The sequence below is a fragment of the Apium graveolens genome, chromosome 5 (genome assembly GCF_009905375.1).
Source record: "Apium graveolens cultivar Ventura chromosome 5, ASM990537v1, whole genome shotgun sequence".
Taxonomy (NCBI): Eukaryota; Viridiplantae; Streptophyta; class Magnoliopsida; order Apiales; family Apiaceae; genus Apium; species Apium graveolens.
In genome coordinates this window covers 266280581-266352669 of record NC_133651.1, presented here as the reverse complement: position 1 = coordinate 266352669, position 72089 = coordinate 266280581, and the positions used below count along the sequence as shown (strand labels likewise).

At 36.4% G+C, this 72089-nt stretch overlaps 2 protein-coding genes and 1 non-coding gene across 6 annotated transcripts; 1 reads left to right on the top strand and 2 right to left on the bottom strand.

Annotated features, from left to right (window-relative positions):
• Positions 1 to 20324: 20324 nt before the first annotated feature.
• Positions 20325 to 20431, bottom strand: LOC141662617 (small nucleolar RNA R71). Its single transcript, XR_012550723.1, has one exon. It is a non-coding gene; the product is annotated as a small nucleolar RNA R71 (small nucleolar RNA).
• Positions 20432 to 48505: 28074 nt separating this feature from the next.
• LOC141661732 (two-component response regulator ORR26-like) lies at positions 48506 to 51686 on the top strand. Of its 2 annotated transcripts, XM_074468730.1 has the most exons (6): positions 48506 to 48793; positions 48927 to 49092; positions 49529 to 49681; positions 49912 to 50301; positions 50450 to 50526; positions 50663 to 51686. In XM_074468730.1, the coding sequence occupies exons 2-6, from the start codon at positions 48948 to 48950 to the stop codon at positions 51536 to 51538; spliced, it is 1641 nt and encodes a 546-aa protein (XP_074324831.1). In that variant the 5' UTR covers positions 48506 to 48793; positions 48927 to 48947; the 3' UTR covers positions 51539 to 51686. The 2 variants fall into 2 exon arrangements, with proteins under 2 accessions (XP_074324831.1, XP_074324830.1); XM_074468729.1 differs by having other exon boundaries at positions 48506 to 49092.
• Positions 51687 to 52422: 736 nt separating this feature from the next.
• LOC141725153 (protein HHL1, chloroplastic-like) lies at positions 52423 to 57867 on the bottom strand. Of its 3 annotated transcripts, XM_074527590.1 has the most exons (7): positions 57759 to 57867; positions 57368 to 57662; positions 54729 to 54866; positions 53703 to 53789; positions 53539 to 53586; positions 52906 to 53036; positions 52423 to 52785 (listed from the first exon to the last, which is right to left on the bottom strand). In XM_074527590.1, coding segments are annotated over exons 2-7 (693 nt in total). In that variant the 5' UTR covers positions 57656 to 57662; positions 57759 to 57867; the 3' UTR covers positions 52423 to 52784. The 3 variants fall into 3 exon arrangements, with proteins under 3 accessions (XP_074383691.1, XP_074383692.1, XP_074383690.1); XM_074527591.1 differs by having other exon boundaries at positions 52878 to 53036; positions 57368 to 57824; XM_074527589.1 differs by having other exon boundaries at positions 57368 to 57823.
• Positions 57868 to 72089: the final 14222 nt, after the last annotated feature.

Below are 72089 nucleotides of genomic sequence, written 5' to 3'. Positions count from 1 at the left end.
TTCCTTGAGGGCGCATCCTTCTTTAGGGGAGCATCAACCTCAGGAGGGTTATTTAAAATTTGAAAGGATTCACTCCTTTCTTCCAACCTTTTTATATTAACTTCTCGTTGTACCACATCTCCTTCACGCTCCACCATAGCCTCCTCAACAACTTTGATCCTTGAACCATTTTCCAATATTAAAAGTTCAACCGTGGGCTCCATTCTCTTCGTGAGTTGGTAGCACTGACCCTATCAGGACTGCAAGCGTTATGCCAATATTTTGGACGATGTTCCAGGGCCAAAATGGACATAATCATGAGAACTGAATGAGTCAGGAAAGATATAGTGATGAGTATGTCATCGTTTACACAAACGGTCGAACAGTTTTAGGACATCGCGTCATACTGTCTACCAGTAAAGTCGATATACTTATTCGAGCGAAGGTTCAAGGAGCATTCTCTACCTATCGTATGCTATATCTGACCGCCGGAACTACACCAAGTCAAGCTCCGCGTCTGTCTGTCTATGTGATGCGTGCTATTGGACCATCAATCTCATTTGTGGGGGATTGTTGGACAAATTTAGTATTTTAGGCTAAGTTGTGAATCATTTTGAGACTCTATATGAGTGAGACACGTTATGTGTTAGTGGTGTGTATTTATTGGAACGTATTCTCCTCTTCGAGGGGATTCCAACGCATATTTACACGCTCAAAATGAGTAAAAGATGAATGAGAACTGATGTTCCAAAGTTTTACCTTTTAATATGAAAAGTGGTTTTGTACCACATCGAGAGTAGCACAAACCTATTTTTTGTTTTTCTTATAAATACCATGTACCACATCGAAAAGAAAAATAAGTCCTTTCAAGCCTCGCTTTATAAATAGGGTCTTAGGGCATCAGTTTTATTAAGTTGAGGAACTAAGAGTCATCTATTTCATTCTCGGTCTCTTTAGTCTTAAATTTTTCCAATATTCCGGTGATAGTTCTCGGGCTCAGTTCAAGTTCGCTCAGAGTATATTCGATCTATTGATTATACTAGTATCTCGTTTTATCCTGGGAAGCAGGTCGCTAAACACGGATGGTGCGGGGCGAAACTGCTTTCAGGAGACAGTTTTCTGGACTCGAGATTAAATACAATCTCTGTTTGTTTTCTCAAACCCTTCTAATTTAATTGTTAATTCTCATATGCTTATGTGATTTAAGAATTAGCAATGTTCTTGTGAAGTAGTTATATATTCAATATATATATATATATAATGTCTTTATCGTACAAGATTGATAACATTACTGACTAGAAACAATAAAGCATTTACATTTAAAATGAAAGAGAGGAATGAGTAAAATGTGATTAAGAATTCTTAATATGCTGCACTAAAATCCAGATCAAGTAAGTTTTGATTTTACTAGTTTAGTTGTATCAAATCAGACTCAAGAATTTTAGTGCAACACTTATTAAGAACACGCAGCTCTGATTATAAACCAGCTCTACAACTAAACTAGTACCCTAGTTGCAAAGTACTTCTTGAATGATTAGTTAAAGAAGCTTAAAAGAGTCCTATTTAGCATAATTGCTAAATAGGCTATCTGCGGATGCAGCCATTGTTAGAAAATGGAAAGTTTGAGGCATATTTCATATATGTTCTTGATATGATTTCCGGAAACTAACACTTGGAGGTTGTTCCTTGACATGAGGACTTAAACTTTCATATTTGGATATAAGATATTTTCTTAGTGGAATCCATGAATATATTGAGACAAAGTTGCTTGTTTGAAATGGGTTATGGGGATTTTGTCCCACATTGGTATTGTAAAAGAAAGATATTGAGTTTATATAGCATCTTGTGTTAGTGTTGTTTACAACTACTAGCATAAGTGGAATGCTTGTGTGGCCTAGTGCTAGTGGGAACTCTTATATTTTTCTTTTCTATTACATGTTTAATTATTTATATTTATTATTTAATTATTAATATAAAATATATTGAGTAAGGATTATTTTAATCATACTCTGAATATATTTTGTAATATTAATATTAATTAATCAGGATATAATATAAATAATAAGGAAAACCCATTTTGTTTACTTTTTCTGTTTTATTACTTGGGTACCACATCGAGTAAAATAGAAGAAGAGCAACTTGAGATGCCTATATATTGAGAGGTATACTTGAGATTAAAATGACACAAGTCTCGGTGCCTACCTTGCAAACATATATGAGTTGCATAGGTTTTTTGGGCAAACTGATGTGCAAGTCGTCGTTGATCATTGCTGGTTTTGTGGCTAGATTGATCTGTTGTTGTTTTATCCTGGAAGCGATATTGCTGCATTCCATCACAGCTTAAAGTGGGGGGCAATAATCTCTTCAAGAACAGTCAAGTCCTCTTGAAGGGTTTGGCGACTCAGCTGTTGTGTTCTTCTTATCAGAATTTGGAAAGCGATAAGAGATAAGTTTTCTTTACTTTCTTTGTCAATTACAGTCTTTATAGTTTGTTATTGCCTTTGTGTTTTATTTCGTTAGTTGGTTATTTGCCATGTTCTTGTTATTATGTATATAACTGCCCATTGTTGCTGTGTAGTTAGAATTATACCCAACAATCTTGAAGAGATTATAGTTATATATAGTTAATTAGCAAGATGGTTAACGAAACTGCTGATGTTCCTAAAATTGTTGAGACTGGTTTTGGTTCTGGTGGTACTACTACCATTGACTGGACCACGTATCATTTTCCCCATCCAATTGATTTATCGGGTATTCCTAATAAATTTAGTGGTGGAGCTTCTGTTCTCTTTGGCAGAAAAAGACGAAGCTCTAGTTAACGGTTAAGGGTCTATTGTTAGTGGTACAGTATGATCCTCCTGGGTTGGATCAAGAGAAAGCTGAATCTGTTAAGGTTTATGCTTTATGGGCTGAGAAGGATGGGGTGGCTAGGGCAGCCAATTTTGGCATCCTTGGAGAACACCTTGTTCGATATTTATTCATCAGATGCCTATACTGCTAAAGTCTTATGGGATAAGTTGGACCAAACCCATAATACTGATTCTCAAGGATTTGAGAAGTATTCTGTGGCTAGGTTTCTTGATTTTAAGCTGGTGGATGGAAAATCCATGACTGAATACGTTCATGAGTTTGAGATGTTAGTTCATGATTTGGGTGAGTTCGGTATGGTCTTGCTTGAGAATTTTCGAGTGATGTCTGTGATTGAAAAGCTCCCTAAGTCTTGGGAAGAGTTTGCGCTCTCCCTGAAAAGACAGAAAGGACAGATCACATGGACTAACTTGATGTTGGACATCTCAGTAAAGGAGCAACACAAGTCCAAATAGGGACATGTGTTGCCTGTGGAACATGGGAGGTCGAAGGTGAATGTAGTGACTATAGGACAGAAAAGAAAGGTAGTCACTAAGAAGGCTAACACTAAACCTGACAAGAACAAGGCTAAGAAACCAAAGGCGAACAAACCATGTTGGTCTTGTGGACAGGTTGGTTATTGGAGCAAGGACTGTCCAAGTAAGAAAGCTAAGAAAGCTAGAGTGGTAACTCAAGCAAATACTGTGCTTGGACTTGGAACCACGAGTGGGCCAGTAGCTAACATGGTCATTGGTGAGGTTGTTGCCTCTGGAACCGATGACGGGTATGTTACTTACAACCCTGTACTACTTTCCACTTATCTGTCACATGAGTGGTTGATTGATACTAGAACTAATGTACATATTTGTGCTGATATTAGCTTGTTTGTATCTTATCAACAGAGTCATGGAGTGACAGTGACGATCGGGAATGCTAGTGCTGCACAAGTGCTCGGAATAGGAAACGTGGACCTGAAGTTTGCTTCTGGGCGGATTCTATCTCTCACTAGAGTGTATCATGTTCCCTCTATTCGTAGAAATATTATAAGTGGAAGTTGTTTAGTTAAAAAAACGGCTTTGAACTTTCTTTGAATTGTAATAAAGTAGTTATTACTCATACTGGTACATTATTTGGCAAGGGTTACTTGTCTAATGGTTTGTTTTAATAAATGTTGAACCCATTTTGGGTGGTTTTATTAATGATAGTATTGCACCTTCTGTTAATTGTGTAGAATCATCTGACTTGTTACACTTACGACTTGGTCATTTAAATTTTGGTTCTCTAAAGAATATGATGAATTTAGAGTTGATTCCAAAGTACGCCATTGATAAGAAATCTAAGTGTCAAGTGTGTGTAACTACTAAACAAACAAGGAAACCTTTTCATAATGTTGTTAGGGATTCAGACTTGTTAGATTTAGTGCACTCAGACATATGTGAATTTGGTGGTGTGTTGACTAAGGATCACTGTAGATATTTAATTACCTTTATAGATGATTGTAGTAGATTTTGTTATGTTTATTTTCTTAAACATAAGGATGAAGCACTAGATAAATTGATTATGTATAAAAATGAAGCTAAAACACAAACTGGCAAAGTACTTAAATGTTTGAGATCTGATAGAGGTGGTGAGTATACGAGTACCTTGTTTAATGAATTTTGCGCAAACAATGGTTTAGTTCATGAGGTTACTCCACCATACACACCTGAGTCTAATGGGTGGCAGAACGAAAGAACAGAACTTTTAAAGACATGATTAACAGTATGCTAATTAATTTTGGGTTGCCTAAGTACATGTGGGGAGAGGCTCTGAATACGGCTTGCCATATTCTGAATAGAGTCCCTCTGAAACATATGGACAAGACACCATATGAATTATGGAGAAAGCGTAGGACAAGTTTGAGTTATCTTCGTGTGTGGGGGTGCCTTGCTAAGGTGTTTTTCCCTGAACACAAGAGAAAGAAACTGGGTCCAAAAACTGTTGATTGTATCTTTCTGGGCTATCTTGAAACCACAACTGCTATGAGATTTTTAGTATTAAAATCTGACATAGATGGTATTGTGGCGAATATGATAGTTGAGTTTCGTGATGCAACTTTCTTTGAGGAAGTATTCCCAATGAAGACTAGTATATCTTTGGGTAGTTCTGAGGATGATCCCACTCGCACATCAAGTTCTATTCCTGATCATGTGGAAAAGATGACAAATGTGGGGGTGGATCCTGGTAGTAGCTCTACTCCTAACGAAGTAGAGGAACCTAGAAGGAGTAAGCATGCAAAGGTAGTCAAGGACTTTGGAAGTGACTTTATCACTTACAATGTCGAGGATGAGCCTTTAACTTTCCGTCAAGCCAAAGATTCTTCAGAGTCAAGGCATTGGAAAGGCGCTGTAAAGAGTGAAATTGGCTCAATTGTTTCAAACGGAACATGGGAGTTAGTTGATCTCCCTCCAGGGTGTTCTACTATTGGATGTAAATGGATCTTCAAGAGGAAGCTAAACCCTGATGGCTCAATAAATAAGTACAAGGCTAGACTAGTTGCTAAGGGCTTTAGGCAAAGGGAAGGCATTGATTATTTTGATACATATTCTCCAGTTGCCCGAATGACAACAATCAGAATGCTTATTGCATTGGCTTCTGTACATGGTCTTATCATCCATCAAATGGATGTAAAGACAGATTTTCTTCATGGTGACCTTAAAGAAGAGATTTATATGGATCAGCCTGTGGGATTTGTTGCTTCTGGTAATGAGAGGAAAGTATGTAGACTAGTCAAGTCCATCTATAGCCTTAAACAAGCACCTATAGACTGGCATAAAAAGTTTGATGAAACTATTTTTAGACTTCGAATTTTTTAGTTAATGAAAGTGACAAGTGTGTTTACTATAAGGTTAGAGGTAATGATTGTGTGATCGTGTGCCTGTATGTAGATGATATCTTGTTGGTTGGAACCAATATTGAGATTATTAACGAGACAAAGAGTTTCTTGAAGATGCACTTTGAGATGAAGGATATGGGTGAAGCTAGTGTGATTCTTGGGATCAAGTTGACTCAGTCAACTGATGGAATAACTTTGTCACAGTCTCATTATATAGAGAAATCTATACTTGAGAAGTATGGTTATTCAAATTATAGAATCGCTAGTACGCCATATGATTCAAAAGTTGCCTTAGTCAAGAATAATTCAGGAGTTCTTGTGTCTCAGTTAAGGTATTCTTAGATTATTGGGAGTTTGCAATATCTTGCTAATGTGACTAGGCCAGATATTTCTTATTTTGTGTCTAAGTTGACTAGATATACAAGCTGTCCAAACAAGACTCATTGGGAGGCACTGGATAGAGTTCTTAGATATCTGAAGGGACCTATTTCCCTTGGCTTGCATTACCGGAGATTTCCGGGGGTACTCTAGGGGTACAGTGATGCAAGTTGGGTAGCTAAGAAATCTGGTTCCAATGAAGTGACTGGATATGTGTTTACCCTTGCGGGTGGAGCAGTGTCCTGAAAGTCTTCTAGACAGACTTTGATTACCCGGTCTACTTTTGAGGCTGAGTTCTGTGCACTTGATGCCACGGGGACGGAGGCTGAATGGTTACATGGACTCATGAGTATGTTACCTGTAGTAAGCAAGCCGCTTCCTGCCATTTCTGTTCATTGTGATAGCCGTACAACTATCGACAAAGTCAGAAGTGTAAAGTATAATGCTAAAACAAAGAGACACATCCAAGTTAGACTAAAGTCTATAAGGGGTCTTGTGTCTGATAGGATTATTGCTATAGAGTTCATAGGAACTCAGGATAATATAGCTGATCCGCTGACTAAAGGGATTGAGCATGCTATAGTCCTTAAGTCGAGGTTAGGGATGGGACTGGTAACCGATCATAATTCATCAACAGCGGGAACCCAATACACCTGAGAGGAGATCCCTCGAAGTGTATTCAATGTGGTAATAACAAGTTATAAGGATGAATTGGTAGTACCTCTTCCACATATATTTAGATACTTATGTATCTGAGTCTATCCCCTATAAACCTTAAGAGGTACTTGAACTGCTAGTTAGCAAGAGTTATTTGAACTCTGAATGGGGTCAAGTCATTTGACGAGATGATAGCAGTACATCTCTGGAGATGCCCAGCTAAGCGAATGTAATTGTGTGGTCGCAATTAGAGGAAAGTGTTATTCCTCGAAACATTCGACGAACAGGATCGAGACATGACCATTAACGTCTCAAAGCCGTAGATTGGCACCATAGCCTTTGACTTGTCGTCGTCTATGGAGTGTGGTTACACCCAACGGATAAAGATTCAAGGTGAAACATTCCATCTGTATCCGGTAGCCATCGAAGTAGATGACTTAGGAGGGTTCAAACCCGGGAGGGTACCGACTCTGAAAAGCAAGTCATGATAAAATCTGGTATGCAATTTAATTATGGATTTGTGGGGGATTGTTAGAAAATGGAAAGTTTGAGGCATATTTTATATATGTTTTTGATATGATTTCCGGAAACTAACACTTGGAGGTTGTTCCTTGACATGAGGACTTAAACTTTCATATTTGGATATAAGATATTTTCTTAGTGGAATCCATGAATATATTGAGACAAAGTTGCTTGTTTGAAATGGGTTATGGGGATTTAGTCCCACATTGGTATTGTAAAAGAAAGATATTGAGTTTATATAGCATCTTGTGTTAGTGTTGTTTATAACTACTAGCATAAGTGGAATGCTTGTGTGGCCTAGTGCTAGTGGGAACTCTTATATTTTTCTTTTCTATTACAAGTTTAATTATTTATATTGATTATTTAATTATTAATATAAAATATATTGAGTAAGGATTATTTAAATCATACTCTGAATATATTTTGTAATATTAATATTAATTAATCAGGATATAATATAAATAATAAGGAAAACCCATTTTATTTACTTTTTCTGTTTTATTACTTGGGTACCACATCGAGTAAAATAGAAGAAGAGCAACTTGAGATGCCTATATATTGAGAGGTATACTTGAGATTAAAATGACACAAGTCTCGGTGCCTACCTCGCAAACATATATGAGTTACATAGGTTTTTTGGGCAAACTGAGGTGCGAGTCGCCGTTGATCATTGCTGGTTCTGTGGCTAGATTGATCTGTTGATGTTTTATCCTGGAAGCGATATTGCTGCATTCCATCACAGCTTAAGTGGGGGGCAATAATCTCTTCAAGAATAGTCAAGTCCTCTTGAAGGGTTTGGCGACTCAGCTGTTGTGTTCTTCTTCTTATCAGAATGCGATAAGAGATAAGTTTTTTTTTACTTTTTTTGTCAATTACAGTCTTTATAGTTTGTTATTTCCTTCGTGTTTTATTTTGTTACTTGGTTATTTGCCATGTTCTTGTTATTATATATATAACTGCCCATTGTTACTGTGTAGTTAGAATTATACCCAACAACCATTATGCATGCTTTAGTTGGAGATGCCCTTGGGCAGGTGGTTCCAAATACAGATTTACCGGTGCCCGGTGTGATCATTGTTTTTGCAGCATGTTGGAATTGAATGTTCATTGTCGTTGCTCTGCTAAAATAATAGGACTCGGCATTTATGTTAAAGTCTAAAATCTTGACAAAGTTGAAGTTAAATTCTTGACAAGAACCGGGGCAGATGCCAAGGGTTTGAATAAGAATTTAAATTTAGTTTTTATACATCATGTCTTAATTGTCATTGATCAGGATTAATAAATTCGAATGTTATTGGCAGCTGATGTATGAAGTACAAGTACAGTTGCTTCTTTCTTTGCGGAAGAGCAAGTGAGAGCATTCTGCAAACAGAATTGAAAAGGTCTCATAATATTGCTTGCTAATTCATTTTGTACATAAATAAAAAAATTAAAGGTAACTACACTTTACTGATGCTTTGGTCTAGGCTTGCAGGCATATCAGTGAAGGAACTAATGCTTCATCAGTGAGTCGGGGTCAAGAAAAGGGGTCCTGCGCGATGATTGTGATTTTGCATTTGCTGAGGCTATTTTATCATATCCTTTTTCTATCTCGATTGCTTCCTGTATTAACCAGAATGATTTCCTGCATCTTAGGTCTGAATGACGACTGTTATTCGACACATTGAATTGCCACTTCCGCAATCCTCCATACTGACGAAGGATCTACAATGCTTCCCACATCTCCTTTGTCAATCATGGACCTGGCCTCCATATTAAATTAGAGTTATATTATGATGTATTAGAAATGTAACCAAAAGTGTAAAGACACAAGTTCAATTACTACCAAAAAAAGGTCGGATCACAAAAATTTGATGATAAAACTAGAAAATCAAACAATGTTACTATGTGCCTTTAAAATAGTATTTTTTTTATCATTTTTTAATATTTATTATTGACGATATTCGAACTTATAAACTTCGATATACCTTTTTATTATTTAAATTTAACGGTTATAATTATTTGATTAATTAAATTACAAATTATACCCATTTGTAATTTAGTATATATAGAAAGATTTTATATATAATTATGATTATGATTGTAAGTTGAGTAAATTTGGTGATGTCAGGTCAGGTCACCTATCACAAAAGAAGCTTGGGCCATACGGATCCAAATTAGTTGGAGAGAAGCAAACTGTGAAGTTTATCTAATGTTCATTTCACCTGTTAGGCTTACTGGCACACGTTACAAACGAAAGATGTGTGTAGGTGGAAGATTTTATTTTAGAATAGTTATCAGGCTAACATTCAACAATATTAAAGGAGTCACTAATTATATATACTAGCATAGCATAGATCCCTTGCGATGCACGGGTTCCCATTAGTATTTTAAATTTTTATTTATGCAATTATATTATATTTTTAAAATATTTATATAAATATATAATAATTATAAATTTATAATAAAAATAATAGAATAACATGTGGTCGTAATTTAGTAGAATAAATAGACTATTTCTAGTAGTTTAACAATTTAGTAGTATAGCAGATATATAACACTATTTTTTATATCTTTTAATAATAGGATAAGTTGTATTCGTAGTTTAGTAGGATAAATATACTATATTTAGTGGTAGTTTAATAATTTAGTAGTTTATTATATGTATAACACTATTTATCTATTTTTGTAATAATCAAAATTAGGTAATTATCGTTGAACCAAACCGCTGAACCAAATTATCTCTATTCCGGCTATTATAGTATAGTATGTTGGAAAATATGGGTATAAGTCCCATATTGGTAAGTCATATTTTTTGAGCATTTTGACTAAAAGATGTGTGAGATATGATGATATTCTCTTAATAATGGAAATTATTATTTTCCATTAGAATTTGGCTCAAATATTATGGCATAAATTAATTTGATTTTGTTTCAGATTAATTGATATGGTGTATGTCTTGATATATTTAATCTGATTCTGTTTCAGATTATTTATGGAATAGAGTAGCTTGCAAGTATTACACCGATTCCATAATTAATGATATTTAATTATGGAAAAGAGTAGCGCACAAGTCTATCTACACCTATATAAACACCTCTAAGGCGTTAGGGTTAGACACACCAAAAACATATTCGCCTTTAAACACAAAACTCTCTCTCTCTCGGTGATAGTTTCGTACCCGTTCAAGCTCGCTGAAGGTGCTCGTTATCCGTAACGCCGCCGCTACCTCGTTTTATCCTGGGAGGCTATCGACTCGCATATACGGTGAGAGGCGAAATAGCTTTAAGGAGACAGTTTCAACTGGACTCGAGGATCTCTCTTCTGTTTATATCTTTTCTTCCTCCGTTTGATTTCGTTTACTCACGCACACATTTGTTTGATTATATGTATTAATCGCAGATTGTATTCACAATCTTAAAGCTATTTATTTTATATACATCTGTGACTGATACATCTGTATCTGCTTGTTTTGTTGAGTAACAGATCGATGGAGAACCAAACTGTGAACGATTCGATGAACATGACGGCTGATCCCAACGCACAGATCACTGGATCTGATGGGGTTCACCAGCAGCCGATTAACCCTAACGCACGGATCGTACGATCTGATGGGGGTCAAACGCCTGTTGGACATGTGCCTTCGGGACATGTGCCTGTGGGACACACTGTCATTGGACAGTTTAGTGTTCCTCTTGGACAGATATCGGCAGGATTCACTCCTCCGATCATACCTGCGGTGCCTACTGGTGTGCATACACCTGTAGTACAGACGCACGTACCATTTGTTCCACCTGTGGTGCCTGCTGCACCTGTTATGCCAACTGTGTCTGCTGCACATGCTGAAAAACCTGAGAAGTTCAACGGAACGAACTTCAAATATTGGCAACAAAAGATGCACTTTTATCTGACCACGTTGCATATGGATCGCTTCCTTAAGGAAGAACCACCGTTGCTCACTGCTGAGAGTAACATGCAGACTGTGTATGCTGCTGATGCTTGGAAGCACTCCGACTACATCTGTCGGAACTATGTGTTAAATTGTTTGTCTGACCCGTTGTATAACGTATACAGCGCGAAGCCAACAGCTAAGGTCTTATGGGAGTCACTTGACCATAAGTATAAAACCGAGGACGCTGGGGCAAAGAAGTGGATTGTTGGCCGCTTTCTTGATTATAAGATGGCAGACTCTAAGACTGTGGTCAGTCAGGTGCAGGAACGGCAGGTGATCATTCATGACATTCATGCTGAGGGAATGGTCATAAGTGAGTCTTTCCAAGTTGCTGCTGTTATTGAAAAGCTTCCACCTGGATGGAAAGATTTCAAGAACTACCTTAAGCACAAGCGAAAGGAGATGTCTATGGAGGATCTTATTGTTAGACTTCGTATTGAAGAAGACAACAGAGGGTCCGAGAAGAAAGTTAATGTTGCCACTGAGAAGGCAAACATGGTGGAGCATGCTCAAAGCTCCAAACCCAAGAAGACTAATTCTAGTAAAGGGGCAAAGCTGGCACCCAAATGAGGGATTTCGAAGTCAAAATTTCAGGGGAAGTGCTACAACTGTGATAAAGTTGGTCATAGGTCTTCTGACTGCAAGAAGCCCAAGAAGCCCAACAAGAAGAAAGAAGCAAACATGGTAGAGAATATCTCCAAGGATATGGGTGATATAGACCTCTGTGCTACGGTCTCTGAAGTGAACCTGGTCGGTTCTAATCCACGTGAATGGTGGATTGATACTGGTGCTACTAGGCATGTTTGCTCAGATAAGGCGATTTTCTCTAGCCTCAAAGCTTCTGATGCTGGTGAGAAGCTCTACATGGGGAATTCAGCAACTTCTACCATTGAGGGTGAAGGCACGGTGATCCTGAAGATGACCTCTGGGAAGAATCTGACTTTGAAGAATGTACTTTATGTGCCTGATATTCGCTAGAACCTTGTGTCTGGTTCTCTGTTGAGTAAGCATGGCTTTCGCATTGTAATAGAGTTAGATAAAGTAATTTTGTCTAAGAGTGGTATGTTTGTAGGCAAGGGTTATTTAACCGATGGGCTTTTTAAGCTCAATGTAATGTCCGTTAAGGACGATAATGAAATGAAGAATTCTTCTGCTTACTTGCTTGAGTCTCCTAATTTATGGCATGCTAGATTAGGACATGTAAATTATGACACTTTACGACGTTTAAGTGCAAAAGAATACATACTTAAACTTACTATCGATTCAAAACATAAGTGTGAGACTTGTGTTGAGGCAAAATTAACGAGATCATCATTTAAACGTGTGGAAAGGAACACCAAAGTGCTAGACCTAATACATAGCGACATATGTGATTTAAAATTCGCTCCAACAAGAGGAGGAAATAAGTATTTTATTACATTCATTGATGATTGTACAAAATACGCTATGTATATTTGTTGAAAAGCAAAGATGAAGCTATAGATAAATTTAAAATCTATAAGGAAGAAGTTGAGACACAACAGACTGAGAAAATCAAAGCGATACGAAGTGATCATGGAGGTGAATATGTTGAACCATTTGGAGAATTCTGTTCACAACATGGTATAATCCATGAGGTCACTGCACCATACTCCCCTCAGTCAAATGGTGTGGCTGAAAGGAAGAATCGCACTCTGAAAGAAATGATGAATGCGATGTTGTTAAGCTCTGGGCTTCCACAATCGATGTGGGGAGAAGCCATCTTAAGCGCAAATAATATTTTAAATATTACGATGCGCAAGAATAAGGATGTAAGTCCTTATGAAATGTGAAAGAAAAAGAAACCAAGTTACCAACACCTGAAAGTGTGGGGGTGCCTTGCAAAGGTACTAATCCCTACACCGAAGAAGGTGAAGATAGGTCTTAAGACTGTGGATTGTATCTTCATCGGATATCCTCCACACAGCACTGCATATCGGTTTCTTGTTCATGAATTCAAGATTCCTGATATTCAAAAGAATACCATTATGGAATCAAGGAATGCCTCATTCTTTGAGACGATGTTTCCCTGTAATCCAGGAAACCAACAACCTACGACGTCTAAACGATCTCATGAGTCTGTAGATGACGATAATGAGAGTGACGAAAGTGAAGACGAAAATGTGGGGGTAGTGAGAAGGAGCAAAAGACAACGAACGGAGATATCCTATGGGTCTGATTTTATGACCTATTTGCTCGAAGAAGGTGACCCAAAAAACTTATAAGGAGGCGGTTACCTCACCTGATGGGCCTATGTGGAAAGAGGCCATCAAGAATGAAGTTGATTCAATTATGCAAAATCATACTTGGGAATTAGTGGACTTGCCAACTGGTTGCAAACCATTAGGTAGCAAGTGGGTTTTCAAGAAGAAGTTGAAAACTGATGGCACTATTGATAAGTATAAGGCCAGACTTGTAATTAAAGGATACAAGCAACAAAAAGGCCTTGATTACTTTGATACATATTCTCCTGTAACGAGAATAACGTCCATAAGGATGATGTTTGCTATTGCTGCAATGCGTAATCTAACTGTACATCAAATGGATGTGAAAACAGCCTTCCTAAATGGGGACATAGATGAGGAAATCTATATGTAACAACCCGAAGGGTTTGTTGTCCCAGGACAAGAAAGGAAAGTTTGTAGATTGGTGAAATCATTGTATGGTTTGAAACAAGCGCCTATGAAATGGCATGAAAAATTTGATGAGGTCGTGCTGGCCAATGGCTTCAAAATCAATGAATGTGATAGCTGTGCCTATTACAAGGATAACGAGAACAACTATGTCAAGGAGAATGACAATGGTTATGTCATGATGACGCTATATGTAGATGATCTACTTATTGCCGGAAGCAATGATAAAGTGATCAAATCTACCAAGGACATGTTGAAATCAAGATTCGACATGAAAGACATGGGACTAGAAAATGTAATTCTGGGAATTTAAATTTCTAGAACATCAGAGGGTCTCGCATTAAGTCAACCACATTATGTTGACAAGATCCTTGAGAAGTTTCTTAAGGATGACTTTGAGAAAGCTAGGACACCTGTGGATATGACTTTGCACCTATCCAAGAACAAAGGTATAGCTGTTTCCCAATTGGAATACTCGAGGATAATTGGTAGTCTGATGTACCTCATGAGTTGTACAAGACCAGACATTGCATACTCAATTAGTAAGTTGAGTAGGTTTACGAGTAATCCGGGAGCTGATCACTGGAAAGCGATCATAAGGGTACTAAGGTACTTGAGGGGAACTCGAGACTATGGACTGCACTATGGCAGATACCCAGCAGTATTAGAAGGATATACTGATGCAAATTGAATATCTAGCAAGAAAGCATTTAAGTCTACGAGTGGCTATGTGTTTACATTAGCTGGAGCGGCAATATCATGGAAATCCTCAAAACAAACGGTGATAACTCATTCCACGATGGAAGCTGAGTTTGTGGCACTAGATAAATGCGCCGAAGAGGCTGAATATCTATGTCAGTTTCTGGAGGATATTCCAAGATGGCCAAAGCCTGTAACTGCAATAGGGATTCACTGTGATAGTCAATCCGCTATTGGCAGAGCACAGAGCACGATGTATAATGGAAAGTCTCGTCATATACGACGACGACACAGTTCCATTAGACAATTGATCTCAACTGGAATTATCACTGTTGACTATATACCGTCAAAAGATAATATCGCGGATCCACTAACCAAAGGGTTATCAAGAGAAGTGGTTGAGAAATCATCGAGAGGGATGGGCCTTAAGCCTATTGCTTAACGGCATCATGGTGGACACCCAACCATTGCTGACTGGAGATCCCAAGAACTTGGTTCAATGGGACAACTAAATCATGATGACCAAATCACTGTGGGGGTAACCCCTGGCCTGTTCCTATGATGAGGAAACAGTGAGACCCGTAAGGTACGAGGTTAAGCTTTGAGCTTTTAATGATCTTTGATGAATACATGGAGCTCAGGAGTGAACGCATGGAATTCAGTTGAGTAAACGCGGGTTACTCTATAAGATAAAGATCACCTATGTGGGAGAGAAGTGGGGCCGCTTCAAAGGAGAATTGCGAGGCACAATTCTTTAGAAACTTCTGCAGAACCAGGACGATGTTCCATGGCCAAAATTGACATACTCATGAGAGCTGAACGAGTCAGAAACGATATAGTGATAAGTATATCATCGTTTACACAAACGATCGAACAGTTCAAGGACAAGCACGTCTACTGTCTACCAGTAAAGTCGGTATGCTTACTCGAGCGAAGGTTCAAGGAGCATTCTCTACCTATCGTATGCTATATCTGATCGAAGAAACTATCACCAAGTCAAACTCCGTGTCTGTCTGTCTGTCTGGTGTGTGCTACTAAGATCACCAATCTCACCCATGTGGGGGATTGTTGGAAAATATGGGTATAAGTCCCATATTGGTAAGTCATATTTTTTGAGCATTATGACTAAAAGATGTGTGAGATATGATGATATTCTCTTAATAATGGAAATTATTATTTTCCATTAGAATTTGGCTCAAATATTATGGCATAAATTAATTTGATTTTGTTTCAGATTAATTGATATGGTGTATGTCTTGATATATTTAATCTGATTCTGTTTCAGATTATTTATGGAATAGAGTAGCTTGCAAGTATTACACCGATTCCATAATTAATGATATTTAATTATGGAAAAGAGTAGCGCACAAGTCTATCTACACCTATATAAACACCTCTAAGGCGTTAGGGTTAGACACACCAAAAACATATTCACCTTTAAACACAAAACTCTCTCTCTCTCGGTGATAGTTTCGTACCCGTTCAAGCTTGCTGAAGGTGCTCGTTATCCGTAACGCCGCCGCTATCTCGTTTTATCCTGGGAGGCTATCGACTCGCACATACGGTGAGAGGCGAAATAGCTTTAAGGAGACAGTTTCAACTGGACTCGAGGATCTCTCTTCTGTTTATATCTTTTCTTCCTCCGTTTGATTTCGTTTACTCACGCACACATTTGTTTGATTATATGTATTAATCGCAGATTGTATTCACAATCTTAAAGCTATTTATTTTATATACATCTGTGACTGATACATCTGTATCTGCTTGTTTTGTTGAGTAACAGATCGATGGAGAAGTGCTGTCAGAAAGGATATGGAATTTGAAGTTGGTGAAGCAGTGCTATTAAAAGTTTCTCCTTGGAAAGGTCTATCAAGATTTGGGAAGAAAGGAAAGCTGAGTCCGCGTTATGTTGGTCCTTTTGAGATTTTGAAGCATGTGGGAAAGGTTGCTTACGAATTAGCGTTATCACCTCACATGCAGCATATCCACAATGTGTTCCACGTGTCAATGTTGAAGTGTTATTCTCCTGATTCAAATCATGTAATAGAATATGACCCAATCGAGATTCAGCCAGATTTATCTTTTATAGAGCAACCAGTGCAGATTTTAGATAAGAAAGAAAGAGTACTTAGGAATAAGTCTGTATCTTTAGTGCGAGTCTTGTGGAGGAATCCCAAGGTTGAAGAGTCGACTTGGGAGTTGGAAAGCGAAATGCAATCCAAGTATCCTCATTTGTTTTCCTAGGCTGATTCTGAGGACAGAATCCTGTTAAGGGGGGAAGGATGTAATATCCGGGAAAATTATGTGAATATTATATGTTAAATAAATAAATATTGTGTGTTTTATAAATTTAAAGTAATTGTTGCTATGATATGAGATGTTATAACTGTTATGTGTGTTTCTGTGCAGGCCATAAATTTTTTTTTGATTGATTAAAAATATGTTTAAATTGCAATTATAAGAACTTATTTGCAATCGGGACGCGTATTATTAGCATCTTTATTAAGATACCTGTTTTATTTAATTTTATGTGCGTTTGAATGTATTTTACGTGTTTTCGGGATTTTCTGGTAATTTAGGGATCGTTTTTGTTTTTCAAAAATCAACGGACCGGGACCCCACCGGGACGACAAACCCCACAAAATCGTTGTTTTTATTTTTTATAAAATTATTCATATTTTAAATACCCTTTATTTTCTTATTTTTAAATTATTCACAATTTTTGGGGAATTTTGACATTAATTTTGTATTTTATCATTTTTAAAATTATTCCCCGTAATTATTATTTTGGGGCTTAATTATTGTAATTTAGGTATAAAAACACCCTTATTTGATTTTGGGGGTATTTATTTTTTGTTAATATAAATACCAGATTTTGTTTATTTTATTTTCAGAATGAACAGAAAAATAGTAAAAATTCAGAAAATCCAGAAATTCAATTTGGGGGTGAAATTTCTTCTTCAACTTCAATCCCTGATTTTGATCGATTTAGTAAATCAAATCGGACACTCAGATAGTCGAATTGAAGCTCTCGTTGAACCCTATCTGTTGGTACCAGAATCACAGTTTAAGGTTGTTCCTTTCTCAAAAACGATGTTCATCATTTTAACCCGATTTGGGTTTATGATTTCAGTTGATTTTTGATTGTTTCTAAAGATATGAGTAGCTTTCACATGTTTAATACAATCGTTTTATATAATTTTTAGTGATGATGTAGTTCAGAATGATTATAGCCGAATTTTGGGTATGTCAAATTTTTTTAAAACGAATTTCTGGGTTTGTTATTGATCCTTTGATGTTTATAAGATTATTGATAGTCTGGGTGTGAATTTAGCTTTGGTTTGATACCGAATTCATAAGTTTTGTTGAGTTTTGAGCGTAATTGATGTTCACCGGATTTTCGCCGGTTTCCGGTGATGAAACTCGTCGGAATCGACGAGTTGCTTATTGTTGGTGTTGATTGATGCTTGAATCGTAATTAGGAATGAAATTAGAACTCGTTACGCTGAAAACCGGACTGAATCGAAGGGAAAAGGAGTGTTGTTTAACCCGCCGGAATTTTCCGGGTTGCTGGAATCGACCGCCGGATTCTAGGTTCATAAGAACTCCGGCGGGTCGTACTTGGTGACCCAGACCCATTTTAATACCTAATTGTGATAAGTGGCATTTTATACCACTTAGAACGTCTTAAAATGGCTTAAATTGGTGTCTTGAAATCAAGTATTTTGTGTATTTGATGCGTTTTTCTAGTGTTTATGCATTTCAGGGTATTAGTTGCATTTCGGGGGAGGAATCATCAAGAATAAGCCTTGGCATGTGTTCACCATTGCGAGAGGAAAGGAATGGGCAGATTACGGCGAAGAAACGGAGCAAACCTGGATTTTTTCCAGTAGAGGCCTGCGCGCCCGCGCAGCAATGCTGAGCGGCCGCGCAGCAACCTGCGCGCCCGCGCAGCTATGCTGAGCGGCCGCGCAGGGTCGGGGAAAAAGATAAATTATTTTAGACTTCTACTTCTGTTTGGCTTCCAACTTCTATGTAATCTGAGTTTTATGGGACTATTATATAGGTAGATTTGAGACGTTTTCACAGAGAGTATCAAGGGGATTATGTTTTAGATTGTGTTTTACGCAAGAAGCGAAGGAGATAAGGAAGAAGACAGATTTAGCACACCGCAACGAAGAGGAAGCATATTTTCTTGTGATTCTTGTTTCGTTGTAACGTTGGATGCTAGTTTTCTTGCTTTGACTTATTTACTCTTGTGACGTACTCTGTTTTAATATAATTAGTTTAGTTATTATTTTCTTGTGTTTGTTTATCATGATTTCATATGAACCCATGATGGCGATAAGTTCTATTATGGGCTAATCGTGATCATGGGGTTGCAACAGATTTATTATGGAATTCTTTAGTTAATTGTTTAATACTTTAGTGTGTGATGATTGCTTGATATCTAGTATTGGTTGTGCGTATTCGTCTTATGTGCGTCGCGAACATATAAGATAGGGTGTTAATCTCTTGTGAAGCGACGGTGGATCTTGAGATTTAGAACTTGCCATGCTAGCGTAGGTTCATGTACGTTGTGCATGATTAGTGGGTAACTCTAACAGTTTTATTTGCCCTATGTAATCAAAAAAGGAATAACTTGTGCTTAAATTGTTGTGTTGTCAATTTCTGTAGACATATAGGAACTCAACATAATTGATGACTATTCAACTTCTATCTTAATTGTGGATGCTTGGTGGAATGGTATTAGTATAATGAAAGTTGGCTTTTATCAGTTTCATGTTATTCGATTAATATCATCACTGTCACATGCTAAAGGTAATAACAATGGCTATAGAAGGAAGTAATAATGAAGTTGTGATCTCATGAGTGTTTTATTATTGATAAATTGAAGTGTTAGTTAAGTGGTTAATCAAGTAGTTAATTATAGTTAATATTTAATCAACAATTTTAAGTGTTATTATCTTAACATTGAGAAGTAATCATACATTGGTGAGTGAGTTTAATTAGACAATAATTTAGTCTGAGTCTCTGAGGGAACGAACTAGAAAGTATTCTATATTACTTGCGAACGCGTATACTTGCGTGAATATTAGCGCGTGTTTTCGCCCTAACAAGTTTTTGGCGCCGCTGCCGGGGACTCGGCGTATTTGTTTAGTTTATGTACTTACCATCATTGGTCATTAGGACTCAGTGATTAGGACGTAGTAGTTACTTACTCTTTTCGGTTGTGTTTCAGGTACTTTAGCAAGCGTTTATGCAAACTCGTTCTCGTGCTCGCAAGAGGACTTTAGATACAGCTGAGGAGACAGACGAAGTTCTTGATATTCCGTAGAAGTTAGATTTTGAGGATTCGGATTCAGGAACTGAGCAGAAAGAACCAGTAAACATGGGAGATCGTATTGTTCAAGCTGATCCAGCTCTTATGGATCTTTCTCGGCCTAAAATTCATGACATTCAGTCAAGCATCCTTCATCCGGCTATTCAAGCTAACACCTTTGAAATCAAGCCGGGCACTATTCAGATGGTGCAGAATTCTGTTTCTTTTGGAGGAGCGGCAACTGAAGACCCCAACATGCACATAAGGAATTTTGTCGAGATCTGCAGCACTTTTAAGTATAATGGCGTGACTGATGAGGCTATCAAGTTGAGGCTTTTCCCATTCTCACTAAGGGACAAGGCTAAAGACTGGTTACATTCTGAACCAGCTGGGTCAATCACTACGTGGCAAGATCTTGCGCAAAAGTTTCTGGTGAAGTTTTATCCGATGGCAAAGACTGCTGCTATGAGGAGTGCTCTTACTCAGTTTGCGCAGCAACCTACAGAATCTATGTGCGAGGCTTGGGAACGCTACAAGGAAATGTTGAGAAAATGTCCACATCATGGAATGCCGGATTGGATGGTGATCACTGGTTTCTATAATGGTTTAGGGGCCCAATCTCGGCCCATGCTCGATGCAGCAGCTGGAGGCGCCTTATGGGCTAAAAGCTATACTGAGGCATATAATCTTATCAAGACGATGGCTGCAAATGAGCATCAAAACCCAACTCAGAGGATGACGTCAGGCAAGGTAGCAGGTATTCTGGAAGTTGATGCAGCCACCGCTATTGCAGCCCAGCTCCAAGCGCTATCAATGAAGGTTGATTCTCTGGCTACGTATGGAGTTAATCAAATAGCTATGGTTTGTGAGCTTTGTGCAGGTTCTCATGCTACGGATCAGTGTTCTCTTGTAAACGAATCTGTTCAGTATGTGAATAATTATCAGCGACAACAGCAGCCTGTGCCAGCAACCTATCATCCTAACAACAGAAATCATCCAAATTTCAGCTGGGGGAATAATCAGAATGCTATTCAGTCACCATATCAGCAAGGAGTGAGTAAACAGTTTAACCCACCTGGATTCCAGCAACCAAAGCAGTACGCTACAAGGCAATCATATCCTCAACAGGGAAGTGCAGCTGCACCTATTAGTGCTGATTTTGAGGAACTTAAGCTGTTGTGCAAGAGTCAGGCGGTTTCTATCAAGACCTTGGAAAATCAAATCGGTCAATTAGCCAATGCAGTGCTCAATCGTCAACCTGGCACTCTTCCCAGTGACACGGAAGTACCAGGCAGGAAGGAAGCTAAAGAGCAAGTCAAGGCTATTACCTTAAGGTCTGGAAAAGTAGCTGATGCTGAAAAGGCAAAAGAATTAGAAGCTGAAGTTAGAGATGAAGAATCTAAGCAAAAGGAGAAAGCGGCGGAACCAAGGAAGACTACTGTTGAACACACTCTGCCTGAGGCTAATACAGGGGAGAAACAGCTCTATCCTCCACCACCTTTTCCTAAGAGATTGAAGCAACAAAAGCTGGATAGACAGTTCGAGAAGTTTCTGGAGGTGTTCAAGAAACTTCACATCAATATACCTTTCGCTGAGGCTCTGGAACAAATGCCTAGTTATGCGAAGTTTATGAAGATTATTCTTTCAAGGAAGGTGAAACTGGATGACCTTGAAACTGTTGCTCTCACGGAAGAATGCAGCGCTGTTCTGCAACAAAAGTTACCACCAAAACTGAAAGATCCAGGAAGCTTCACCATTCCTTGCACAATTGGCAATCTGACGTTTGACAAGTGCCTTTGTGATTTGGGAGCAAACATTAATCTGATGCCGTTATCGATCTTTAAAAAACTGGATCTGCCTGATCCAAAACCCACGTACATGTCACTACAATTGGCTGACCGTTCCATTACTTACCCAAGGGGCATAGTTGAGGATGTGCTCGTCAAAGTGGATAAGCTCTTCTTTCCAGCAGATTTTGTTATTCTGGATTTTGAGGAAGATAAGAAGATTCCCATAATCTTGGGGAGGCCTTTCTTGGCTACTGGCCGTACCTTGATAGATGTGCAAAAAGGGGAACTTACTATGCGGGTCCAAGATCAGGATGTGACCTTCAACGTATTCAAGGCAATGAAATTCCCTACAGAAGATGAGGAGTGCTTAAAAGTGGATGTGATTGATTCTGCGGTTACTTCGGAACTCGATCACATGCTAATGTCTGATGCATTGGAAAAGGCCTTAGTGGGGGATTTTGACAACGATGATGAAGATAGCAATGAGCAATTACAATATCTGAACGCTTCTCCCTAGAAGTGAAAGCTGGACATACCATTTGAATCTCTTGGTACTTCTGACCTCAAGAACGCTGAAGGGAAGCTCAAACCATCAATAGAGGAAGCACCTACCTTGGAGCTCAAGCCATTACCTGAACACTTGAGGTATGCTTTTTTAGGTGATTCATCTATGTTACCTGTTATTATTTCATCTGACCTTTCAGGTAGTGAGGAAGACAAGCTCTTAAGGATTTTGAGAGAATTCAAATCGGCTATAGGATGGACCATAGTAGACATTAAGGGGATAAATCCTTCATATTGTATGCATAAAATTCTGCTAGAGGAAGGTAGTAAGCCAACTGTGGAACAGCAGCGAAGACTGAATCCCATCATGAAGGAGGTGGTGAAGAAAGAAATTCTGAAATGGCTAGATACAGGCATCATTTATCCTATTTCTGACAGCTCGTGGGTGAGCCCCGTACAATGTGTACCTAAGAAGGGAGGTATCACTGTGGTCGCAAATGAAAAGAATGAGCTCATCCCTACTCGAACAGTTACAGGATGGAGAGTATGCATGGATTATAGGAAATTGAACAAAGCCACAAGGAAGGATCACTTCCCTCTTCCATTTATTGATCAGATGCTTGACAGATTGGCGGGACATGAGTATTTTTGTCTTCTGAATGGTTATTCCGGGTATAATCAGATTTGTATTGCACCAGAGGATCAGGAAAAGACTACCTTCACTTGTCCATTTGGCACGTTTGCTTTTCGCAGAGTTTCGTTTGGGTTATGTGGCGCCCCGGCCACCTTTCAGAGATGTATGATGGCTATATTCTCTGACATGATTGGAAATAACGTCGAAGTGTTCATGGATGACTTCTCCGTCTTTGGACACTCATATGATGAATGTTTGAATAATCTGCACGCCGTACTCAAAAGATGCGTGGAAACTAATTTGGTGCTTAATTGGGAGAAATGTCACTTTATGGTGCGTGAAGGCATTATCCTTGGGCATAAGGTCTCTAGCAAGGGTCTGGAGGTGGACAAGGCCAAGGTGGGAGTCATTGAAAAACTTCCCCCACCTAATTCTGTGAAAGGAATCCGTAGTTTTCTTGGTCATGCGGGTTTTTATCGGCGATTCATCAAGGACTTTTCAAAGATATCTAAGCCGTTGTGCAATTTGCTTGAGAAAGATGTGCCTTTCAAATTTGATGATGAATGTTTGGCAGCATTCGAGACTCTCAAGGAGAGTTTGATCACGACACCAGTCATTACAGCACCAGATTGGACAGAACCATTTGAGATGATGTGTGATGCGAGTGATTATGCGGTAGGTGCAGTTCTGGGACAGCGCAAGAAAAATCTCTTCCATGTGGTCTACTATGCGAGTAAGACTTTAAATGGTGCCCAATTGAACTACACCACTACTGAGAAGGAGCTTTTGGCTATAGTCTTTGGCTTTGAGAAATTTCGATCTTATCTGCTTGGTACGAAAGTAACAGTATTCACTGATCATGCAGCTATTCGCTATCTGGTTTCTAAGAAGGATTCGAAGCCGAGACTCATTCGTTGGGTGCTTTTACTTCAGGAATTTGAGTTAGAGATCAAAGATGGAAAAGGTACTGAGAATCAAGTAGCTGACCATCTCTCTAGGTTGGAGAATCCCGATTCTACTTCACAAGATAGGACGTTAATCAATGAATCTTTTCCGGATGAGCAGTTGTTTGCAATTCAGGAGGAAGAACCATGGTTTGCAGATATTGTAAACTATCTCGTCAGCAATATAATGCCTCCTAATTTGACATCCGCTCAAAAGAAGAAGTTTCTGCATGAGGCGAAGTGGTATATGTGGGATGAACCATATTTGTTTAGACAGGGAGCTGACCAGATCATCAGGAGATGTATCCCGTTCTGTGAGACGGATGGGATATTACGAGACTGCCATTCCACGGTTTATGGTGGACACTATGGCGGTGAGAAGACGACAGCTCGTATTCTGCAAGCAGGTTTTTTCTGGCCTACTTTGTTCAAGGATGCTCATCAGTTTGTTTTAAGGTGTGATCGTTGCCAAAGAGTGGGAAATTTGTCAAGGAAGGATGAAATGCCATTAAATGTGATGCTTGAAGTCGAGGTCTTTGATGTATGGGGAATCGATTTCATGGGGCCTTTTATCTCATCTTGCAATAATCAGTACATCTTGCTGGCAGTCGATTATGTCTCAAAATGGGTCGAAGTTAAAGCTTTACCGATAAATGATGCAAAGGCAGTGCTAAATTTTCTTCATAAGCAAATTCTCACAAGGTTTGGAACACCTCGGGTAATCATAAGTGATGAAGGATTGCATTTTTGCAACCGTAAGTTCACTTCTATGATGCAGCGTTATAGTGTGAATCATCGAGTAGCTACTGCCTATCATCCGCAAACAAATGGTCAAGCGGAAGTGTCTAACAGAGAGATAAAGCGCATTCTAGAGAAGGTTGTTTGTCTGTCAAGGAAGGATTGGTCTTTAAAGCTCGATGAAGCTGTTTGGGCTTACAGAACAACATACAACACTCCACTTGGGATGTCACCGTTCCAGTTGGTGTACGGTAAGGGATGTCATCTACCTGCGGAGCTTGAGCATAAAGCCTACTGGGCATTGAAGAAGTTGAACCTGGATTTAGATGCAGCTGGTAAGAAAAGAATGCTTCAGCTTAATGAACTGGATGAATTTCGACTTCAAGCGTACGAAAATAACAAAATGTATAAGGAAAAGGTGAAGAGGTGGCACGATAGGAAGCTACATCCAAAGTTATTTGTGCCAGGGCAACAAGTTCTCTTATTCAACTCTCGGCTCCGACTTTTTCCTGGGAAGTTGAAATCAAGGTGGTCTGGACCTTTCATTGTCAAAACTGTGTTTCCACATGGAGCGGTGGAAATTTTTGAGAATGATCCGGACCAAGCATTCAAGGTTAACGGTCAACGGTTGAAGCACTACTATGGGGACATGGCAAACCGAGAAGTGGTTAGTGCCATTTTGTTGACTACTTGAGCAGGGTACGAAACGTCAAGCTAATGACGAAAAAGAAGCGCTGCGTGGGAGGCAACTCATGAATTATTGTTACAGGAACCCTTAGAAGTTAATAACCTATCCAAAAACACAAAAAAATCAGAAAACAGGGGCTGAAAAAAAAAATTCCAGTGACCCCCTGCGCGCCCGCGCAGCTATGCTGAGCGGCCGCGCAGGGGTCGAGGACCAGAAATTTTTTTACAGTTCAGAAAAAAAAAAAAACCAAACAAAAACAAACACAAAAACAGTTTTAGCCCATAAACCCACGATTTGTTCCCACTACCCCATCATTTTATCCCTTAATTCCCAAACCCTAATCTAATCCACACCCTATATATACATACACCTATCCTACATATCTCCTACAAAACTTCCTACACTTAAACCCTCTCACAAACATCAAATATCAGTTCTTACACGCTTTTATTCACGAATCAATGGCACCCAAGAGAGCACGCACTATTGACAGCAGCAGCACAGTTCCTACTGCTGATTCATCGAGGGGTACTGCTGCAAGGCCTCGGTTAACTGACAGAGCCGCGGAGGAGGAGTACACTAGGCTGTTGGGTAAGCCGATTCTGAAGGAGAGGGGGTTTTTACCATCAGGGAGGGATGGTGAGTTGTTGCCCATGATTGCAGAGAAGGGGTGGATAGCTTTTTGTGAGTCACCCGAAGCAGTACCGATGAGCGTTGTTCGCGAGTTCTACGCGAAAGCGAAGGCTGAAAAGAATAGGTTTTCTGTAGTCCGTGGGCTGATGGTTGATTATCATCCTGCGGCGATTAGCCGTGTGATTGGACAGCGAGAGAGGAAGCCCGAGGAGGAGAACTGGAATGAAAAGACTGCTGAGGATTTTGACTTGGATTTGATTTGTGCGACTCTCTGTCGATCGGGCACAGTTTGGACCCGCAGTCCAGGCAATAATGAGTATCGTCACTTTCCGGCGATCGCCATGAACAGGTATGCCCGTGCATGGAATGCATTTATATGTGCTAATATTTTGCCTTCTTCACATGCACACGAGGTCACAGTTGAGAGAGCACAGTTGTTGTGGGGAATTCTGCATGATGAGTACTATGTGGACCTTGGTGAGTTTATCTACCAAGGAATTCTGAAGTTTTTGAGGGGAGCAAAGCATATGAACATCCCTTATGCATCCACGGTTACGAAGCTATGCCGAGCAGTGGGAGTGAACTGGCCGGCTCATGAGCAGTTGCAGTTTCCAGCAGCTCCGATTGATTCTGGCACTCTGAATGGGATGCAGGAGTGGACCGATGGTGAGCCTGAGGAGCATGGGCTGGGTTATCGTCTTCCAGGAGGGCGTCCAGCACGAGGTGCTACTATGGCTAGGCCAGGGCGTGGTGAGGCTGGTTCTTCGAGAGCTCAGGAGGGTGCTGGGATGGGTGATACCCAGTATAGGAGGCTTTCACGGCGGATGGATGCCATGTATGAGACACAGAGCAGGTTTGCTCAGGAACTCACCCTTGCGTTAGGGACTGCTTTTCGAGGCCTTGGAGCTGATATCCAGTGGCCAGTTTTTGGTGAGGACTCTGCATACCCACCGCCTGATACTCCACCCACTGAGGGTGATGATGATGATGACTCCGAGTAGGTATACCCTGTGTTCCTTTCTACTACTTTCACTGAGGACAGTGAAGATTTTTAGTTTGGGGGTGGTAGTTAAGGAATATTGTGTGTGTGTCATTTAGTTGCATATTTATGATAGTTTAGTTCATATAGTTGCATAATTTATGCCATATAGTTTTTTTTTATGAATGTCATGTAGCTCATGCATTTACCATGATCCCTTTTGCAATGATTTATCGACTGAATTGTGATATTGATGCGAGTGTAGTGATAGCATTAAAGTGATATTAAGTTGTGTAGGTTGATATGCATGCTAGAAACAATTGTAAGTCCACTAAGTCTTAAAGAATGTGTAAGGGCTAGATTGTTGTTATGATTTGGTTGTTTTCAAGGTCAATCTACTTATTATGCTTAGAATTCGATTATAGGTTCTTAGTGATAAAGACATGAAAAAAAAAATTTGGAGAAAAAAATATGGAAGTTGTTTCTAGTTGTGGCTAGACGTCAAATGGCTAGTAGCCGGCTCGCATATGTTGCGAGTAGTCTAGGGTTGAGCAAGATGGAGCGAAACGCACTTGCTCAGAAGTTATTAAAAAAAAAAAATTGTTGCATAATTGATCAAGAGTGGGCTCTTTGGTATTCGAGTTATTAAGTTCATAGGGGACTTTGTGCCTAGTGACCTAAGGCTTTTAGAGTCTGGGATCTGCTAACCTAACGCTCGTTACATGGATATCATTGTATAAGTCTTTTGTGGACCTCACTCATTGCACGGTCAAATAAGCATTTGAGTTGTAAATAAAAAGCACGATTCCGTAGTAAGCTCCAGAGTTCTTGTAGTGTTGTATATCACTTTGTGCCTAGAATTTTTATTCTTTGTATAATCGTAGGATTGCCTTGAGGATAGTCTAGTCATAGTAATTGGTCTAGTTCCGAAGCATATCTGTTAAGCATTTACACACACCACGTTTCTGGCTGTATGTCCGTTTGCATGAGTTTATTGATCTTTAGTTGTCTAACTGCATTCGTTGAGATGTGACAATTTGGTTGGTTAATTGTAGTAAGGGGATCGTTGCATTTTCATATAGATTGCATTCATGCATATTTTTATTTGTTTTTGAGTCTGTGACGCTTGAGGACAAGCATCGATTTAAGTTTGGGGGTGTGATAAGTGGCATTTTATACCACTTAGAACGTCTTAAAATGGCTTAAATTGGTGTCTTGAAATCAAGTATTTTGTGTATTTGATGCATTTTTCTAGTGTTTATGCATTTCAGGGTATTAGTTGCATTTCGGGGGAGGAATCATCAAGAATAAGCCTTGGCATGTGTTCACCATTGCGAGAGGAAAGGAATGGGCAGATTACGTCGAAGAAACGGAGCAAACCTGGATTTTTTCCAGTAGAGGCCTGCGCGCCCGCGCAGCAATGCTGAGCGGCCGCGCAGCAACCTGCGCGCCCGCGCAGCTATGCTGAGCGGCCGCGCAGGGTCGGGGAAAAAGATAAATTATTTTAGACTTCTACTTCTGTTTGGCTTCCAACTTCTATGTAATCTGAGTTTTATGGGACTATTATATAGGTAGATTTGAGACGTTTTCACAGAGAGTATCAAGGGGATTATGTTTTAGATTGTGTTTTACGCAAGAAGCGAAGGAGATAAGGAAGAAGACAGATTTAGCACACCGCAACGAAGAGGAAGCATATTTTCTTGTGATTCTTGTTTCGTTGTAACGTTGGATGCTAGTTTTCTTGCTTTGACTTATTTACTCTTGTGACGTACTCTGTTTTAATATAATTAGTTTAGTTATTATTTTCTTGTGTTTGTTTATCATGATTTCATATGAACCCATGATGGTGATAAGTTCTATTATGGGCTAATCGTGATCATGGGGTTGCAACAGATTTATTATGGAATTCTTTAGTTAATTGTTTAATACTTTAGTGTGTGATGATTGTTTGATATCTAGTATTGGTTGTGCGTATTCGTCTTATGTGCGTCGCGAACATATAAGATAGGGTGTTAATCTCTTGTGAAGCGACGGTGGATCTTGAGATTTAGAACTTGCCATGCTAGCGTAGGTTCATGTACGTTGTGCATGATTAGTGGGTAACTCTAACAGTTTTATTTGCCCTATGTAATCAAAAAAGGAATAACTTGTGCTTAAATCGTTGTGTTGTCAATTTCTGTAGACATATAGGAACTCAACATAATTGATGACTATTCAACTTCTATCTTAATTGTGGATGCTTGGTGGAATGGTATTAGTACAATGAAAGTTGGCTTTTATCAGTTTCGTGTTATTCGATTAATATCATCACTGTCACATGCTAAAGGTAATAACAATGGCTATAGAAGGAAGTAATAATGAAGTTGTGATCTCATGAGTATTTTATTATTGATAAATTGAAGTGTTAGTTAAGTGGTTAATCAAGTAGTTAATTATAGTTAATATTTAATCAATAATTTTAAGTGTTATTATCTTAACATTGAGAAGTAATCATACATTGGTGAGTGAGTTTAATTAGACAATAATTTAGTCTAAGTCTCTGAGGGAACGAACTAGAAAGTATTCTATATTACTTGCGAACGCGTATACTTGCGTGAATATTAGCGCGTGTTTTCGCCCTAACAAATTGCCCGACCCGTTTTTTTTAATTACAACCCGGATTCAATCCACCCAAACCCTAAACCCCTTCCCCTAAACTGTTTTCCATATTTTCTTTTATTTTTATTTTTTTTTTAATTCAAAAATTCAATTTCATTTTTTAGAAATCATTTCTTTTAATTACAAAAAAAATCATTTAGGTATTATTTTTAAATTCTAAAAATAATTTTCTGAATTATTTTAAATTCTTAAAATTATTTTCTTTTATTATTTTCAAAAATCTAATTTGGCTTAATTATTTATAATTTATTTTATTTAATTATTTATGAATTCAATTCATTGATTAAAAATCGTTTAATCAGTTAATTTTATTTATAAATAGTTAAATAAATGTAAATTATTTATAATTAATTCAAATAATTCTTAAAAATTATTTCTAAGCTTTAAAAATTATATTTTAGTATTTAAAAATCAATTAATATTATTATTAATTGATTTAAATCTATTTATTTCTTATTTTATTCATAACAATGAAACCGTTCGTCCGTTTAATACGAAACGAACGCGTACAGACTCAGAAAAATATTGCGCTTCCAATAAAAATACTTTTAAGTCCTAATCTCTTTTGTATTGCAATGTCATGTGAGATATATATCAGTTTGAGTCGGTATCTGATCGGTAAATATTATTATTGAACTGATTTTCATTCTGAACGCACTGAGACGTACCTTTTTAATGATCTGACTTATGTGTACATGAAATATGTGAGTACGTGTTATACGAATACCATGATTACGTGTTACGTGATATACATGCTATCTGTTACAGTTTTAAAATGCCATGCTAGTTATAAACGATCGGGTAGATGTTAAGACGTATAGTTACGTCGATTGAGTTTGGTCTATCAATTAAGATAGTTCTTTTGTTTATAGAATCGAGTAGCAAGGAGTGCAGTCAAGTGTTAGACGGAGATAGTAGCCAGCAGTTATAAGCAGAGTTATAGTAAGAAGTTGTCGAGCATACCAGGCAAGTACCCTAACTTCACTTATCGTTCAAGTGATGTTCATTTCGAACTATATTATGCAAGTATTCTCCCCTATTCTAAATTCAGAATAGCTTATTGTTTTACATATTCAAATATAAGAACTGGTTATAAATACTTTGATAGCATATTGAATATCAATATTCCTATATTTATTGACATTCTCGTATTCTAGCAATCATTCTGCTAGAACCAACCTTTTGATTCGATAGATAGTGAATAACTATACTATCCAGATATACTCTATACAGTGAGACTTTGAATTGAGATTAGCGAATAACTAATTGTTCTAGTTATTTCGCCATCAGTTGTTGAGATAACTCCGGACCATGTGACATGGGGAGTTGAATAGATAAGGATGTCATTGATCCGACTCCTTTAATCAAAATTGTTTTGTGAATTGATTCTTGGTTAGCACAAGAGACCGAGGCACCGGTCCAGCGTGAGTTATTATACGAAAGTGTAATATCTTGCTAGGCGAATATATACCTTCTTCATGGATATCCAATAGGTACGGTATGGCTGCGGGATATCGATACCTATATTTACGGTATGGCTGCGGGATACCGGTGTTGTTTTATGACTGATCATCAGGAACAGCATAGTGCATAATTGTGTTTTATTAAACTGTCGCTTAAACTTTTAAGTTTATATCAGCTTCTGATTTTACTCAGATATTGTTATTGTTGTTCATTTACAAACTTTATACTGCTTGCTGAGCATTTCTTTCGCTCATACTTGTTTATTATTCTAATATTTCAGCTAAGCCAGAGCAGGCTTGAGTCCCAAGTTTGACCAGAAGTTGAGTGCTTGTAAATAGTTTGGTGTGTTTTCCAGGTAGACAGTTTGGGACGCTTGAATAGTATAAAGGTTTGTAATAAAATTTGAATAAGTTGTAAAACTAATTAGACTCATGGTTTGTAATAACAGTTGGTTTGTATTAGTGCATGTTCCATACTATAACCTGTGATCGATCCAGTTGTATGCAAGGGGTCATATTTATTATATTATTCCGCTGTGATTATTTTATTATAGTTTATTGGCTAGTGACCCCCAAATCTAGACCCCGGGTTTGGAGGGCGTCACAGGTTGGTATCAGAGCTACAGGTTATGGTCACTGAAACAGGCGTAGGATTGTCATAGATGAGTCATAGGAAGATCACATAAGATAGGCGCGTGTAGTTTAGCTTTTATAGGATTAAATTTAGGTTATTGGGTTAGGTTATAGTTAAGTTGTTTAGGTTTCCTATTTTGCGTTTAGCTTTAGGCCTTGTGTCATTGCCCTGCTATTTTGTTGGTTTAGTTAAGATTTCGAGCAAGGATTTAAAAGGGTTGGATAATTCGGAGTAAATTTTCTTTGTGTTATTATTCTCGAGATAATAAGCAGGATTATATGATAATCATGTCGCTTGTGTTAATATGGTAGCAAGTTTATGATATTTTGAGAAGAGATAGTGTTTGCGAACTTTAATATGCTAAGGAATTGCTACATATTTGACACAATGCTTGACAAATTATTATATATATTGCTTGTTTCTTACCAGAATAATGGCACCAAAGAGAAGAAATAATTTAGGAGAGGATCGTACCGAGAGCTGTACGGATCCAACGATTATCCAGATGTTGGGACTGATGCAGCAGCAGATGTTACATCTTACGCAGCAGCAACAACAGCAATAGCAGCAGCAAGCAGCAGCACCACCTGTAGTGACTTTTAAGCAGTTTCAAGCAGTGAAGCCACCTGAGTTCAAAGGAAGTGCTGATCCTGTGGAAGCCAATGCATGGCTCAAGGAGATGGAAAAGGCTTTTGAATTAGTCGGAGCAGGAACTGAACAGAAGACCAAGTTTGCAAGCTACTTTCTGAAGGGCGAGGCGAACTATTGGTGGGAATCCACGCGGGCATTGGAAGGAGGTGAGTTTATAACTTGGGAGAGATTCACAGAGTTGTTCTTGGAAAAGTATTTCCTGAGGTATATGAAGAACCAAATGGAGATCAAATTTTTGAATCTGACCCAGGGTGATCTTACTGTGGCTGAGTACGAGGCTAAGTTTACTGAATGGGCAAGGTTTGTGCCAGACCAGGTTGATACAGATGAAAAGAAAGCAAGAAGGTTTGAGCAGGGATTGAAATTTTGGATTTAGAACAGAGTGGCCATGTTTGAATTGACTTCATATGTGGCAGTGGTTCAGAAGGCAATGGTGATTGAGAGTAGGAGTGATATGTTTCCGAAAGGAAAGGATGGGAAGAAAAGGAAAATGGAAACCTCAGAAGGAGGTCAGCAGTCAAGTAATTTTCAGGGCCGTTTCAACAAAAGGCCAGGATTTCAGGGTAATAGGAATGTGGGATTCAAGAGAACACAATCAGGAAATGGAGGACCAGTCAACCGTTTTCAGAATTCAAATCAGCAGAGGTCCAATCGTCCACCAATGCCAGATTGCAAGTTTTGTGGCAGGAAACATTCTGGGATTTGTAAAGCTAATTCTGTGTGCTACAAGTGCAATATGAAGGGACATCATGCACATGAGTGCCGCAATCAGATGCAAGAAGTTACGTGTTTCCGATGTGGGAAGACAGGACATTATGCCAACAACTGCAAAGAGCAAGTACAAAGTGTAAATGTTTCAAGGATTGTAGGACCATCATCTCAAGGTGTACCAAGGATTGAAGGAGCACCAGTCAAGAACCAGCCAAAATCCAGAACATTCAATATGACTATGCAGGATGCTGTTCAGAGTTCTGACGTGGTTGCAGGTACGCTTCCAGTCAACTCCGTAGATGCTAAAGTTTTATTTGATTCTGGAGCTACAAGATCATTTATTTCTCAAGATTTTGTCGATAAACTGCATTGTGAATTTAAGTTGTTAGAACAAGCATTAATGATAGAATTAGCTAATAAGAATCAAGTTTCCGTCGACCGAGTGTGCCCGAAGTGTAATATTGAGGTAGGAGGACATCAATTCTATGCCAACTTAATACCTTTTAAGTTGGGAGAATTTGATGTTATTTTAGGAATGGATTGGTTGTCAGAAAATAATGCTCATATTGATTGTAAGAATAGGAAAGTAAGACTTCAAACTTTGGATAGTAAGAAGAAAGTGATATTTCGGGGAAATAAACAAGAGAAGAAGTTCTTAACGATCGCTCAAGTGAAGAAGTTATTGCGTCAGAATTGCGAGGCGTATTTGGCTCATGTGGTAGACACCAGCAAAGCAGTTCCAGCATTAGAAGCAATTCCAGTTGTCAAGAAGTTTTCAGATGTCTTTCCAGACGATCTGCCAGGATTACCTCCCGATAGAGAAATTGAATTTGCAATTGATCTAGCACCCGGAACAGAACCAGTTTCTAAAGCTCCGTACCGAATGGCACCAGTGGAGATGAAAGAATTGGCAACTCAGCTGCAAGATCTTTTGGAGAAAGGAGTTATAAGACCCAGTATATCCCCATGGGGCGCACCAGTACTATTTGTCAAGAAAAAAGACGGAAGTATGCGGTTGTGTATCGACTATCGAGAACTGAATAAGCTAACCATTAAGAACAAGTACCCGCTACCGAGGATCGATGATTTGTTTGACCAATTGCGAGGCGCTGTATGGTTCTCTAAAATTGATTTAAGATCCGGATATCATCAACTGAAGATCAAGCCTGAAGACATTTCGAAGACCGCATTCAGAACCAGATATGGGCATTATGAGTTTCTAGTGATGGCATTTGGATTAACCAACGCACCAGCAGCTTTCATGGATCTAATGAATCGAGTATTCAAGAAGTATTTGGATAAATTCGTGATCGTGTTTATAGACGACATCTTGATCTATTCCAAAATAGAAGAAGAGCACGCAGAGCATTTGAGGATAGTTCTGGAGATACTACGACAAGAAAAGTTATACGCAAAGTTTTCCAAGTGTGAATTTTGGTTAAAAGAAGTACGATTTCTTGGGCACGTGATTAGCAATAAAGGAGTGAAAGTAGATACAACAAAGATTGAAGCCATAATCAACTGGGAGAGGCCAAAAACACCAACAGAAGTGCGAAGTTTCATGGGACTGGCAGGTTACTATAGGAGATTTGTGCAAGATTTTTCAAAGGTAGCTACGCCATTGACAAAGCTCACCAGGAAGAACCAGAAATTTGAATGGGATAAGAAGTGTGAGGAGAGTTTTCAAGAATTAAAGAATAGATTAGTATCTTCTCCAGTACTAGTCTTGCCAGATGATCAAGGAAATTTTGTAATTTATAGTGACGCATCGTACAAAGGACTGGGATGTGTTTTGATGCAGCATGACAAGGTGATAGCCTATGCTTCAAGACAGTTGAAACCACATGAAGAAAAGTATCCAATGCATGATCTAGAATTGGCAGCTATAGTATTTGCATTGAAGATTTGGAGGCATTATTTTTATGGGGAAAAGTGTGAGATCTACACGGACCACAAGAGTTTAAAGTATATTTTCACCCAGAAGGAATTGAACATGAGGCAGAGAAGATGGCTAGAATTGATCAAGGACTACGACTGTATTATCAACTATCATCCAGGCAAAGCAAATGTGGTGGCCGACGCTCTGAGCAGAAAAGAAAGGTTAAACATGATAATTTCATCAGAGGAATTGATCAAGGAATTTGAGAAGCTAGAAATAGAGGTCGGTATTCCAAGCATGTCTACAGAGGTGTTATGTGCAATGTCTTTTCAACCAGAATTATTAGAGAAAATAAGAAGATGTCAGGAAGAAGTAATGAGCCATGAACGAGACAGTTTGACAGGAGAAGAAATAGGGAGTCAAAAGGATGATAAAGGGATATTAAGATTTTCTTCCAGAATATGGATACCCAACATAGCCGAGCTGAAAGATGAAATTCTTCGAGACACTCACAACTCCAGATACTCAATTCATCCCGGAAGTACGAAGATGTATAGAGATTTAAGAGAAAACTTTTGGTGGCCAAGCATGAAGAAAGAAATTGTAGAATGGGTAAGTAAGTGTTACACTTGCCAGCGAGTCAAAGCGGAACATCAAAGACCCAGTGGACTGATACAACCATTGGACATTCCAGAATAGAAATGGGAGCATATAGCGATGGATTTCGTAGTTGGATTACCGAGGACCAGGGCAAATCATGATGCTATTTGGGTTATTATCGACAGATTGACAAAGTCGGCGCATTTTCTTCCTATCAACGAGAGATTTTCAATGGATAAATTGGTACGGTTATATCTTAAAGAAATTGTGACAAGACACGGAGTTCCAGTATCCATAGTTTTAGACAGAGATCCTCGATTTAATTCAAGATTTTGGAGAAGTTTTCAAGATTGTCTCGGAACGAAGCTGAACATGAGTACCGCGTATCATCCGCAGACAGACGGTCAAAGTGAAAGGACGATTCAGACTATTGAAGATATGCTAAGGGTATGTGCACTAGATTTTGAAGGTAGTTGGGACGAGCATTTGCCATTAGTTGAATTCTCCTACAACAACAGCTATCATGCCAGTATTGGAATGCCGCCTTACGAAGCTTTGTACGGTAGAAGATGCAGATCTCCAATATGTTGGGAAGAAGTTGGTGAAAGAAAGATTTTGGGTCCAGAATTGATCCAACAGATGAAGGAGAAAATAGAACTCATTCGGAAAAGATTAACAGCAGCTCAAGATCGTCAACGTAAATATGCTGATCCTGTTAGAAAGGATATGGAATTTGAAGTTGGTGAAGCAGTGCTATTAAAAGTTTCTCCTTGGAAAGGTCTATCAAGATTTGGGAAGAAAGGAAAGTTGAGTCCGCGTTATGTTGGTCCTTTTGAGATTTTGAAGCGTGTGGGAAAAGTTGCTTACGAATTAGCGTTACCACCTCACATGCAGCATATCCACAATGTGTTCCACGTGTCAATGTTGAAGCGTTATTCTCCTGATTCGAATCATGTAATAGAATATGACCCAATCGAGATTCAGCCAGATTTATCTTTTGTAGAGCAACCAGTGCAGATTTTAGATAAGAAAGAAAGAGTACTTAGGAATAAGTTTGTATCTTTAGTGCGAGTCTTGTGGAGGAATCCCAAGGTTGAAGAGTCGACTAGGGAGTTGGAAAGCGAAATGCAATCCAAGTATCTTCATTTGTTTTCCTAGGCTGATTCTGAGGACAGAATCCTGTTAAGGGGGGAAGGATGTAATATCCGGGAAAATTATGTGAATATTATATGTTAAATAAATAAATATTGTGTGTTTTATAAATTTAAAGTAATTGTTGCTATGATATGAGATGTTATAACTGTTATGTGTGTTTCTGTGCGGGCCATAAATTTTTTTTCGATTGATTAAAAATATGTTTAAATTGCAATTATAAGAACTTATTTGCAATCGGGACGCGTATTATTAGCATCTTTATTAAGATACCTGTTTTATTTGATTTTATGTGCGTTTGAATGTATTTTACGTGTTTTCGGGATTTTCTGGTAATTTAGGGATCGTTTTTGTTTTTCAAAAATCAACGGACCGGGACCCCACCGGGACGACAAACCCCACAAAATCGATGTTTTTATTTTTTATAAAATTATTCATATTTTAAATACCCTTTATTTTCTTATTTTTAAATTATTCACAATTTTTGGGGAATTTTGACATTAATTTTGTATTTTATCATTTTTAAAATTATTCCCCGTAATTATTATTTTGGGGCTTAATTATTGTAATTTAGGTATAAAAACACCCTTATTTGATTTTGGGGGTATTTATTTTCTGTTAATATAAATACCAGATTTTGTTTATTTTATTTTCAGAATGAACAGAAAAATAGTAAAAATTCAGAAAATCCAGAAATTCAATTTGGGGGTGAAATTTCTTGTTTAACTTCAATCCCTGATTTTGATCGATTTAGTAAATCAAATCGGACACTCAGATAGTCGAATTGAAGCTCTCGTTGAACCCTATCTGTTGGTACCAGAATCACAGTTTAAGGTTGTTTCTTTCTCAAAAACGATGTTCATCGTTTTGACCCGATTTGGGTTTATGATTTCAGTTGATTTTTGATTGTTTCTAAAAATATGAGTAGCTTTCACATGTTTAATACAATCGTTTTATATAATTTTTAGTGATGATGTAGTTCAGGATGATTATAGCCGAATTTTGGGTATGTCAGATTTTTTAAAACGAATTTCTGGGTTTGTTATTGATCCTTTGATGTTTATAAGATTATTGATAGTCTGGGTGTGAATTTAGCTTTGGTTTGATACCGAATTCATAAGTTTTGTTGAGTTTTGAGCATAATTGATGTTCACCGGATTTTCGCCGGTTTCCGGTGATGAAACTCGTCGGAATCGACGAGTTGCTTGTTGTTGGTGTTGATTGATGCTTGAATCGTAATTAGGAATGAAATTAGAACTCGTTACGCTGAAAACCGGACTGAATCAAAGGGAAAAGGAGTGTTGTTTAACCCGCCGGAATTTTCCGGGTTGCTGGAATCGACCGCCGGATTCTGGGTTCATAAGAACTCCGGTGGGTCGTTCTTGGTGACCCAGACCCATTTTAATACCCAATTGCCCGACCCGTTTTTTTTAATTACAACCCGGATTCAATCCACCCAAACCCTAAACCCCTTCCCCTAAACTGTTTTCCATATTTTCTTTTATTTTTATTTTTTTTAATTCAAAAATTCAATTTCATTTTTTAGAAATCATTTCTTTTAATTACAAAAAAAAATCATTTAGGTATTATTTTTAAATTCTAAAAATAATTTTCTGAATTATTTTAAATTCTTAAAATTATTTTCTTTTATTATTTTCAAAAATCAAATTTGGCTTAATTATTTATAATTTATTTTATTTAATTATTTATGAATTCAATTCATTGATTAAAAATCGTTTAATCAGTTAATTTTATTTATAAATAGTTAAATAAATGTAAATTATTTATAATTAATTCAAATAATTCTTAAAAATTATTTCTAAGCTTTAAAAATTATATTTTAGTATTTAAAAATCAATTAATATTATTATTAATTGATTTAAATCTATTTATTTCTTATTTTATTCATAACAATTAAACCGTTCGTCCATTTAATACGAAACGAACGCGTACAGACTCAGAAAAATATTGCGCTTCCAATAAAAATACTTTTAAGTCCTAATCTCTTTTGTATTGCAATGTCATGTGAGATATATATCAGTTTGAGTCGGTATCTGATCGGTAAATATTATTATTGAACTGATTTTCATTCTGAACGCACTGAGACGTACCTTTTTAATGATCTGACTTATGTGTACATGAAATATGTGAGTACGTGTTATACGAATACCATGATTACGTGTTACGTGTGTACATGAAAGCAAGAAGGTTTGAGCAGGGATTGAAATTTTGGATTTAGAACAGAGTGGCCATGTTTGAATTGACTTCATATGTGGCAGTGGTTCAGAAGGCAATGGTGATTGAGAGTAGGAGTGATATGTTTCCGAAAGGAAAGGATGGGAAGAAAAGGAAAATGGAAACCTCAGAGGGAGGTCAGCAGTCAAGTAATTTTCAGGGCCGTTTCAACAAAAGGCCAGGATTTCAGGGTAATAGGAATATGGGATTCAAGAGACCACAATCAGGAAATGGAGGACCAGTCAACCGTTTTCAGAATTCAAATCAGCAGAGGTCCAATCGTCCACCAATGCCAGATTGCAAGTTTTGTGGCAGGAAACATTCTGGGATTTGTAAAGCTAATTCTGTGTGCTACAAGTGCAATATGAAGGGACATCATGCACATGAGTGCCGCAATCAGATGCAAGAAGTTACGTGTTTCCGATGTGGGAAGACAGGACATTATGCCAACAACTGCAAAGAGCAAGTACAAAGTGTAAATGTTCCAAGGATTGTAGGACCATCATCTCAAGGTGTACCAAGGATTGAAGGAGCACCAGTCAAGAACCAGCCAAAAGCCAGAACATTCAATATGACTATGCAGGATGCTGTTCAGAGTTCTGACGTGGTTGCAGGTACGCTTCCAGTCAACTCCGTAGATGCTAAAGTTTTATTTGATTCTGGAGCTACAAGATCATTTATTTCTCAAGATTTTGTCGATAAACTCCATTGTGAAGTTAAGTTGTTAGAACAAGCATTAATGATAGAATTAGCTAATAAGAATCAAGTTTCCGTCGACCGAGTGTGCCCGAAGTGTAATATTGAGGTAGGAGGACATCAATTCTATGCCAACTTAATACCTTTTAAGTTGGGAGAATTTGATGTTATTTTAGGAATGGATTGGTTGTCAGAAAATAATGCTCATATTGATTGTAAGAATAGGAAAGTAAGACTTCAAACTTTGGATAGTAAGAAGAAAGTGATATTTCGGGGAAATAAATAAGAGAAGAAGTTCTTAACGATCGCTCAAGTGAAGAAGTTATTGCGTCAGAATTGCGAGGCGTATTTGGCTCATGTGGTAGACACCAGCAAAGCAGTTCCAGCATTAGAAGCAATTCCAGTTATCAAGAAGTTTTCAGATGTCTTTCCAGACGATCTGCCAGGATTACCTCCCGATATAGAAATTGAATTTGCAATTGATCTAGCACCCGGAACAGAACCAGTTTCTAAAGCTCCGTACCGAATGGCACCAGTGGAGATGAAAGAATTGGCAACTCAGCTGCAAGATCTTTTGGAGAAAGGAGTTATAAGACCCAGTATATCCTCATGGGGCGCACCAGTACTATTTGTCAAGAAAAAAGACGGAAGTATGCGGTTGTGTATCGACTATCGAGAACTGAATAAGCTAACCATTAAGAACAAGTACCCGTTACACGGATTGTATAGTACATAAGTTCAAAATACAAAAAACTACTCAATTTTTTTTAAAATAGTTACACAAGTAATAATTATCTCATAAAAATAAATATAAGTAACGGCTAAGAAATTATTTGTTAATCGAGTTAAAATAATATCATATTTTTATAAAAAATTGAAATGTGCAAGTTTGATTTTTAATGTTTTTAAAAAATCTAATAAAATATATTATATATTATATTTATTTCATTTATTCTAATATTCCATTTTAATACTTAATAATCTGTATAACAAACACAATATGTAATTAATTAATAAATTAAGCTATTATTACACATTCTTGAATAATATAAAATAATATTAAAAATATTATATATTTAATGCAAGTAACAATTATCTTAATAAAAATAAATCTAAGTAATAAATAATAAATTATTTGTTAATCGGATTAAACTCGATTATTTTTTTAAAATAATTAGAACGAGTGAGTTTGATTTAAAAATTTTGTAAAAAGATCATTTTAATTTTTATCATATAAAATAAGAAAAATATTAAAATTATATTTAGGTATAAATACTACAGGCGTTTTGTTTGATTTGTGGAATATTTACGGATTTTCAAAAACTATGAGGAAATATAATAATTATTATTATAAATAACTATTATAATTCAAAATTGAAAAACGAACTAATAAATAAATTTAGAAGTACTATCAAAAAAAAATGTAAAGTATTTTTTTCAAAATCATTGCTACAGCCGAAAATTATGAAATGTTGTCGCAAACACGGCAATATGCTAACTCTCTTTTAGATTATCTTTTATAAAATTTAGAGTCATCAATCTATAAAACATAAAAATGTGGAAGAAATATAATAATAATAATAATAATAATAATAATAATAATAATAATAATAATAATAATAATAATAAAACTATTACAATTAAAAATTGAAATATAAATCTAATAAAATATATTATATACTATTTTTTTCATCTATTCTAATATTCCATTATAATACTTAATAATCTGTAAAACAAACACAATAATCAATCAATTAAGAAAATAAATTATAATTACACATTCTTAAATAATATAAAATTATACTAAAAATATTTTAGTTAGAGTACAAGTGTCAATTATCTTAATATAAATAAATGTAAGTAAGAATTAAAAAATTATTTATTTTCAAGGTTAAAGTAGATCATTTTTAGAAAAAATATTAATCAAAAGAATATATTAATTTTGATCATATAAAATAAGAAACACATTTAGATTATATTTATGTATAAATGTTACAAGCGTTTTGTTTCCATTTGTAAAATGGCAAAGTTACGAATTGTTTTTAAAAAAATTAAGAGTACATGAATTTTATAAAACATACAAAATAGGAAGAAATATAATAAGAATCATAACAAAAAATTATTATAATTCAAAATTGAAAAACAAGCTAATAAAATAAATTTAAAAGTAGTATCACAAAAATATAAAGTATTTTTTGTTCAAAATCATTAGTAGAACCGAAAAATTAAGAAATATTGGCAAGATGCAAACAACAAACAATTTTACAATTTTTTATCAAACTCCAAAATATTTAAAATATATATATAAATAAAACAAAAATAAATACGTAAACATATTGTGTGAACTATGATTATATATATTATATATATATTACAAGCAAAAATTATCTTAATAAAAAAAATATAAGTAACAATTAATAAATCATTTATAATATGATTAAATTTATATCATTTTTAAAAGAACATTGGACTAGGTAAGTTTTATTTAAAATATTTTTAAATTGATAATTTTCATTTGTATCTTATAAAATAACGAAAATATTTAGATTATATTTAGGTGTAAATATTACATTATATTATTTCATTTTGTAAAAAGAAAAAATTGCGGATTATCTTTTAAAACTTTTTGAGCACATAATCCTCTAAAACATAAAAACGAGGAGTACCTATAATAATAATAATAATAATAATAATAATAATAATAATAATAATAATAAATCTATTATAATTCAAAATTAAAATATAAATCCAATAAAATATATTATATATTATATTTATTACATTTATTCTATTATTCTACTATAATATTTAATAATCTGATAACCCACACAATAGATAATTAATTAAGAAATTGAACTATAATTATATATTATTAAATAATATAAAATATTATTAAAAGTATTATATATAATAGTCATCTTAATAAAAATAAATATAAGTAACAATAAACAAACTATTTGTTAATTGAGTTAATGTTGTATCATTTTCTTAAAAAAAAAAGAAAAAAAAATTACAATGGGTAAATTTGATTTAAAATATTTCTGAATAAATAATTTTAATTTTTATCTTATAAAATGAGGAGCACATTTAGACTGAATTTAGGTATAAAGTATTATATATGTTTTGTTTCATTTTGTAAAATAAGAAAATTACGGATTATCTTTTAAAAAATTTAGGGTACATGGAATCCTATAAACTAAGAAGAAATATAAAATTAATAATAATAATAAATTATTACAATTCAAAATTAAAATATAAATATTGTAGAATACATTTAAAAGTTACTACGACTTCTTTTCAAAATTATTAATATAATAGAAAAAATTATAAAATATTATTAAGATGAAATCCCAAACAATTTTTCAATTTTTGATCAAACTCTTTAAAAGAAAATATATAAATAAAATAAAAATAATTACTTATATATATTATGTGGTATAATTAAAATATTATTCTTACAAATTGATAATGTGAAAAAATTCAGACAACTAAAAAATAAAATAAATTGTAACACAAGGTTAGGTCAAACATAAAAATACAATAATAACTAGATATATATGTACAAAAAATATAATTCCTTGGAAAATATATTATTATTGAAATACATAAAATTTGTTTAGAGAAAGGATATAAAATGGTATGGTTTGGTGGTCAAGCTAATATTTTAAATAGAGATTTTTGATTGGGAAACAGTGTGATGTAGCACATACATCACAAACATGTGTTGATAAACCTAATAATAATAATAATAATAATAATAATAATAATTTTAAGTCTTTTTAAATGTATGATTAATTATTATTATTTTTATTTGTATCAAATATAGTTGAAAAGTATTCTTAATTTGAGAATAACTTTACAAAATCATTAATCTACATATTATAGACAAATATTCTTAAAAATAAAATTATTACAATTAAAAATTGAAATACAAATTTAAAAATACTATATATTATATTTATTTCATTTATTGTAATATTTTATTATAAAGTTAATAAATCTGTATAATAAACACAATAGGTAGTTTGTCTTTGAAAACATTTACAGCACATGAATCTTATAAAACTTAAAAATATAAATTACAGATAATTTTTGAATAGGTAAGTCGATTAAAAATATTTTTGAATAGATAATTTTACACATTTATATTGTATTTTGAGGATAAATATTATATGTGTTTTGCTTAATTTGATAAAATGGAAAATTACACACTTTTAAATAATTCAGCGCACATGAATCCTATAAAATATAAAAACTAGGAAGAAATATAATAATAATAATAATAATAATAACTATTAAAATTCAAAATTGAAATACAAATTTATAAATTATACTTAAAAGTACTATAAAAAGTAGGTGTAAAGTATTTTTTTTTTCAAATTTATTACTAGAACCGAAAAATTATAAAATATTATTAAGTAAAATACAAATCCCAAACATCTTTCCAATTCATGATTAAACTTTATAAGATTAAGAAATATATATATATATATATATATAAAAGAAAAATGATTACATAACCATATTATGTGAAATGATTAAAATATTCTCTTTACAAATTTATAATATGAAAAAAATCAAATAATGAAAGAAATAAACTAAACTATAATACATATGTTATATTTTACGTTATTAATATCTAATATAAAAATACAATAATATGATCATCATGTAAATAAAGTGATTTGAATAATAAAAATAATAATATTTTTTTTATAAAAGATATTGATATTAAAAAATAAATAAACCAATTCATTTTGTCAAAAAACAATCTTATATTAAAAATGGTTATAATTTGATCATCATCACTATAATATTATAACTAGGACATCACCCATATGTAATCATCATCATGTAAATAAAGTTATTAGAATAAAAAAATAGTACTTTTGATAAAATATATTTATATTAAAAAGTAAATAAGCCAACTCATTTTGTCTAAAAATAATTCTTATATAAAACATTATTTGTAAATTTTCATGTGCATGTTACAATGTGTAAAATTAATTTTTTATATTATTAAATAATGAAAACATTTACTATATATTTTGTTATGAATGTTACAAATTCTATAAATAATATATTTTGAAAAGAAATATAATAATTATAAAAAATCAATACAACTTAAAATAAAATACAATTTTAATAAAATGAAAAAAAATACCCTATAATAGATTGCAAAGTATTATTAAATGTTATTACAAAAACTGAGAATTTATAAAATATTATTAAAAACACGTGAAAAAAAAGTAGTAAGGTACAAATTACAACCAACATTTCAATTTCTGATCAAACTCCTTAATTATGTGGCATAATCAAATATAAAAATGTAATAACAACTAAATGAATAAGTTTGAAAAATATTTTTTTTTTGAAAAATAAATTATTTAAAAATAAATATGTACAAATATATATTACATGTTATTAGAATGTTAAAATATTTAAGATTAAAATAAAAGAATAATTATGCATAATTGTGAAATACAGTTATACATATTTTTTTTGACAAATAAGACAGTTCTCATTAAATTGAATATAGTACAGTGGGGACAAACCCCAACTGTCGATACAAGTAGGTGATAAAACAAATAACATACTAAAAACAATTAGATGATTTGTTTCGGGATCTTTTAACACATATAATTTAAAAATTATTGAAATTAAAAACGAAATCAAAGACATACCTAGCGATCCAGATTGCAGCAACATCTCTGAAAATAGCAATATCGCAATTGACCATATCACATAAAAACTATGGTTAGCCCAGTGTCCAGAAACACCAATCGCATAAAATGAGATTGGAGAACCGGCACCCCAGCTATCTACATGCCGGACACCAGCTATAGACATGTTGAAGGCACCCTAACTATCTACATGCCGGATACCAGCTATAAACATGCCGAAAGTATAAACTCATGAAAGATGAACAATCTTTAGTTGTGAAAGGTGAGCTCTTGCAATAATCACCACCGTCCCAGATCCGATGCAGGCTTTGCAGATCACCAAAAATATCAATAAATTCGTCCTCAACAGATCAATCACCAGATAAACCCAAGTATGACTAAATAAAAATATAACAAACACTGCAACACACACTCCAAGAGAAGAGACACACAAACACCCAAAAAATTGGGTTTTATTGAAATGAAATAAACGAGAATAACAGAGAATGAAGGGGTTGGGGCTTTCCATCGGAGAAAACCAGTGGAAACCCCTCGATTTACTTGAAAATAGACAAACCCTAACAGAGAGGATGAAACAGAGTGTTGGCTTCTCTTCCTTGCGTTACTTACAGTTATACATATTAGTAACACTTTAGTAACACTTTAAAAGCTATAATATATTTTTAAAATTATTAATATATTATACAAAGTTGTTGTGATGAAGTATAAAAATGTAATAGTAACTAAATATATAAGTATAAAATATTTAAGAAATATAAAAATTTAAGGAATAAAATTTTTCTATTAAAATTTAGTAAAATAAAGAAAAATTATAGATTTCAAAGTTTTTATAAAAGTAGTTAGAATCATCCCATGCATTGCACGGGTATAAAGCTAATAGTTACAATTTACACACACTCTCACTCACACAATAACAACATTTCTAACAAGATTTGTTGGACTTATTACCTCACTCTTATTTCCCATAAATAATATGGGATCAATTCTAACAATCTTCGCCCTTACACATTGCACTTATATCTGCCGAGTCTATTATCACTTATTGTGCAATCTGACTCTCCTTTTGACCTGGATCCCTCTGGGTCAAGGTCCACCTACCCATCTGTCTTTTTTGTAGGTCCATTTTGGAGCCCACATGAAATTGTTATTGGACTGTCTCAACCATGGTTCTGATATCACTTATTATATTTGCTAAGCAGGCGTAACTCCATATTTTTATAATACTAGCTTACGGCCCGTGCGACGCACGGGTCTTACTTACTACTAGCTTCATTGCACGGGTATTCATTAATATTTATATATTATTTTAAATTATAATAAATTTCTTTTTGGATCATTATCTTATTAATATATTTATGAATAATAATATAAATATCTGTTGCTGGTGGAATTCGAACATAAATCTTGGGTAGCGTATAAATAATAATATAAATATTTGTTGTTAGCGGGTTTTGAACCTGGAAGTTTTAGTAATGTATAAATAATAATATAAATATTTGTTGTTGTGGGGTTCGAACTTGAGAGCTTGAATAGTGTGTATTATTTTAGTATTTGAATCTAACGGTTCTAATCACTTAGATTAAAAAGATCCGACAACTAAAAATGGGGATAACCAAACCAACCAAAAAAGAACATACCAAATTATACCGCATTCCAGTTATTATAGTATAGTATAGATTTATATATTTTTATTTCCAATTTATATAATTTTATTAAAATTTTATATAAATAGCTAAATACTTAATAATGATTATATAATAATAATTTCATTGTGTATAATTTCATGTTACGTTTAAATAGTATAAATAGCATATGATCGATGTGATCTTATTCATAAATAATATTGTAAATATTTGTTGGTGGTGAGATTCGAACCTGAAAATTTAAATGTATCTTTATAAATAATAATATAAATATTTTTTATTAACGAAATTCGAACTTGAGAACTTATATGTCTCTTTATAAATAATAATATAAATGTTTGTTGTTGACGAATCTGAGAACTTGTGTAGTGTATTTTTATGTAATGAACTTGATAACCAAAATGAGGGATTCACCAAATTACAAATTATATTTTATAGATTGTTGACTTTGGACAGAAATAACACCGATTTCTTTTTGGACACATCCCAAAAAATCTCATAATAATGGATTTATCCGGCGGCTCATGTTTTAACAAAATGGGCGTTCCCCAACTCCTAACATTAACAAGACTATCATCATAGTTTGTACTAGTAGCTTGATTATCATCATCTCTATTGCTTATTTTTATATAAAAGGTGCTTAACGGTCATTGTTTCCGGACAATAATTGTTTTTCAGGTACATTGTCAGAATCAGATGAGAGAGTTATGAAGCTTCTTTTATACCAGGCTTGTGTTAAGATGAGCAGCAACTGCGTGTGTAAACTAAAGTAATGCGTTTCCTAAATATTCATGCATGAATGTCTATGATGTCTGTCACCCCGTCGATAAAAGGATTTTGAAAATTAGCTTTAATGGAGTAGTCATCAGCAAGCCAATAATTCACCATCCACAACTCTCATTGGGCATTTTATACTGTTTTTTTATAAGCAGAATCATTCCATGCATGATTCTTTCACTAAAGCCTAAAAGTTGGGGTAATAATACAAGGAAAAAAAAAAGGGAATGATACTTGAGCAATGTCTTCTCCTCCAACTAATTCAGTTTGATACTTTAAAGACTATTGGCATATAACTGGTATATAATGAGCAAGCTATTGCTTAAAGCATCTTCGTCATTATATACAAGTTAGGGGGTTAGAGCCTATACACAATGAAAGAAGAAGAATCTAGATAGTGTGTTAAGTTATTGGTTGAATTATTATGAATGTATCTGGCCTTCTCTTACTTCCTGTTCCATAACTAAGTTTTCACATGGTTCTAACCAAAGTTAAAGAAAGGATAAAAAGAATTAAAATCTTAACTACTGATTTAAATAATGTAAAGAGCATCCCACTTAACAAATTACATGAAATCCATATTTCAAACTAACCAGTCTCTTACAGTCACAGCTCATGCTTTTCATTCCATCCTTCCTTCTATATATAAATTACATGAGCTGACAAACCTAAACCAAAGTCACTCAAAAGTAGGGTGTGAGAGGGTAAGATGTACGCAAACCTCCTTAGCTTAACGGATCAGATGTACAAATCTGATTCTCTGAAAATCATAAATTTTAAGAACATGTTGAGCTGATGAAAACCTGTTCAATAACACAATTTTCATGTCAAAAGGGACTAAATGTTAGTGGACAGTCCTTTTTGGGGCCATTGAGTTTCTTTAGTTGAATCACACTTCTTAACCCCACTCTCCAAAGTAGTACTTTTAATTTCTTAATCCTATAGTTTTAAAGTTTAAGCCTCTCTTAGAAATAGTTTTTACTTTGCAAATACCTTTACACCGAGGAAAGTAGTGTAATATCATAACATATGTACTTGTGTAATGAAATTCTGCACTAACAAAGTTTATGCTCAAATTATTGTTCTTCGAGGGAACTTACTAGTGACAAATAATATTTTTAATTCAGTAGTTCCTTAATAAATTGAAACACTGAAAAAATTAATCATGGCGGAGTTTCTAATTCAAATAAACAGATGTCATATGATCGAGGGAACTGTGATACCGTTAACAACTTTTTGTTAGTCTGCAACTCTTAAACCCCACAAATCAGTTACATTATACAACTACTAACACTTGTATCTGCAGTCTCTATCTCTCCATTCCTACACTCTGATCAATAATCCGGCCCTATATATTTTACTATTTTGTAGGATTTTTTTTGCATTGTTAGCATGATGAATAGTAGCTACAGGAATGATTTCTCCTATCCAAGAACAGCTGACACATTTCCGCATGGCCTTCGTGTTCTGGTGGTGGATGATGATCTTACTTGGTTAAAAATCATTGAAAAGATGCTCAAGAAGTGTTTCTATCAAGGTCCTTTTCATAAACATATATGATATAGGAGCCATATATATTCTTTAAAGTAATATGCCTCACTGGTTTGATATACGGTTTTAAAGTTTATATCTTGTGATTAAACTACAGAGTTTGCACTTAATATGGTGTGACTAGTAGTAGAAGAGATCCGGTAGCCTGACTTTAGCCATTTTGTATTTAGTTTTTTTCTTGTATTAGTTAATAAAACTATCAACTTCATATTAAGGTATAGGAGTCATGGGTTTGATGACTTCGTATAGAAAGCAAACATTTCCTAGGAAAGATGAAATAAAAGTAAAAGTGTTTGTGTAAATGAAATTCTGTCAAAAGTTATTGGTTCAAATGATGAAATGCAGATCACAACTGGAACAGCGCTGCTGCAGTGCTGCTATATGTATAATTTTTTGTGCCATTTCACTTCTGTATGTTTCAGTGACAACATGTTGCCTAGCAAGAGAAGCTCTGGAAATACTCCGCAAAAGAAAAGATGGTTTTGACATTGTAATCAGTGATGTTAACATGCCTGATATGGATGGTTTTAAACTGCTCGAGTACGTTGGCCTTGAGATGGATCTTCCTGTCATAAGTAAGTTTTCAGCCAGATATATTTAAAATCAAGTATTTAAGTTTTGATTAAAAATAAAATATAGCCCCTCCACTCTGTGAACAATAATAGGATATGTACCAGTTTTGGACATGAAATATAAATGTTTCTAATGTACATTGGTATAAATACGCAGTGCACCTTATGGTAAACATGGCTCATGATTTTAGGAGTTGCAGAACCCTTTTTTAATAATCAGCCTATACATGCAGTGATGTCTGTTGATGGAGAAACAAGTCGAGTTATGAAAGGCATTCAACATGGAGCATGCGATTATCTTTTGAAGCCTATAAGAATGAAAGAACTGAGAAATATATGGCAGCATGTAGTTAGAAAGAAGAAAAATGAGCTGAGAGATATTGAAGGTCTTAAAGGCATGGAAAAAATTCAGGTGGCAAGAAGTGGAATTCCAGATCAATCTGATGATGGATATCTCTTTTGTGCTAGGGATATGAATTTCGGAAAGAAAAGAAAGGGCTTTGAAAGCAAGTACAGTGACAAGGAATTTGTTGACCTTTCTTCTGTGAAGAAAAGTAGAGTAGTTTGGACCGTACAACTTCACCGGAAATTTGTTAAAACGGTGAATCACATTGGGCTTGATAGTAAGCACTCCAACTAAATTTGTTGATTCTGGTGCTGCTAATGCTAATGCTAATGCTAATGCTACTGCATCTGTTTTATCTGGTTTATATCTGTCCAGGGTGCCATTATGTAGACGCATTCTGAGTTTCTTATACCTTGTTTTGGCAGAAATTGGCCCCAAGAAGATACTTGATATGATGAATGTCCCATGGTTGACAAGGGAAAATGTTGCCAGTCACTTGCAGGTAAGTTTTAAATTATGACTAGTTGTATTTCCATTTTAATACAATACATACTCTGCACCAAAGTTTTTCAAACAGGCTTCTTGTCATCTATCTTTCAAATCTGTTTATTTTTCTTCTTTTAATTTTTGTGATACAGAAATACCGTCTCTATCTAAGTAGATTGCACAAAGAAGATGATCTGGAGACTTGTTTCAGTGGAATAAAACATTCAGATCCATCTTTAAAAGAACAAGTTGCTAATGCTGGCTCTCACTATATCAGTTTAAAGAAAAATGATGCAGATAGTTGCACGCACCGAATTTCTGGCTGCACTGTCATCCAGAAAACCTATCCCAACAACTATGAAGCTGAAAGTGGAGGTATCATCTCCTTTCCCATGTTCACTTTAATCGAAGATAATTGTGAAAATAAAAAAACTAGCACCTCAGAGATGAATCTCATTCATAATTCCGGAGCAACAGCTGTAAACTATAGAGAAGAAGCATTTTGTCCTTTCATCCCGTCTCCATGTTCCTGGAGCAGAAATGTACCAGGAACGGAGATTAAACAGGAATGCAGGCCTCAGCATGAAATGATAATTGACTACGGTCATCTCCCGTATCCTGATGTTCAAAATCAAATCTTCTCGAATACTCTGCAGTTTGTTCCCAGTATACATCAAGCACCTATTAGGGAAATAGAGAATCTTGAAATCAAAGCCTCCTTCAGTAACCAAGATATTCCAAAACAAACTCCAGAAGGAGTTGTATATGAGTTGTGCCCTGTCCAGTCCGATAGTGGCATAAGTACTTATTTGTATTCTGAGCCCAACACCATAAGTACTCGAAGCATTAAAAATCAGTTGGTAGAACATATATTACCCAGTGATCTCAATTCTCTGACGCATTTAACATGTTCAAATGGCACTGGCTTGCTTCCAGAACTCCCGAACAAAGAATTTTCAGACAGCAGCAACTTAGAGCTGTTTACTGATTATTCACCTAACTTGTATGATGGATTGATGTTCATGTAACAAATAGACTCATATTATGTAGTAATTATATGGACAGCATTCTACAGATATGTATTGTCCCTGCTATGATTTGTATAATGCAAAACAAAGGTTGTCTTGTAAGGTGAAAACTAATGTACAATGGCATTGCAACTTGGTAAAACGCACTGTCCACATTATACAAGTAGAAAAAATTTCAGTATTTCACAAGAAAAGGGTCTGCTAATTGCAGCAAACCCTAAACAATTTCCTTTACCCTGTTTTTTGAGGGGTTCACTCTGCTTAGTTTTGAATGAAGTAAACTAGTCTATATGTTTACGTCGAATTTGTATTAATCCTTTTGATAAATGTGATAGCCCTAAATGTAATGACTGTGCTATGGCTATAATAAACTCACACTGAAGGTGATCGTCACCACCGGAAATTGTGTTCCAACTCATGGCACATCATTCTGTCCATTGTGTCCATCATTTGTTGCACTGTCTCAAAGACAGGCACTGTATCTTTTCATCTGCGTGCAGGCATTTTCAATGTGATATGAAACTGGTGTTTATTAACATGATACTTCCTGTCTTTAGAACAAGTAACGACTTTGTCTTTGAGTAGACTTTAATCCTTTACATGATTCTGTTTTGAAACTTGTATTTCATTTCAAATGACATGATTTGAATTCTCATACTTATACTAATATTTGAATGTCTTGAATTTCAAATCAAATTTAAATCCAAATTCTCACAATGTTATTTGATTAAATCCAGAATTTCAATGAAAATCAGGTTTCTAAACGGGGCAAGACATAAAAGATTTTAGTAAAGCCACCGGGCTCTAGTTGGTATGAATAGCAAATCTAAAACAATGAAAATTTGAACTCTATTATGAACTTTTCACATAATGGACAAGCGATAACAATCAGAAAGCTGTCACAAATATATACTCCATCAAGAGAGGAACCAAGATACAGATTTCCGATAACAAAATAATCACAATCAAAATAAATAAAAATTGCATCACTGATCAAAATCACAGTGACATGTCACAAAAACACAACAAACTCTGTCATTGCACATTGATATCCAAAACCTTGGAGCTAACACTAGCTTTAGGCATCGCTTGGTGAATAGGGGCGGCACTTTGTACAAAACATCGAGTCATCGACTATTTGTTGGTAAGTGGCAATATATAGTACATGAAGTTTCCCTGAAGCAGACGCAACCTTGGTTAGAAAACAAGTGCAGCAAGTGGCCTCAGTTCTCCTTTTGCTGTTGAACCTGGAAAAGAAAAAATGATTCACATGGGAGACGAAACAGACATCTTTCTTCATTGATTTCATCATTTTATTATAAAAATGGTGCTTCCGTACAATTGTGAAAAATCTGTTCTTTACTCACTAGAATTTATCTTCTGCTTCCGTAGACGATGGTGTCTCTATCGATGTAAGCTTCCCAAATGATTCTTTGGCATCCCCGAAGAAATCCTTTACTTTATCAACCACAGTTTTGAGCTCCTCTCGCCTTGGGAGCTGATAAACACAGGAATTTGAAAAGTTCAATATAAAAGCCGACACAACAGATTCCATGTAGTGATATGGTTTATTTTATTTTTTCCGACTTGAGCCTTATGAGTTTTAGCTTTCTCAACACAATAGATATGTCAGCATCTTACAGTAGTGCCCTAATAAAATCCACAAGAAGATAACCAGTTTGATAAGTACCTATTTAGACAGTGCAAATCTTGATTCATACTATTTTGAAACCAATACTAAATATTTACAGAGTAGATTAATCCATGTTCTGCTCATAGACAGATTAACTTTATACTGAGGACCAAGTTATAGTGACCTGAAATACTAGAGTGACTATGTCATTTGTTCTGATAAATATATTAGCCTATCGAAAAGGACCAAATTGGCGCAAGCTGATCACCAATATGAAGGTTATTCAGTGTTTATGACAGATTTAAAAAAGATTTGTATTTATGTATTTCATGTAATAAATTTAAACAGAGACAATTGCAATGCTCACCTCAACAACATCATTTGTGGAAATTGCAGCTTTCATATCACCATTTTCCTGCATTATCAGGACCATTAATCAGGACCAAGATCTGCTCTTTCTTATGCCATATATTAAATATATAGTGTGGGGTTAGTAAAGGAATGGCATATAAGAAAAAGTTTGGTGGTTACGACAATTTTGTAGCCATATCTGAACTCTGTAGCTGACCGTAACACACGATGCTGTTTGATTGCTGTCTTCTGTATCTCTTTCTCATCCTGATGTCAATTGTGAAAAACCCAAATGACCAAAACAACATTAAATATGTAGCAAGTAGTAATACTGGTACAGCGATTAACAAAAAGCTTTTAATCAGAAACTTCTATTTGGTACAATTGGTTTATGCTTACAAGTAGCAAGATCACAAGCACGGAAAACAAATTCAAAAACAAAACGTAAATAGTACCACGTCAATTTGAATCATATCTAGAAATAATAACATTTTAACACAGTATAGTTAAGACTAGTACAAAACCTTGCTAAAATATGCTACCGAAATCTGAGTTGTCTTGTCAAAAGAGTGTTGGTGCAACTAAGATTATTAATAGTAATCTTTACACAGGAAAAGGATGGGTGGAGATCTTTAGCAATTAATGCACTAAAGCATTGCAGAAAATGCTTAAATGTCAAATTACTTTTCATAGCTCTACACAAACCCGATTAATTAGGTATTAGTGCGAGCTGGCTTCACTACAGCTTTGTTCCCCAAATCTTTAGCTATTTAGTAACTGAATACTTAATTTTTTTCAAAAAAATTGTAATGGTTATGTTTACATGTTGGAATGAAATTGCTAGAAGTAGTGGATAGTAACCATGTAAACATGAAGCTCATACATTGAATATAAGTTGCTAAGCCGTTCTCTTTCTCTCTCCCTTTTGCCAAATTCTCGATCTAGATATTCCTGAAATATTCCGTATCATGGATGTGAAGTTATATTGCGGTTTTAATGTACATCTAGGATCATACAAACTCAGTATGGATCCTGATTGACTTCCCCCTTGCATTCACTTCATGCATTTTCTAAATAAATCGCCAGGATGTGATTTTATGGCATCAGTCATGTGATCTTATACCATCAATGACATGACTTGGTGAAATATTTATATCTACCACATAAAATAGCGTAATATTAATAAATCATTGATGCAGAACATACCTTGTATATAACAGCTCCAAGATTCCTAGCTAGGGTGTCCTTGTAAATAAATTTTCCCACAAAAGTATCTTTTGCTGAAACAATGATTTTTTCCGTAGTTCCACCGGCCACAATGCTTAATGGGTACCATAGATACACCTGCCCACAAATAAACAATTTATAGTAAGCTCAGAGCCATTTCAAAACAGCATACCACATTTATACAATACATATATACAGTATGGGTCATATTCCAGTTCAGATCAATGCTTAATCTTAACATCCGGATCAACCTTATGGTACTTGGTTGTGCGGCAAGTTATACTTCGACAGTCAACCGCGGTCTGATACAAATAAGTGTGATTGTCTATCCAAACATGCAGGTCTACACGACTAAGACTGCGTCAACTAGCACTCCGCAAGAGTCGTTTTCCATATCGACAATATCTACTAGCATGACCCCAAGCCTCGTTCAATACCTAGCCGATATTTGAGCTAGGGGAAAGAGTAAATCAAATGATTGGTCGATATAACAAGTAGACCATGCCCCATTACTCATTTGACAAATAAATTTGCATAGATCTTGATGAATATCTTCTGGTAACACACACAAACACGTGAAATCAACTTATGATAGTATTATAATCATAAACATTAAACTCATTACCTCAACCATCATGACATAAACTGTTTGCAGAATTAAACTGTTCAAATTAATAGAACACTACAAAGATCTAATTTTACTAGGCACTTGGCATCCTATAAGAAGCAAGCATCTATGCACCTGCAACTGGTTAAATATACACACTCTGCTCGGTGTTTGACATAATTATGTCGTGTGACATGTTAAAATATTTGGTTTAATGATTTTGTCAAACACAACTCGAAGCACTTCACTAGACATTTGTGTGAGACTTAGCGCTAAGCACTTCATATAGCGCCAAGCACTTCTTGTACAATACTTGATTGAAGGATAAAACTAATTGTATGCACCATGGAGCATGGTATATGTGCTGAAAAATAACTCACTCATCACGTGTTGTTTAAATGGACAAACGCTAATACTAGTATAATAAAGCCACGCTCAAATTCAACTTTATGTTATATATTAAGTGCTCTACACATTTAAACTCTGGACCTCTAAACTCATTTTAGAGTGTCACCAGGGGCACTATACAAAGTTTTCAACTCATGCAACACATCATTGTGCAACCACGAGAGTACCTGATATAATATATTTGCCTGCACCATAAAGTTCTTGCAAATAATCGTGTTATTTACCTAACCTGATCATCATTCTCCCACATCGACTTAACATGGAGTGTTACTAAAAGTGTTACCTAACATAAAAAATCCTTTCTTGCACTTGACACATTAAAAAAGTACCGGAAAATGTGTAATCCAACATGACTACGACTAGCCTACAAATTTAATTTCACCAAGTGATAAATAGCTAAGCATCACATTCTTTGCATCTATTGATCTATATTCTTTGTCACGTGTCTTCAGCTTTCATAAGCTACTAAGACATATGCTCAATCACTTAACTTCTCCCAAGTGAATCCCTCATCTCAACTATCCCAAATGTAGTGTCATCTACCCACCTCAAGGTCGAGTGCTTGACCTGACAAAGTGTCACGTCAGTCAACCTGCTTGAAGTCGACTGCTTAATGCAACTTATAAGTCGGTTCTATTAGCATATCACTCTACATGGAAGTGTAGACCGGGATCTATTCTTTCATGTATGCGAAAGTTGCAAAATAACTCAAGTTCTGCTGACTTCTTCACCAACAGATGAGCTAGGAGAAACAGCTCTCTTCTGGTGAAAAGCACTCTACCAGCAGCCTTGAGTAGCAGCTTAACATAAGCTTCTTCTACTTGGTCAGAATCGTACACAAAACAAAAAGTTACCTATTAATGAGGCATCCAACACCTTCTATTAACGTCCTCCTTACAAATCAAAACCCCGAGAAATACGTACTGCGGGAAATATAAGAAACTTTGGTAATTGAACTGTAGTACTACAAGATGTTCAGTCGATATTTACAAGACAAACCCATAACACTCAAACCCTTAAATAAATCCATCGCAATTTACAACCACGTTTACTGGAAAAAAGTCTTCCAAATCAACATATAGTATGAATTGCTATTGGCCAACAACATTTTAATGTTTCACTAGACACCGGGACATTAGTATTACTCATTCGACTTTGTATATGTGCTATGCTCCACTTAAAAGATCACTTGACACTATATATATAGTCGGTCAAAACCACCGAAGGGAGAGTAACAATGCTTCACTTAACCAAGTAACAATGGATGCTTAATGTTGAATCCATTTGACTCGTCTGATATAAATACCTTATCACTTTAAAGTTAAATTCACTTGACTCTACCTAAGTTTATGACAAATTGGAATCAAATTCAACAAACACCACAGACCAATCCAAAATATCTAGCTAATTTGAGAAATGAACTTCTTAAAAACTTAATAAGCTAAGTGGGATGTTACAATAAAGATTGAATCTTTCACACATACATAACATATAGTAGAGAGAGAGAGAGAGGGAGAGGGAGGGGGAGAGGGAGAGGGGGGGGGAGAGAGAGAGAGAGACAGAGAGAGAGAGACAGAGAGAGAGAGAGAGACAGAGAGCTGACATTGGCATTGCGAATGAAGATAACGAAACGGGGATTACCATCTTCTTCAATCTTGGGCATTGAAGGAAGAGATGGCCTTTTATTTTGACGAGATTGCATTCCTCCTGATTTCTTTCCCTTGGCTTTTACCACCATTTTCACTCGTTTTCCTTGTTTCTGCTTTTGATTATTTGCATATCCCATTCTAGTACAAATTAATGAGTGCCTCATCAACCTATTTTCTTCATTGCTACAACACTTTGAGTTGGCTACTCTAAACACTGCATTTAAACACAAACTCGCCTCCATTTCTTCCCTATACACAAACAAATAGAGTGTATATATGAAATGGGTTGCTTATTGTTAATGCAATTACTGGTTGTACTGCAAGGTCTGTAAGTAGCCAAATCACCTTTTCACCTGCTTCTACCACTCTGATGAGTTGGTATGACTTATCCTGTTCCACTTCTAATTTTTTTGATTTCGGAATAGAGGTAGAGGAAGACCCATAATATATAACTGCTCCCCGAATAGGCATGATCATCCATTCCAAACTATTTAACCCGACCCAAATCCGTCTTGGTTTCGGCCCATCCAAATGAAAACTTCATACCGTTTTAAATCAACATTTTTTTTGTCGGAAAAATAAATTATAAGGGTTACGGGAGAGTCGACTCTCGTATCTAAGGTTCTAGCCGCTCCGTTTTCACTTTTCTATCCTTCCACCTTCCTTTTTTTGGGTAAATAAGGTCAAGTTTCATATTAATCTAAAGAGATAAGAATGTACATGGGGTGATCCTTTTCAAAAAAATTTATGAAACACATCACCAAAAGAAATAAAGAAACGGATCAAAATAAAATAAAAGAAAAAAAATCAAGGAAACAAAACCAACTAACAAGCCCAAGCAAGGGATGCTAGCAAAAACCAAATAAAAGCCCAAAATATATCCATCCCAATACACAAAGCCCAACATGCCCAGACCATACTCTAGCTAACCAAAAAACCACATTGATAAGTGACATTTTATACCACTTAGAACGTCTTATTATGACTTGAATTGATGTCTTGAAATCAAGTATTTTGTGTATTTGATGCGTTTTTCTAGTGTTTGTACATTTCAGGGTATAACTTGCGTTTATGGGGAGATTTCATTAAGAATAAGCCTAGGGGAGTGCTTGGCATTGGATGTGGAAAGTTAGGAGCAGAACGCAGCAGAAATCAGGAGCAGAATGAAGAATTTTTCCGTAACCTGCTGGGTGCCCGCTCAGGAAGGCTGGGCGGCCGCTCAGGAAGGCTGGGCGGCCGCTCAGGATGCTGGGCACCCGCTCAGGATTGCTGTGCGGCCACTCAGGGGCGAGAAATTTAATACTGATTTTTATAATCCTTATTCTGTTGGACTTCTGAGACGGCTAGTTCTTGTGGGCTTCTATATAAGTAGTTTTCAGAGACGTTTCACAAAGAGGTGGTATCAAGCAAGGATCGAGGAGAGAAGAAATAAGACTTTTTTAGCACATCGCAACGAAGAAGAGGAAGCATACGTTTTTCTTGTGATTCTTGTATTCGTTGTATCATTGGATGCTAGTTTTCTTTACTTTGAACCTTATTACTCTTGTGACGTACTCTGTTTTTAATAAGTATTTTTATTAGTTTATATTGTGTGTTATTATCATGTTTTCATATGAACCCATGGTGACGATGAGTTCTATCATGGCCTAATCGTGATCATGGGGTCGTAACGGATTTACTATGGATTTCTTTAGTTAGTTGTTTAATACCTTAGTGTGTGATGATTGTATGATATCTAGCATAGGTTGCGCTTATTCGTCTTATGTGCGTCGCGAACATATAAGATAGGCTGTTAATCTCTTGTGAAGCGACGGTGGATCTTGAGGTTTAGAATTTGGCATGCTAGCATATGTTCATATATGTGTATGCATGATTAATGGGTAACTCTAACCATTTTACTTGCCCTGTGTAATCATAAGGAATAACTTGTGCTTAAATCGTTATGTTGTCAAATTCTGTAGACATATAGGGTCTCAACATAATTGATGCCTATTCAACTTCTATCTTAATTGTGGATGTTTGATAGAATGGTATTAGTACAACGAAAGTTGGCTTTTATCAGTTTCGTGTTATTAGATTAATATCATCACTGTTTCATGCTAAGGGTAATAATGATAACTATTGAAGGAAGTAGTAATGAAGTTATGATCTCATGTGTGTTTAATATTGTTAATTCCAGTGTCAATTAAGTGTTTAATTCTTATAGTTAATTGTAGTTAATAACTAGTTAATCAAATCTAAGTGTTATTGTCTTGACATTGAGAAGTAATCATACATTGGTGAGTAAGTGTTAATTGAACATAATTAGTCTGAGTCTCTTTGGGAATGAACTAGAAATTATTCTATATTACTTGCGAACGTGTATACTTGCGTGAATTATTAGCGCATGTTTTGTGCCTAACAAGTTTTTGGCGCCGCTGCCGGGGACTCGGCGTATTTGTTTAGTTTATGTACTTACCATCAGTGGTCGTTAGGACTCATTGATTAAGACGTGTTACTTATTGTTTCCGGTTGTGTTTCAGGTACTTTAGCGAGCATTTATGCAAACATGTTCTCGTACTCGCAAGAGGACTTTAGATACGGCTGAGGAGACAGACTCAGTTCTTGATATTCCGGAGAAGATAGATTTTGAAGATTCGGATAAAGAGAGTGAGCAGAAAGAACCAATAATCATGGGTGATCGTATAGTTCCGGCAAATCCAGCTCTTATGGACTTTTCTCGGCCTAAAATTGATGACATTCAGTCGAGCATCCTTCATCCGGCTATTCAGGCTTACACTTTTGAAATCAAGCCGGGCACTATTCAGATGGTGCAGAATTCTGTTTCTTTCATAGGTGCTGCGACTGAAGACCCCAACATGCATATCAGGAATTTTGTCGAGATCTGTAGTACTTTCAAATATAATGGTGTGACTGATGAGGCTATCAAGCTGAGGCTTTTCCCATTCTCTCTGAGGGATAAAGATAAGGACTGGTTACATTCTGAACCAGCTGGGTCCATCACTACTTGACAAGATCTTGCGCAAAAGTTTCTGGTAAAGTTCTATCCAATGGCGAAGACTGCAGCTATGAGGAGTGCTCTTACTCAGTTTGCGCAGCAACCAACAGAATCTATGTGCGAAGCTTGGGAGCGCTACAAGAAGATGTTAAGAAAGTGTCCACATCATGGTATGCCTGAGTGGATGGTGATCACTGGTTTCTATAATGGTTTGGGGGCCCAATCTCGGCCCATGCTCGATGCAGCAGCTCGAGGCGCCTTGTGGGCCAAAAGCTATACCGAGGCTTATAATCTTATTGTAACTATGGCTGCAAATGAGCATCAAAACCCAACTCAAAGGATGACTCCTGGGAAGGTAGCAGGTATTCTGGAAGTTGATGCAACTACAACTATTGCAGCGCAGCTCCAAGCGCTGTCTTTGAAGGTCGATTCTTTAGCCAACTATGGAGTCAATCAGATAGCTATGGTCTGTGAGCTTTGTGCAGGTTCTCATGCTACGGATCAGTGTTCTCTTGTTAATGAAACTGTGCAGTATGTGAACAATTATCAGCGACTGCATCAGCCTGTGCCAGCTACTTATCATCCTAACAACAGAAATTATCCCAATTTTAGCTGGAGCAATAATCAGAATGCTATTCAGCAACCATATCATCAAGGCGTAAGTAAACAGTTTAATCCACCTGGATTCCAGCAACCACATCATTACGCTCAAAGGCAATCATATCCTCAACAAGGAGGTGCTGCTCCACCTTCTAGTGCTGATTTTGAGGAGCTCAAGCTGTTGTGCAAAAGTCAGGCTGTTTCTATCAAGACCTTGGAAAATCAAATCGATCAAATAGCCAATGCAGTGCTCAATCGTCAACCCGGCACACTTTCCAGCGATACTGAAGTGTCAGGCAGGAAGGAAGCTAAAGAGCAAGTCAAAGCTAATACCTTAAGGTCTGGAAAAGTTGCTGATGCTGAAAGAGCGAAAGTTGGAGAAGCTGAAGTTGTGGATGAAGAAGAGAAGCAAAAGGAGAAAGCGGCGGAACCAAGGAAGACTACTGTTGAACACACTCTGCCTGAGGGTAATACAGGGGAGAAACAGCTATATCCTCCACACCTTTCCCTAAGAGATTGTAACAACAAAAGCTGGATAAGCAGTTCGGTAAGTTTCTGGAGGTGTTCAAGAAACTTCATATCAACATACCTTTCGCTGAGGCTCTGGAGCAAATGCCTAGTTATGAAAAATTCATGAATAGTATTCTTTCAAGGAAGGTGAAACTGGATGACCTTGAGACCGTTGCTCTAACGGAAGAGTGCAGTATTGTGCTGCAACAAAAATTACCTCCAAAGCTTAAAGATCCAGGAAGCTTCACCATTCCTTGCATCATTGGAAAGTTGTATTTCGACAAATGCATGTGCGATTTGGGAGCAAGCATCAATCTGATGCCATTGTCTATCTTCAAAAAGTTGAATTTACCTGATCCAAAGCCCACCTATATGTCTTTACAATTGGTTGATCGGTCTATTACATACCCACGAGGCATAGTGAAAGATGTGTTAGTAAAGGTGGATACGCTCTTCTTCCCTGCAGACTTTGTCATTTTGAATTTCGAGGAAGATAAGAAGATTCCCATAATCTTGGGAAGACCTTTCTTAGCTACAGGCCGTACCTTGATAGATGTGCAGAAAGGTGAACTTATTATGAGGGTGCAGGATCAGGATGTGACATTCAATGTATTCAAGGCGATGAAATTCCCTACAGAAGACGAGGAATGCTTAAAGGTAGATTTGATTGATTCTGCGGTAACTTCAGAACTTGATCATATGCTAATGTCTGATGCCTTAGAGAAAGCCTCAGTGGGGGAATTTGATAGTGACGATGAGGATGGCAGTGAGCAAGTACAATATCTAAATGCTTCTCCTTGGAGGCGAAAGCTAGACATGCCATTTGAATCTCTTGGTACTACTGATCTCAAGAATGCTGAAGGAAAGCTTAAACCATCTATTGAGGAAGCACCTACTTTGGAGCTTAAACCATTGCCTGGACACTTGAGGTATGCTTTTTTAGGTGATGCCTCTACTTTACCTGTTATTATTGCATTTGACCTTTCAGGTAGTGAGGAGGACAAACTCTTGAGGATTTTGAGAGAATTCAAATCGACCATCAGATGGACTATAGCAGATATCAAAGTGATCAGCCCTTTGTACTGTATGCATAAAATTCTGCTAGAGGAAGGTAGTAAGCCGACTGTTGAGCAACAGCGACGACTTAATCCTATCATGAAAGAAGTGGTGAAGAAAGAAATTCTTAACTGGCTGGATGCAGGAATTATATATCCTATTTCTGACAGTTCTTGGGTGAGCCCCATGCAATGTGTACCTAAGAAATGAGGTATAACTATGGTAGCAAATGAGAAAAACGATCTCATCCCCACTCGAACAGTCACAGGATGGAGGGTATGCATGGATTACAAAAATTTGAACAAAGCCATGAGAAAGGATCACTTCCCTCTTTCATTTATTGATTAGATGCTTGACAGGTTGGCTGGTCATGAGTATTATTGTCTTCTGGATGGCTATTCGGGGTATAATCAGATTTGCATTGTACTAGAAGATCAAGAAAAGACTACCTTCACTTGTTCATTTGGCACATTTGCTTTTCGCAGAGTATCGTTTGGCTTATGTGGTGCACCGGCCACTTTTCAGAGATGTATGATGGCTATATTCTCTGATATGATTGGAAACAATGTCGAAGTGTTCATGGATGACTTCTCCGTATTTGGACATTCGTATGATGAATGTTTGAATAATCTTCGTTCGGTGCTCAAAAGATGTGTGTAAACTAATTTGGTGCTCAATTGGGAAAAATGTCACTTTATGGTGCGTGAAGGCATTATTCTTGGGCATAAAGTCTCTAGCAAGGGTCTTGAGGTGGACAAAGCCAAGGTGGGAGTCATTGAAAATCTTCCACCACCTATTTCTGTGAAAGGAATCCGTAGTTTTCTTGGTCATGCGGATTTTTATCGGCGTTTCATCAAGGACTTCTCGAAGATATCTAAGCTGTTGTGCAACTTGCTCGAGAAAGATGTGCCTTTCAAATTTGATGATGAATGCTTGGCGGCATTCGAGACTCTCAAGAAGAGTTTGATAACTGCACCAGTTATTACGGCACCTGATTGGACAGAACCTTTTGAGATGATGTGTGATGCGAGTGATTATGCGGTGGGAGCAGTTCTTGGGCAGCGCAAGAATAATCTTTTTCATGTGGTCTACTATGCTAGTAAGACTCTAAATGGAGCTCAAATGAACTACACCACTACTGAGAAGAAGATCTTGGCTATAGTCTTTGGTTTCGAAAAATTTCGATCTTATCTACTTGGGACAAAGGTGATAGTATTCACTGATCATGCTGCCATTCGCTATCTAGTCTCAAAGAAGGATTCGAAGCCTAGACTTATTCGTTAGGTGCTCTTGCTATAGGAATTTGAGTTAGAGATCAAGGATCGAAAAGGTACTGAGAATCAAGTAGCTGACCATCTCTCTAGATTGGAGAATCCCGATTCTACTTCACATGATAAGACATTGATCAACGAATCTTTTCCGGATGAGCAGTTGTTCGCAGTCCAGGAGGAAGAGACATGGTTCGCAGATATTGTGAACTATCTTGTCAGTAATATAATGCCTCCTAATATGAATGCAGCTCAAAAGAAGAAGTTTCTGCATGAGGTGGAGTGGTACATGTGGGATGAACCGTATTTGTTTAGACAAGGAGCTGACCAGATCATCAGGAGATGTATCTCATTCTGTGAGATGGAGGGGATATTACAAGACTGCCATTCCACAGTTTATGGTGGACATTATGGTGGTGAAAAGACAGCAGCTCGTATTCTGCAAGCAGATTTTTTCTGGCCTACTTTGTTTAAGGATGCACATCTGTTCGTTTTAAGGTGTGATCGTTGCCAAAGAGTGGGGAATCTTACGAGGAAGGATGAGATGCCGTTAAATGTGATGCTTGAAGTCGAGGTCTTTGATGTTTGGGGAATCGATTTCATGGGACCATTTGTCTCGTCCTGCAATAATCAGTACATTTTGCTGACAGTCGATTATGTCTCAAAATGGGTAGAAGTGAAGGCTCTACCGACGAATGATGTAAAGGTAGTGTTGAGTTTTCTCCATAAGCAGATATTCACAAGGTTTGGAACGCCACGAGTAATCATAAGTGATAAAGGGTCACATTTCTGTAATCGTAAGTTCACTTCTATGATGCAGCGCTACAATGTGAATCATCGTGCTGGTACTGCCTATCATCCGCAAACGAATGGTCAAGCTGAAGTGTCTAATAGAGAGATCAAGCGCATTCTAGAGAAAGTTGTTTGTCCGTCAAGGAGGGATTGGTCTTTAAAGCTCGATGAAGCTGTTTGGGCTTATAGAACAACATACAAGACTCCATTTGGGATGTCCCCGTTTCAACTTGTTTATGGTAAGGGATGTCATTTACCTGCGGAGCTTGAGCATAAGGCTTATTGGGCTTTGAAGAAGTTGAACCTTGATCTAGATGCAGCTGGGAAGAAGCGAATGCTTCAGTTAAATGAACTTGATGAATTTCGACTACAAGTGTACGAGAACAACAAAATGTACAAGGAAAAATTAAAAAGGTGGCACGACAGGAAGCTATCACCTAAGTCATTCGTGTTGGGGCAACAAGTTCTTTTATTCAACTCTTGTCTCCGACTTTTTCCTGGAAAGTTGAAATCAAGGTGGTCTGGACCTTTTATTATCAAAACTGTGTTTCCACATGGAGCGGTGGAGATTTTTGAGAATGATCTGGGCCAAGCATTCAAGGTTAATGGTCGGAGATTGAAGCATTACTATGGGGACACGGCAAACCGGGAAGTGGTTAGTGCCGTTTTATTGTCAACTTGATCAAATTACTCTGCATCAAGCTAATGACGTAAAAGAAGCGCTTCTTGGGAGGCAACCCAAGATTTGTGACTATAGGAACCCTTAGAAGTTAGTAACCTATCCAAAACCAAAAAAAATCAGAAAAAAATGGGCAGGAATTTTTTTTTCCAGAGACCCCTTGGGCGCCCGCTCAGGATAGCTGGGCGGACGCTCATGAGGCTGGGCGCCCGCTCAGGAATGCTGGGCGGCCGCTCAGGACCCGACTGTCAGAATTTTTTTTGCCTTATAAAAAAAATCCAAAAAAATCAGAAAAACCCAAAAAAACAAAATACAAACCCACAACCCACGATTTCTTTTACACAACCCATGTTTTATCTCCCATAAACCCCACTCCTACTCTAATTTAACCCTAATTCCTACCGTATATATACACACAACTCCTCCATATACACTCCCATATAATTTCAACTTTAAAACTCTCTCCTACACTCAAAACATAACTCTTAAACACTTTTTTCTCAGTTTCAATGGCACCTAAGAGATCCCGAACTATTGATAGCAGCAACAGCGTTCCTATTGCTGATTCTTCGAGGGGAACTGCTGCGAGATCTCGTTTAATGGATAGGGATGTTGAGGAGGAGTATACTAGGCTTCTGGCTAAGCCAATTTTGAAGGAGAGGGGATTTTTACCATCAGGGAGGGATGGTGAGTTGTTACCAATGATTGCGGAGAAGGGGTGGATTTCTTTTTGTGAGTCACCGGAGGCGGTTCCAATGAGTGTGGTTCGCGAGTTTTATGCGAATGCCAAGGCTGAAAAGAATGGGTATACTGTTGTTCGTGGGCTTACTGTGGATTATTAGCCGGAGGCGATTCGCCGTGTTATTGGGCAGCGACAACGGAAGCCCACGGAGGAGAATTGGAATGAGAAGACCCCCGCGGACTTTGATTTGGATTTGATTTGTGCTACTCTCTGTCAGCCGGGCACGGTGTGGAAGTTCAAGATGGGAACTAACGAGTATCGTTCTTTTCTGGCGATTGCGATGAATATGTATGCCCGTGCATGGAATGCCTTTATTTGTGCTAATATTTTGCCTACTTCGCATGCACATGAGGTTACAGTTGAGCGAGCAAGGTTGTTATGGGGGATCTTGAATGAGGAGTATTATGTGGACCTTGGTGAGTTCATCTACCAAGGGATTTTGAAGTTTTTGAGGGGGGCAAAGCACATGAACATCCCTTATGCATCTACTGTCATGAAGCTGTGCAGAGCAGTGGGAGTTTAATGGCCTTCTCACGAGCAACTACAGATGCCGGCCGCTCCTATTGACTCAGCGACTCTGAATACGATGCAGGAGTGGACGGGTGGAGAGCCCGAGGAACATGGTTTGGGATATCGTCTTCCAGGAGGATGTCCAACAGCTGGTGCTACCATGGCTAGGCCCAGTCAGGGTCGTGATGAGGCAGGCTCTTCTAGAGGTCAGGAAGGTACTGGGATGGCTGATGCCCAGTATAGGAGGCTGTCGAGGAGGATTGATGCGATGTATGAGTCGCAGAGTAGGTTCGCTCAGGAGCTCACCCTTGCACTTGGGACTGCTTTCAGAGGCCTTGGAGCTGACATCCAGTGGCCCATTTTTGGTGAGGACTCTGCTTATCCGCCTCCTAATACTCCACCCTCTGAGGGTGATGATGATGATTTCTCTGAGTAGGTATACCCTGTGTACCTATCTACTACCTTCACTGGGGACAGTGAAGATTTTAAGTTTGGGGGTGGTAGTTAAGGAATATTTTGTGTGTGTGTGTCATGTAGTTGCATATTCATGATAGTTTAGTTCATATAATTGCATATTTTTGCCATATATAGTTTTTTTTTAAAATTTATTTTAAGCTTTATTTATCATGTCATTCAACTCATGCATATACCATGATCTCTTTTACGTTGCTTTACCGATTGATTTGTAATATTGATGCAAGTGTAGTGATAGCGTTAGAGTGATGATTGAGTCTTGTAGGTTGACACGCATGCTAGAAACACTTGTAATTTCACTAAGTCTTAGAGTATGCTTAAGGACTAGATGGTTGTCATGGTTTGATGGTTTTTGAGGTTAATCTATTGATTATGCTTAGAATTTATGATAGGCTCTTAATGATAAAAGGCATGAAAAGAAAAAATTGGAGTAAAAATTGGAATTCATTGCTAATTGTGGCTAGGCGTCAAATGGCTAGTAGCCGGCTCGTATTTTTATGCGAGTAGTCTAGGGTTGAGCAAGATGGAGCGAAATGCACTTGCTCAGAAATTTGAAAAAAAGGGGAAAAAAATATAGAAGAAAAAAGGAAAAAAAAATAAAGAATTAATGCATAATTGATCATGAGTGGGCTCTTTGGTATTTGAGTTATTAAGTTCTTAGGGGACTTTGTGCCTAGTGACCTAAGGCTTTTATAGTCTGGGATCCGCTAACCTAACGCTCGCTAAATGGATGTCGTTGTATAAGTCTATTGTGGACCTCACTCATTGCACGGTCAAATAAGCATTTGTTGTTGTGTTGAATAAAAGCATGATTCCGTAATAAGCTCCAGTGATCTTGAAGTATTAGAAGTCATTTTGTACCTAGAATTTATTCTTCTTATAATCATGTGATTGCCTTGAGGATAATCGAGTTATGATAATTGATCTAGTTTCGAAGCATATCTGTTAAGCATCCACACACACCACGTTTCGGGTTGTATGTTAGTTTGCATGATTTGATTGATCTTTATCCGCCTAATTGCATTTGTTGAGATGTTATGAGTTGGTTGGTTTAGTCATTGTGAGGGGGATCGCTGCATTTCATGTAGATTACATTCATACATGTTTTTGTTTTGCTTTTGAGTCTGTGATGCTTGAGGACAAGCATCGATTTAAGTTTGGGGGTGTGATAAGTGGCATTTTATACCACTTAGAACGTCTTATTATGACTTGAATTGATGTCTTGAAATCAAGTATTTTGTGTATTTGATGCGTTTTTCTAGTGTTTGTGCATTTCAGGGTATAACTTGCGTTTATGGGGAGATTTCATTAGGAATAAGCCTAGGGGAGTGCTCGGCATTGGATTTGGGAAGTTAGGAGCAGAACGCAGAAGAAATCGGGAGCAGAATGAGGAATTTTCCAGTAACCTGCTGGGCGCCCGCTCAGGAAGGCTGGGCGCCCGCTCAGGATGCTGGGCGCCCACTCAGGATTGCTGGGCGGCCGCTCAGGGGCGAGAAATTTAATATTGATTTTTATAATCCTTATTCTGTTGGACTTCTGAGATGGCTGGTTCTTGTGGGCTTCTATATAAGTAGTTTTCAGAGGCGTTTCACAAAGAGGTGGTATCAAGCAAGGAGCGAGGAGAGAAGAAAGAAGATCGTTTTAGCACATCAAAACGAAGAAGAGGAAACATACATTTTTCTTGTGATTCTTTTATTCGTTGTATCATTGGATGGTAGTTTTCTTTACTTTGAACCTTATTACTCTTGTGACGTACTCTGGTTTTAATAAGTATTTTTATTAGTTTATATTGTGTGTTATTATCATGTTTTCATATGAACCCATGGTGACGACGAGTTCTATCATGAGCTAATCGTGATCATGGGGTCGTAACGGATTTACTATGGATTTCTTTAGTTAGTTGTTTAATACCTTAGTGTGTGATGATTGTATGATATTTAGCATAGGTTACGTTTATACGTCTTATGTGCGTCGCAAACATATAAGATAGGCTGTAATCTCTTGTGAAGCGACGGTGGATCTTGAGGTTTAGAATTTGACATGCTAGCATAGGTTCATGTATGTGTATGCGTGATTAGTGGGTAACTCTAACTATTTTACTTGCCCTGTGTAATCATAAGGAATAACTTGTGTTTAAATCGTTATGTTGTCAAATTCTGTAGACATATAGGGTCTTAACATAATTGATGCCTATTCAACTTCTATCATAATTGTGGATGTTTGATAGAATGGTATTAGTACAACGAAAGTTGGCTTTTATCAGTTTCGTGTTATTCGATTAATATCATCACCGTTTCATGCTAAGGGTAATAACGATAACTATTGAAGGAAGTAGTAATGAAGTTATGATTGCATGTCTGTTTAATATTGTTAATTCCAGTGTAAATTAAGTGTTTAATTCTCGTAGTTAATTATAGTTAATCAAATCTAAGTGTTATTGTCTTGATATTGAGAAGTAATCATACATTGGTGAGTAAGTGTTAATTGAACATAATTAGTCTGAGTCTCTGTGGGAACGAACTAGAAATTATTCTATATTACTTGCGAACGCGTATACTTGCGTGAATTATTAGCGCGCGTTTTATGCCTAACACACACTAGCGAGCCTAGGATAAAAAACCAACTGCTACTAAGTACAAAACCACTAGCCAACCCCATAACCTTCGAAACCAGAGAAGCCAACCAAACAAACCAAGAAGAAGGCCAAACAGAAAAGGCCTCCAAAGCAAAATCCAGAAAGCAAGACAAAAAATCAGCCCAATAATATCCAAACAGCATCCATCCTCCTACCAAGAAGCAAGCCACACCTTATTCCTCCATCTAAATTCTCTCCCATCCACCTGACTCATGCTCACCATTAGTAAAAACCCGACCAAAAAGGAAAAAATACAGAAGGAAAAGACACAGGAGGAGAAAACATCAGACAAAACACAAGCTCCGATCCAGAAATCAACGCCCAAAACTAAATGAAGAAAAACCTTAAGCCGGAAAACTTGACAACAAGTAACATGGCCAAATCCACATACCCCTACCCTACCACTCTGAATTAGCGTGCTGCAACACATCAGCAAACTAGAAAAACCTAACAAATTACACGGGCCTGCATCACCTTCCAACCAAACAGGCATACCCAGGATATTCGGACCAAACAGACACTTGATCAACCACCAGAAAAAACTGCAGCAAATTAACCTCAAATCCAAAAGAAATATAGGATCATCTAAAGCTATATCCATAGTAAAATTAAGCCAATAAAACAAAAAGATTTCCAGACCTAAGATAACTAGAGGAAATCCACTAGAAATCCAGACAAAAGAACCCAGCAAAACAAACCAGCCAAATATCCACCCAAAAAAACTCCCCAGAATACAAATCATCAAACCAGAAGAAACAGAAAGCACACAAGCAACACTCGGACAAGCAAAACCAGAGAAAACCCTCCAGCAACCATAAAAAGCTAAAAAACAGCAATAAATAAATACATAAAAAACAAAAAGATAAAAGAGACCCAAAACACCTCAAATTAACCTGGATTACCCAGATTCTTTATATCTGTTAGGGGGAACACACACAAGTATAGAACCAAACAAACAATGCAAAACACACACTCAATATATGACGCAGAAAAACCCACATCCCAACTTGTATTATTAATCAAAACAATTATCAATAATACAATCAATCTCACCAAACAGTATTCACTCAAGCGATACTTAAGTCAAACAATACTCAAGCATACATCAAAACAATAACATGACTATGTATATATAGCCATCACAAACTTAGCCAACAAGACATACCTAATCTGATTACAATAATAATTGTTTACCCATACAATTATTACCCATTCCCATTATAATAATAATTGTCAACACATACAATTATTACCCAACTCAATTATGTTTTCTATCACCAAGACCATACTACCTATTGGGTTTAACCCCAACAATCCTCCCCTTCAACCCAATATGATTTCATGGACAATCAAATTAACGGTCACCATCAAGCCATCGACGTCGATCGCCCAATACCTCCCCTAGAACAATAACCCCTCCTTCTAGTACAAAGAGATTTCTCTTATCTTTTTGACCTTTGAGTATCTCTAAATCTCCTTTAGTGACTTTCAACATACTGTTCTTCATCATAACAGTGAAAGGAATATGTCCTAAGTCCAATCATGTATTAGGATTTAGGAATAACTTCCTGTGTAATCTGTTTTGATTTCATTGATATTAATAAAAGACTTATTTTGTTTTTATTACGGGCTCTATCTATTTAAGTGTTTAAATAAGATATACCATAGTTTAGAGTAAAGCTTTTTATGGATTATGATGAGATCATAATAATGAGACCTAAAAGATGATAACTCTAAACTTAAATAGTTCCTGATCATAGGATTACTAACTGGTAATTAATAATCCGCAAAGATCGGTACATACTATGCTTGCTTCATTATGAAGGATGTCTGTTCTCATAGACATTTGTGTGGTGACACTATAGCTAGTATGTAGGTGCTTATTATAGAATAAGTTCACTGAACATGACTCGCACAGCTGAATAACTGATGGAGTTCACTCACGTATCAGCAGTTGTTCACATAGTGATAGTTGTACAAGTATCCTTAGACTTGAGGTCATCATAGTCATCTTGTGTACACTGAACTATGCTTTGGTTTAGTTCTTAGTCTCCAGGGACAATTATTAGGGCTCTACTGGGTATAGGAATTTGTACACGAAGATAGTGTATGATCAATAAAGGATCTACCCCTTCCAGTGAATGAAACGAATGTTCAAGGCTGATCCACTTATGCTAGTTCAGGAATCTCTGGCCAGAGTGAATAAAATTAGAAAGGAGTTTCTAATTTGCATAGAACTACGCATAGTAAATGGTAAGCAAGTGATTGAATTAGATAGGCTTGACACGAGATCCATGCCTTGTATTTAATCGGGACATTGTAGGGTAGAAGGAGTTTATTGTACGGTAACTATTCACTGAATAGGTTCTTGGTATTCAAAGCAGTGAATTCATATTATCCGGATAGTCGCGA

Excerpts from the sequence above, each read along its gene's own strand:
- LOC141725153 (XM_074527590.1), bottom strand. The coding sequence starts at position 57,655 with ATGGAGGCGAGTTTGTGTTTAAATGCAGTGTTTAGAGTAGCCAACTCA. Across the intron at positions 54,867-57,367 it reads TCTTCATTCGCAATGCCAAT|GTGTATCTATGGTACCCATT; the intron begins GTCAGCTCTCTG and ends ATTTGTGGGCAG. Across the intron at positions 53,790-54,728 it reads TTGGAGCTGTTATATACAAG|GATGAGAAAGAGATACAGAA; the intron begins GTATGTTCTGCA and ends AATTGACATCAG.
- LOC141661732 (XM_074468730.1), top strand. The coding sequence starts at position 48,948 with ATGATGAATAGTAGCTACAGGAATGATTTCTCCTATCCAAGAACAGCT. Across the intron at positions 50,302-50,449 it reads GAATCACATTGGGCTTGATA|AAATTGGCCCCAAGAAGATA; the intron begins GTAAGCACTCCA and ends TTGTTTTGGCAG. Across the intron at positions 50,527-50,662 it reads ATGTTGCCAGTCACTTGCAG|AAATACCGTCTCTATCTAAG; the intron begins GTAAGTTTTAAA and ends TTTGTGATACAG.